At 33.3% G+C, this 72,089-nt stretch overlaps 2 protein-coding genes and 1 long non-coding RNA gene across 4 annotated transcripts in view; 1 reads left to right on the top strand and 2 right to left on the bottom strand.

Annotated features, from left to right (window-relative positions):
- The first annotated feature begins 25,688 nt into the window (after window positions 1-25,688).
- On the top strand, window positions 25,689-48,124 carry LOC127723230 (beta-1,3-galactosyltransferase brn-like). 2 transcript variants are annotated; one of them, XM_052229805.1, is made up of 3 exons: window positions 25,689-25,760; window positions 27,726-27,824; window positions 46,658-48,124. In XM_052229805.1, exons 2-3 carry the CDS (start codon window positions 27,775-27,777, stop codon window positions 47,625-47,627), a joined length of 1,020 nt encoding a protein of 339 aa, XP_052085765.1. In that variant the 5' UTR covers window positions 25,689-25,760; window positions 27,726-27,774; the 3' UTR covers window positions 47,628-48,124. The 2 variants fall into 2 exon arrangements, with proteins under 2 accessions (XP_052085765.1, XP_052085756.1); XM_052229796.1 differs by lacking the exon at window positions 25,689-25,760 and adding an exon at window positions 25,811-25,902.
- Window positions 48,125-60,601: 12,477 nt separating this feature from the next.
- LOC127723360 (uncharacterized) lies at window positions 60,602-67,847 on the bottom strand. The gene is made up of 2 exons (XR_007992015.1): window positions 67,757-67,847; window positions 60,602-61,427 (listed from the first exon to the last, which is right to left on the bottom strand). It is a non-coding gene; the product is annotated as an uncharacterized LOC127723360 (long non-coding RNA).
- A 1,723-nt stretch (window positions 67,848-69,570) lies between these two features.
- LOC127723277 (uncharacterized) overlaps window positions 69,571-72,089 on the bottom strand; it is a 12,635-nt gene continuing 10,116 nt past the window's right edge. Inside the window, exon 3 of the mRNA XM_052229847.1 lies at window positions 69,571-71,069. Within this exon, the coding sequence (XP_052085807.1) occupies window positions 70,171-71,069 (899 nt within the window). The 3' untranslated portion in view covers window positions 69,571-70,170. The remainder of the gene's footprint in view (window positions 71,070-72,089) is intronic.

Here is a 72,089-nt window from a genome sequence, read left to right as displayed (position 1 = left end):
CATTCCACATTTTACAGCATGCCTTACATTACTTTAAGCATTTCCAGATTATGAAGGCAACACAACAAGATCCTTTAGATGGCAGTTAACTATCATTCTAAAATCTTTTTGACAATATATGTACTAGAATATATCTCTAAGTTGACTGTTTGTCTATTTCTCATGTATGCATTAAGTTAAATTATGTCCCTTTACATAATCATTTTACCTTTATTGTGCTTTTCATTGTCAGAAAATCAAAACAATTAATGACATTTGCATGGAAAATGAATAAACTATTTAATCTTGCTGATAAACAGTCATAATTACATTCTTTGTCAAAAAAAATGTCGTGTCAGTGTAAAGAAACCCCTATTGCTATCTCTATTTCAGTCAAATATGAGGGCTAAATGAATAAGTAAGGACCCCTTAACCACTTGCTGGTTCCAAAAAAGCTCATACTGGTGTCATGTTACCACAGAACTACAAATTAAACCTAAAGAAAACTAGTAAAGCTGTACTTGTGTGGAAAAAAAAAAAGAAATTATGCAGTTTATTTATTTCGATGAAAATAATAGGATGTACAGGCAAATAAAATATGTCGCGTCTCAAATTCCAGTGATTGCACATGTGTCAGACACTGCGAAAAGTTAAAGCGAGCATTTATAATTAAAAATGTATTGCAAGTTACATAAAAATAATGAAGTTCTACTTTCTAGGTAAATTTTTACTTTATTACCCACAGATCAGGCAAAATTTGCTGAATCAGCAATTTTTAATCCCAGGGGTGGAATTCAAGGGCTGTTTTTATCATAGTTGCCCTTAATCAACTTTTTATTGATAAATTTACAAATTGCATAGGTAAAAAAGAATCCTTCATTGATTTAGTGTAAACATGTATATCCCCCTTAAGGTGGCACGGTAGTATTTCCTGGCCCATAAGGGATAATGATAGCCTTTTTAGAATTTTCACCACTTTCTAACACTGCTAAAAATTCTACATTCACAGTTAACTGAAGTACTTTCATTTTACTATTCAGAAATGAATTTGAATATGTATCATGACCGTTTACTTTTTTTGCTATCTTTAAGAACCTAAGGCCACTAGTGCTTTTAGGTCTTTTATCGTGCAGTGAATACAAAATTTTAAAAAATTCTCAAAAATTCATTTTCATCTGTATGTAAAATTATTTCATATTTTTCTACACCTGATTCATCCCTCAGTTTGGGAAAGTATGTTCAGTTGATACTGTATTTTTTGTCCAATCATAATGTTCAGATACATTGACTTAAGTAGGGTACACAAAAGAGCAACCTAAATTCTGGAATGCAAATACTACCGTGCTACCTTAACCAAGACATTTCAAACTTGAAATCAGTCATGACACCTATGATGCATAGCCTTCTTACTATGTAACATATTACAATAAAGAATACTAGTCTGCACTTATTTCTTACCAAAAAAAAATGAAAGATTACACCCCTACCCCAGCTGGCAGATTTTCATTTTTTTATCATCTTACCATTTTTACTTAAGGAGTGAACAAAATCCAAATATATGATGTTTCAAATCAACACAGAAGTCAAACATGGTGATTCAGGAGGAATTATTGGATTGCCAACTCTATTTATAGTTGATCTGACTGAAAGAAACAGTTTAAGCACCAAATCATGAAAAATGATATTAAAGTCCATTCCACATTTTACAGCATGCCTTACATTACTTTAAGCATTTCCAGATTATGAAGGCAACACAACAAGATCCTTTAGATGGCAGTTAACTATCATTCTAAAATCTTTTTGACAATATATGTACTAGAATATATCTCTAAGTTGACTGTTTGTCTATTTCTCATGTATGCATTAAGTTAAATTATGTCCCCTTACATAATCATTTTACCTTTATTGTGCTTTTCATTGTCAGAAAATCAAAACAATTAATGACATTTGCATGGAAAATGAATAAACTATTTAATCTTGCTGATAAACAGTCATAATTACATTCTTTGTCAAAAAAAATGTCGTGTCAGTGTAAAGAAACCCCTATTGCTATCTCTATTTCAGTCAAATATGAGGGCTAAATGAATAAGTAAGGACCCCTTAACCACTTGCTGGTTCCAAAAAAGCTCATACTGGTGTCATGTTACCACAGAACTACAAATTAAACCTAAAGAAAACTAGTAAAGCTGTACTTGTGTGGAAAAAAATAAGAAATTATGCAATTTATTTATTTCGATGAAAATAATAGGATGTACAGGCAAATAAAATATGTCGCGTCTCAAATTCCAGTGATTGCACATGTGTCAGACACTGCGAAAAGTTAAAGCGAGCATTTATAATTAAAAATGTATTGCAAGTTACATAAAAATAATGAAGTTCTACTTTCTAGGTAAATTTTTACTTTATTACCCACAGATCAGGCAAAATTTGCTGAATCAGCAATTTTTACTCCCAGGGGTGGAATTTAAGGGCTGTTTTTATCATAGTTGCCCTTAATCAACTTTTTATTGATAAATTTACAAATTGCATAGGTAAAAAAGAATCCTTCATTGATTTAGTGTAAACATGTATATCCCCCTTAAGGTGGCACGGTAGTATTTCCTGGCCCATAAGGGATAATGATAGCCTTTTTAGAATTTTCACCACTTTCTAACACTGCTAAAAATTCTACATTCACAGTTAACTGAAGTACTTTCATTTTACTATTCAGAAATGAATTTGAATATGTATCATGACCGTTTACTTTTTTTGCTATCTTTAAGAACCTAAGGCCACTAGTGCTTTTAGGTCTTTTATCGTGCAGTGAATACAAAATTTTAAAAAATTCTCAAAAATTCATTTTCATCTGTATGTAAAATTATTTCATATTTTTCTACACCTGATTCATCCCTCAGTTTGGGAAAGTATGTTCAGTTGATACTGTATTTTTTGTCCAATCATAATGTTCAGATACATTGACTTAAGTAGGGTACACAAAAGAGCAACCTAAATTCTGGAATGCAAATACTACCGTGCTACCTTAACCAAGACATTTCAAACTTGAAATCAGTCATGACACCTATGATGCATAGCCTTCTTACTATGTAACATATTACAATAAAGAATACTAGTCTGCACTTATTTCTTACCAAAAAAAATGAAAGATTACACCCCTACCCCAGCTGGCAGATTTTCATTTTTTTATCATCTTACCATTTTTACTTAAGGAGTGAACAAAATCCAAATATATGATGTTTCAAATCAACACAGAAGTCAAACATGGTGATTCAGGAGGAATTATTGGATTGCCAACTCTATTTATAGTTGATCTGACTGAAAGAAACAGTTTAAGCACCAAATCATGAAAAATGATATTAAAGTCCATTCCACATTTTACAGCATGCCTTACATTACTTTAAGCATTTCCAGATTATGAAGGCAACACAACAAGATCCTTTAGATGGCAGTTAACTATCATTCTAAAATCTTTTTGACAATATATGTACTAGAATATATCTCTAAGTTGACTGTTTGTCTATTTCTCATGTATGCATTAAGTTAAATTATGTCCCCTTACATAATCATTTTACCTTTATTGTGCTTTTCATTGTCAGAAAATCAAAACAATTAATGACATTTGCATGGAAAATGAATAAACTATTTAATCTTGCTGATAAACAGTCATAATTACATTCTTTGTCAAAAAAAATGTCGTGTCAGTGTAAAGAAACCCCTATTGCTATCTCTATTTCAGTCAAATATGAGGGCTAAATGAATAAGTAAGGACCCCTTAACCACTTGCTGGTTCCAAAAAAGCTCATACTGGTGTCATGTTACCACAGAACTACAAATTAAACCTAAAGAAAACTAGTTAAGCTGTACTTGTGTGGAAAAAAATAAGAAGTTATGCAATTTATTTATTTCGATGAAAATAATAGGATGTACAGGCAAATAAAATATGCCGCGTCTCAAATTCCAGTGATTGCACATGTGTCAGACACTGCGAAAAGTTAAAGCGAGCATTTATAATTAAAAATGTATTGCAAGTTACATAAAAATAATGAAGTTCTACTTTCTATGTAAATTTTTACTTTATTACCCACAGATCAGGCAAAATTTGCTGAATCAGCAATTTTTACTCCCAGGGGTGGAATTTAAGGGCTGTTTTTATCATAGTTGCCCTTAATCAACTTTTTATTGATAAATTTACAAATTGCATAGGTAAAAAAGAATCCTTCATTGATTTAGTGTAAACATGTATATCCCCCTTAACCAAAACATTTCAAACTTGAAATCAGTCATGACACCTATGATGCATAGCCTTCTTACTATGTAACATATTACAATAAAGAATACTAGTCTGCACTTATTTCTTACCAAAAAAAAATGAAAGATTACACCCCTACCCCAGCTGGCAGATTTTCATTTTTTTATCATCTTACCATTTTTACTTAAGGAGTGAACAAAATCCAAATATATGATGTTTCAAATCAACACAGAAGTCAAACATGGTGATTCAGGAGGAATTATTGGATTGCCAACTCTATTTATAGTTGATCTGACTGAAAGAAACAGTTTAAGCACCAAATCATGAAAAATGATATTAAAGTCCATTCCACATTTTACAGCATGCCTTACATTACTTTAAGCATTTCCAGATTATGAAGGCAACACAACAAGATCCTTTAGATGGCAGTTAACTATCATTCTAAAATCTTTTTGACAATATATGTACTAGAATATATCTCTAAGTTGACTGTTTGTCTATTTCTCATGTATGCATTAAGTTAAATTATGTCCCCTTACATAATCATTTTACCTTTATTGTGCTTTTCATTGTCAGAAAATCAAAACAATTAATGACATTTGCATGGAAAATGAATAAACTATTTAATCTTGCTGATAAACAGTCATAATTACATTCTTTGTCAAAAAAAATGTCGTGTCAGTGTAAAGAAACCCCTATTGCTATCTCTATTTCAGTCAAATATGAGGGCTAAACGAATAAGTAAGGACCCCTTAACCACTTGCTGGTTCCAAAAAAGCTCATACTGGTGTCATGTTACCACAGAACTACAAATTAAACCTAAAGAAAACTAGTAAAGCTGTACTTGTGTGGAAAAAAATAAGAAATTATGCAATTTATTTATTTCGATGAAAATAATAGGATGTACAGGCAAATAAAATATGTCGCGTCTCAAATTCCAGTGATTGCACATGTGTCAGACACTGCGAAAAGTTAAAGCGAGCATTTATAATTAAAAATGTATTGCAAGTTACATAAAAATAATGAAGTTCTACTTTCTAGGTAAATTTTTACTTTATTACCCACAGATCAGGCAAAATTTGCTGAATCAGCAATTTTTACTCCCAGGGGTGGAATTCAAGGGCTGTTTTTATCATAGTTGCCCTTAATCAACTTTTTATTGATAAATTTACAAATTGCATAGGTAAAAAAGAATCCTTCATTGATTTAGTGTAAACATGTATATCCCCCTTAAGGTGGCACGGTAGTATTTCCTGGCCCATAAGGGATAATGGTAGCCTTTTTAGAATTTTCACCACTTTCTAACACTGCTAAAAATTCTACATTCACAGTTAACTGAAGTACTTTCATTTTACTATTCAGAAATGAATTTGAATATGTATCATGACCGTTTACTTTTTTTGCTATCTTTAAGAACCTAAGGCCACTAGTGCTTTTAGGTCTTTTATCGTGCAGTGAATACAAAATTTTAAAAAATTCTCAAAAATTCATTTTCATCTGTATGTAAAATTATTTCATATTTTTCTACACCTGATTCATCCCTCAGTTTGGGAAAGTATGTTCAGTTGATACTGTATTTTTTGTCCAATCATAATGTTCAGATACATTGACTTAAGTAGGGTACACAAAAGAGCAACCTAAATTCTGGAATGCAAATACTACCGTGCTACCTTAACCAAAACATTTCAAACTTGAAATCAGTCATGACACCTATGATGCATAGCCTTCTTACTATGTAACATATTACAATAAAGAATACTAGTCTGCACTTATTTCTTACCAAAAAAAAATGAAAGATTACACCCCTACCCCAGCTGGCAGATTTTCATTTTTTTATCATCTTACCATTTTTACTTAAGGAGTGAACAAAATCCAAATATATGATGTTTCAAATCAACACAGAAGTAAAACATGGTGATTCAGGAGGAATTATTGGATTGCCAACTCTATTTATAGTTGATCTGACTGAAAGAAACAGTTTAAGCACCAAATCATGAAAAATGATATTAAAGTCCATTCCACATTTTACAGCATGCCTTACATTACTTTAAGCATTTCCAGATTATGAAGGCAACACAACAAGATCCTTTAGATGGCAGTTAACTATCATTCTAAAATCTTTTTGACAATATATGTACTAGAATATATCTCTAAGTTGACTGTTTGTCTATTTCTCATGTATGCATTAAGTTAAATTATGTCCCCTTACATAATCATTTTACCTTTATTGTGCTTTTCATTGTCAGAAAATCAAAACAATTAATGACATTTGCATGGAAAATGAATAAACTATTTAATCTTGCTGATAAACAGTCATAATTACATTCTTTGTCAAAAAAAATGTCGTGTCAGTGTAAAGAAACCCCTATTGCTATCTCTATTTCAGTCAAATATGAGGGCTAAACGAATAAGTAAGGACCCCTTAACCACTTGCTGGTTCCAAAAAAGCTCATACTGGTGTCATGTTACCACAGAACTACAAATTAAACCTAAAGAAAACTAGTAAAGCTGTACTTGTGTGGAAAAAAATAAGAAATTATGCAATTTATTTATTTCGATGAAAATAATAGGATGTACAGGCAAATAAAATATGTCGCGTCTCAAATTCCAGTGATTGCACATGTGTCAGACACTGCGAAAAGTTAAAGCGAGCATTTATAATTAAAAATGTATTGCAAGTTACATAAAAATAATGAAGTTCTACTTTCTAGGTAAATTTTTACTTTATTACCCACAGATCAGGCAAAATTTGCTGAATCAGCAATTTTTACTCCCAGGGGTGGAATTCAAGGGCTGTTTTTATCATAGTTGCCCTTAATCAACTTTTTATTGATAAATTTACAAATTGCATAGGTAAAAAAGAATCCTTCATTGATTTAGTGTAAACATGTATATCCCCCTTAAGGTGGCACGGTAGTATTTCCTGGCCCATAAGGGATAATGATAGCCTTTTTAGAATTTTCACCACTTTCTAACACTGCTAAAAATTCTACATTCACAGTTAACTGAAGTACTTTCATTTTACTATTCAGAAATGAATTTGAATATGTATCATGACCGTTTACTTTTTTTGCTATCTTTAAGAACCTAAGGCCACTAGTGCTTTTAGGTCTTTTATCGTGCAGTGAATACAAAATTTTAAAAAATTCTCAAAAATTCATTTTCATCTGTATGTAAAATTATTTCATATTTTTCTACACCTGATTCATCCCTCAGTTTGGGAAAGTATGTTCAGTTGATACTGTATTTTTTGTCCAATCATAATGTTCAGATACATTGACTTAAGTAGGGTACACAAAAGAGCAACCTAAATTCTGGAATGCAAATACTACCGTGCTACCTTAACCAAAACATTTCAAACTTGAAATCAGTCATGACACCTATGATGCATAGCCTTCTTACTATGTAACATATTACAATAAAGAATACTAGTCTGCACTTATTTCTTACCAAAAAAAAATGAAAGATTACACCCCTACCCCAGCTGGCAGATTTTCATTTTTTTATCATCTTACCATTTTTACTTAAGGAGTGAACAAAATCCAAATATATGATGTTTCAAATCAACACAGAAGTAAAACATGGTGATTCAGGAGGAATTATTGGATTGCCAACTCTATTTATAGTTGATCTGACTGAAAGAAACAGTTTAAGCACCAAATCATGAAAAATGATATTAAAGTCCATTCCACATTTTACAGCATGCCTTACATTACTTTAAGCATTTCCAGATTATGAAGGCAACACAACAAGATCCTTTAGATGGCAGTTAACTATCATTCTAAAATCTTTTTGACAATATATGTACTAGAATATATCTCTAAGTTGACTGTTTGTCTATTTCTCATGTATGCATTAAGTTAAATTATGTCCCCTTACATAATCATTTTACCTTTATTGTGCTTTTCATTGTCAGAAAATCAAAACAATTAATGACATTTGCATGGAAAATGAATAAACTATTTAATCTTGCTGATAAACAGTCATAATTACATTCTTTGTCAAAAAAAATGTCGTGTCAGTGTAAAGAAACCCCTATTGCTATCTCTATTTCAGTCAAATATGAGGGCTAAACGAATAAGTAAGGACCCCTTAACCACTTGCTGGTTCCAAAAAAGCTCATACTGGTGTCATGTTACCACAGAACTACAAATTAAACCTAAAGAAAACTAGTAAAGCTGTACTTGTGTGGAAAAAAATAAGAAATTATGCAATTTATTTATTTCGATGAAAATAATAGGATGTACAGGCAAATAAAATATGTCGCGTCTCAAATTCCAGTGATTGCACATGTGTCAGACACTGCGAAAAGTTAAAGCGAGCATTTATAATTAAAAATGTATTGCAAGTTACATAAAAATAATGAAGTTCTACTTTCTAGGTAAATTTTTACTTTATTACCCACAGATCAGGCAAAATTTGCTGAATCAGCAATTTTTACTCCCAGGGGTGGAATTCAAGGGCTGTTTTTATCATAGTTGCCCTTAATCAACTTTTTATTGATAAATTTACAAATTGCATAGGTAAAAAAGAATCCTTCATTGATTTAGTGTAAACATGTATATCCCCCTTAAGGTGGCACGGTAGTATTTCCTGGCCCATAAGGGATAATGATAGCCTTTTTAGAATTTTCACCACTTTCTAACACTGCTAAAAATTCTACATTCACAGTTAACTGAAGTACTTTCATTTTACTATTCAGAAATGAATTTGAATATGTATCATGACCGTTTACTTTTTTTGCTATCTTTAAGAACCTAAGGCCACTAGTGCTTTTAGGTCTTTTATCGTGCAGTGAATACAAAATTTTAAAAAATTCTCAAAAATTCATTTTCATCTGTATGTAAAATTATTTCATATTTTTCTACACCTGATTCATCCCTCAGTTTGGGAAAGTATGTTCAGTTGATACTGTATTTTTTGTCCAATCATAATGTTCAGATACATTGACTTAAGTAGGGTACACAAAAGAGCAACCTAAATTCTGGAATGCAAATACTACCGTGCTACCTATTGACCAGTACAGCAGAATAGATTTTCTTAATTGTCTTCTCGAGTTATGTCCCTTCTGTTGTGCAGTAGCGCAGTGGACAGACAAATAAAATGGTGAAAAAATGGATGAAATCGGTCAGAAATTGCGCATTTTACAAGGGAAATATTGAACTAAATTAAAAAATGTTTTTTTAAGGCTTGTATCTTTATATTTTATAAAAACTATGTTCCTGTAAGTTCCTGAAAATGGGAATAGCACGTTGTTGAACTTATAAAATACACCTTCTTTTTGATATGCTTCATTAAGGTGTCGAATTGCGTCGAATTTGGGAAAAAATTAAGAAGAAAGTACATTCTTTTCTTTATTTTATCAGTTTTTCGACATTTTTAGAAGATAAATTGTCTTTTTAAATCATTTTTATATATCTTTACGAATAAGTTAGTTACTAAATCATAGATGTATTTTATACATCTATATGGCTAAATTATAATAATTTCATTCATGATGTTTATTAGATTAGTTTAAGTAAAGAGTTTTAGTGTACTACCAAAACATTCCATGTAAAGCATGGTAAATAAATATTATGGAGCATATATTCAACTTTTTCCATGTTTTCTATTAAATATATTTCCAATAGACTTGTTTATAATAGTTAACATACATTGTTTAAATAAAGTTAAATTGTGATAAAAGATATAAAATATAAAAATATAAATATGTAAATATGATGAAAACATTAGTTCTGGCTAAAAAAAAGATATCCGCATTTATTAATTTCTTTTCGAGAATAATTTGTAATATTGTTTAACCTACAAGAACATTATTTTTTCATAACCAAGTCATTCTAAAATATATATTTTGATTTTATTTCTTTCTGATTTTTAGCATGTTTAACTGCTAAGTAGATTTTTATTGTCAGTTTTCTATTGTCTAGATTGTCAATCGGCATCTCAATGACCAACTGGTTCATGTCATTATCAGATAAGTGTGAAAGCCATTACAACGCACATAGAACCTTTGAAGTCAGTGTTGAGCTTCATCTATGGGTTTATACATCTATGGTATATCTAATGTCAATATATATGTTCCTGGGATGAGATGGTGGTGGTGGTTGGGGCGGATTAAAACTGGCATTGGAAAATAAAATGAAGCCTTGCAAAATGCCACCTGTGGGCCCCTCAAAGAGTTGTTGCAATGGTTCATAACGTGCAGACGGCATGACACTCTATACACAAGGCATCGGAGTGAACGTCCAAAATCTGACCGGCGTGGCCTCTAGATAGACACTCAACACAAACCAAACGGACGCGACACTTGAGCGAGAGTCTTATACTACCCATATTCATGTTCCCCAGTTACCTTTGGGGTCATCGGTACATAATGCGGTTGCGTAAAACATCAATCATCTACCTAATCGTAGACATTTGGTTTGTTGATGCTATCATGTCTTTATAATTATCAATAAAAAATGAAACGTTTTCAAAGTTCGTATTGGTCAAAATTTTCTGGAGCCCTCTTTGTCAATGACACCGGAACGTAATGGTTAATTGTTGGTTGCTTAACGTCCACATGAGCACAATTTAACAATGTATACACTAGGTAGGTTCTGTAATGGTGGCTGTCTAGAATTACGTCGGGGAAGTTTTGACTGCCACTGGATAAAATGAGGGTATTTTGGGTAGAGACACACATTTTGCCTTGCAACAAGCCACTTCAGTCCTCTCATAGAGTTGTTGTATGGGTTCTTTAAGTACAGAGAGCGTGGCACTCTCTCTACACGAGGCATTAGATATAACATTCCCATTCTGACTAGACGATGCTGCGTACTTGTACATCTCGCACAGCTAAACGGGCGAACAACTTGGCGAGGGTTTCCCTGCCGGTCGGAAGAAGACCAAAGTGACCATATCTGTATTCCCAATTCATTCTTTGGGGTCATCTGTACATAATGCGGTTGGTTTAACATGTTTGCAAGTCAATCATCTGCTTAAACTAAGACAGTGGTGTTAAAACACAGGATGAGAATATACCTTACCAAATTCTTTCATATATAATAAAGATTTGGTAAGAAAGTTTGGTTGAATACTTCTTAAAAAACGAAATATCATACCCCAATTTTTACGGAGATGTTGTTTAAATAGCCCGTAACTTTAGACAAGATCCGAGTAAACTAATTAATCCTTAGAATATTCTTAAAGGAAAGGTTATCAACAGTAGTAAAATTTTTACATATAGTTTTATCGGTACTAACATTGAATTTGTGTTTGAAAAAATCAAAGCATAACTAAATAAATCTTACTAAATATGCACACTAATGAGAACTCATGAGCTCGTACATCCTCTCGATACTGTTTACTTATTTTTTGGCATTGCACAAGTTCATGCGTTGCTATGACGTCTTTAGTACAAAGGTATGTCTGTCATATTTGTTTCTCGTTAATTGTTTAGTTATACATTAGGTCCTTAGTTTTCTCATTTTAATTGTTTCACTTTTTTAGCTCACCTGGCCTAAAAGGCCAAGTGAGCTTTTCTCATCACTTGGCGTCCGTCGTCCGTCGTCCGTCGTCCGTCATCGTTAACTTTTACAAAAATCTTCTCCTCTGAAACTACTGGGCCAAATTTAACCAAACTTGGCCACAATCATCATTGGGGTATCTAGTTTCAAAAATGTGTCTGGTGACTCGGCCCGCCAACCAAGATGGCCGCCATGGCTAAAAATAGAACATATGGGTAAAATGTAGATTTTGGCTTATATCTCTGAAACCAAAGCATTTAGAGAAAATCTGACATGGGGTCAAATTGTTCATCAGGTAAAGATCTATCTGCCCTGAAATTTTCAGACAAATCAGACAACCCATTGCAGCCCATGAATTGGTAATTTTAAGAAAATTTTGCAGGTTTTGGTTATTATCTTCAATATTATTATAGATAGAGATAAACTGTAAACAGCAATAATGTTCAGCAAAGTAAGATCTACAAATAAGTCAACAAGACCAAATTGGTCAATTGACCCCTTAAGGAGTTATTGCCCTTTATAGTCAATTTTTAACATTTTTTTTGTAAATTTTTGTAATCTTTTACAAAAATTTTCTCCTCTAAAACTACTGAGAAAAATTTAACCAAACTCAGCCACAATCATCATTGGGGTATATTAGTTTAAAAAATGTGTAAGATGACCCCGCCTGCCAACCAACATGGCCGACATGGCTAAAAATATAACATGGGAGTAAAATGCAGATTTTGGCTTATATCTCTTAAACTCAAGCATTTAGAGCAAATCTGACAGAGGTAAAAATGTTCATCCGGTTAAGATCTATCAGCCCTGAAATTTTCAGACAAATAGGACAATCCGTAGTTGGGTTGCTGCCCCTGAATTGGCAATTTTACAGTTTTTTTGTTATTATCTTGAATATTATTATAGATAGAGATAAACAGTAAACAGCAATAATGTTCAGCAAAGTAAGATCTACAAATAAGTCATATGACCAAAATGGTCAATTGAACCCTTAAGGAGTCATTGCCCTTTATAGTTAATTTTTAACAATTTTTTGTAAAATTTTGTAATCTTTTACAAAAATCTTCTCCTCTGAAACTGCCTAGACAAATTTAACCAAACTTGGCCACAATCATCATTAGGGTATATAGTTTAAGAAATGTGTCCGATGACCCCGCCTACCAACCAACATGGCCGACATGGCTAAAAATAGAACATAGGGGCAAAAATGTTCAGAATAATGAGCTCTACCAATTGTCCATATACGTCAAAACTGTTAGACAAATTCTTATAGGAGTTATTGCCCATAAATGACATATTTTACCATTTTTTTCATTTTTGCCTATTATCATGAAAACTATGATATTTAGAGAGAAACATTTTTTTCCGTTATGCCTTATATGATTTAAATTATAATAGATAAATAAACACTTTAAATCACAAAAATGATCAGCAAGGCAAGATCTATTAAAAAGTCAAATTTTGCCGATATAGTTAGTAGACTGTCACTCTTCATAGGAGTGATTGCCCTTAATTGAGAATTTGTTTACCCTCTTTTGTGTTTTGAGCAAAAACTAAATAAAGTAGAAAGAAACTCAACAAACTTAAAGATCTGTAATACAAGATCAACAAAATCGAAATTTTTGTCATGAAGTCTATTCTCGTCTACATTGTTGGAGAGTTTTCTTTGTTTGATATGCACATACACCAAGGTGAGCGACACAGGCTCTTTAGAGCCTCTAGTTTTTATATCGGGGCCTTTTATAGCCGACTATACGGTATAGGGTTTCTAATTGTTGAATGCCGTATACGATGGACTATGATTGCTTACATCCACTTCATTTTAACTTTGGTGGATAGTTGTCTCATTGGCCATCACACCACATCTACATTTTTATATATATATAAAAATAAAACAGTTGGAATGTGATCTAATTCATTCGACATACAATATTCATCGGGATCCTATGACTGCTTTCGTTTTTTGGCTAACGTTGACCAAAATTTGCATTTGAAAGGGCCTCAAATTGTGAAAAGTAAGAGTTATAGAACTTTTATTGGCTATTATATATTTATTGAAACTTTTTTTTCATCTGTAATAACATTGAAATTCCTAGTTCTTCATTTGAAAAATTGCCGTCAGATGTGCGGTTTTCAATGTTGGCCTTGAAAGACTGATAATTTTATTGTCTACTATTTCGACAAAGCTTACAAATAAAATTTACAATAAAACACAGAAAAAGGGTCGCTGATGCCATCTCGAATACCTTAAAAAGAAAGGGATTTGTGACGGTTTTTGTCAACGAATTGTACATTGATTATTTGTAAAAGAGCAACGAACATGACACACTCGGTGAAACGAACGGTACAATAAGAGGAAACTTATTTAGTATGATATCGTGTTTATTCTATGTGTATATACAACATTTGAATGCACCTAGTAATTTAACGTGTAGTTATTTATTATTGCTTGAAGTACTGCTACGCAAAAGTTTATGTAAGAAAAGATATTCAACATTGTTTTCCTCATAAAGCGTAGAAAATTGCTACTGTGCGTTTTGCGTCTAGCAGTTTTATCAAACGTTCTATACACAATCTGAAACATGCAACAACTGTATAATTGATTAGATAAACTACCATGTACATAGACACATTGAGAGATTCCCACATAAGTTCTAGAAAGGCATTCGAAATTGTTGTCGTCCCAATTGCTGTCCTGATTATCGCTTCGAACGCATCAACGTCCGGATTCATTTGTATCGGGGGTTATACGGGGTGACTATGGGCGTATGACATTAAAATCGATCTTTCATTTGCGCAATTTTTTTTTATCATTTGTACCGATTGTGTACAGGTAAATTTCATGTGAATGTTATTTTTTATTCATCATTCTAAACCTTTTCCGTTAGCCAGTTGTACATATATATGTTATGAATTGTCAGTTATAACATGTATATAACTGTTGTCCCCTCCAAATAGATTGTTGTCGGTTTGATCTTGCTCAAAACATAAGGAGTAAAATCCAGTGTGTTTGGCTAAGCACAGAGTATAAAGACAAATCAAGTGACACTGGTAAATGGCTATTGTAAAATTTGGGGCTACCATCCCTTCCCCCAGATGAAATCAAAGACTGCTTCACGTTTGACATTATGTCTGACGCTCCTTCTAGTGATTCTTAGACTACGTATTAAGTACTTTTATATATGCTCAACTTCACGTTATCCACCTTATTTCTGGGCAGCTGCGCTCGTTGAAAACTGTAAGGGGGCGAATAACGGTCCAGATTCGTTTCATTCTCAGTACAATGAACAGATCTATTCGCACCACCCTAACATATATGTCTTTATGGATGTCATCAAGAAAATCCAGACCGTTACTAATGTCAACAGGAGAACTTTTGAAATGCCCACGTCTGTACGCAAACCAGAGAAAGAAAAGATGGACTTCGTCAACAGTTGGCAATTACAACAAGTATAGAAGAGATGAAATTACAAGGAAGGAATACATCAGATGCGTAGCATATAAATACTCGGCAAGACCAGATATATAATTCATTGTATTCCGTTCTTAAGGATTTTAATGTTGTTCTTTTGAAACCTGTGAATAGATTTTTGAACCATAATTTGAGTGGATGTAGCAGGGTGCTTTCATCTTTTAAATTTACTTATCCTGCTCGAAATCCTAATTTTGCCGAAGTATGCATAAACGGTCAAGGCCTCCGACCCGTACTACCATATTACATGGGATCCCAAGAAAATGAATATATTCGATTGACTAATATGAATGTAATACCAGTTTTTCCAGCAACCCGTTGACATAACATTCGTTTGATTTCTTTTTTAATATGGAGGGTGAGCTTGTGTACCCCCCCCCCCCCCCCCCCCCCAACCTAAAATCCAGAATCCGCCTCTGTTCTATCGTTTTGATATTTAAAATCCTGGATATTTTAAGCAAATTAAGACACATTTATGTCATGTTTGATTTAGAAAGATGGTTTCTATGAAATAGAAACTTTTATTAAAACGTTAATTACTAGTTATTTGATATTACAATGTTCAATTAGAATTTATGTAATCAAACAAAACTATATTATTACATGTCTGGATGTTAGACGAAATGTTAATTAATGTATGTAATAACAATGATAATTGTAATGATTTTATAGTTCTGATCCTGCCTGGAATTAAATGTGTGGGATTTTTTATAGAATGAAGATAATAACATCTGTCTGAACTTTTTAATGTTTCATTTTAATATATAAAAATGTTTTTCTGTTACAAATCATGATGTATTGTTATATGTGTACATGTTATGCTGCCCATCAAGGGCCCTTGATTGGGATAATAAATATTCTTATTCTTATTCTGATATTCAGATCAGTTTTTTTTTTTTTTTTTTTTTTTTTTCCTCGCCCAATTAAATAATTAAATGCTTCCCTCAATTGTTTTGATCGTTACGTATATATAATTTGTTTTAGATAGGAACTATAATTTGTTTTTACAGAAATAATATAATTGCGAACTATCAAGGTTGTGGTAGGCGAGATAACTCGACCTATAAACACGATGATAAATGTATTTATAGAAGCAAATCATTAATCTCTTTATCGAATAGAGTTAGTCACAGACCAATCAAATAATGTTTTATTGAACGTGCCAGTCGTGGACGTACTCTCCGTTGACTGTCCTGATCGGCGATCATTAGGCTGTTGACCACTGTTGCAAATAATTAAATTCCTAAAATAACATTTTTGTAGAATAAACGTATAGACAATGCAAAAACTATGTAAATGATTACCTTTCAAGACAGAAGTGTTTAAGTAAATTGATTTCTTTTTTGAAAAAGCGAATTTTGTTTTTCTTTTTGTTAAAGGCTTGAGAACTATACTATGTATCAATGTATGGTGCGCAACTTTTTTTATAAATTAAATTAAAAAGGTGACATACCCCCAACTTTGGTCCTCAATTAAAAAAGTTCCGTAACTTTACCCACCAGGGTCTTTGGGTCCAGGCAACCTTAGGCAGTTGCCTATCATTTGTACCTAGTGTGGACAAAAGCTTTGCCGTAGGGACTTTTTTTATGAATTAAAGAAGGGAGGGGGTTGGGTCACCCTACCCCAACTTTGGACCGTTTCCCCGATTATAATTCCAATGTTATAATGAAATAGTTTGTATTGTTGTGATTGCATCCTCTTCGTGTTAATTTAAATCAGTGTAAAGAAATTGTTCTTCTGATTTCGGTTTTTACGTCTGTTTCCCGAGATTTTTTTTAAATATGCCCCCTTGAAAAGCTTTGATTTGAAAATTTTGTCTGTTAAAGTAGCTAAAATCTTTATATCCATTTAGATATCGTGTCACATGTGTCATTGTCACATAAAACACATTTCCTATTGAAATGTAATAAATAAATTGCCAGTTTTCAATCATTCCTAACGAAAACTGTGGATATTTATTAGCTTTTATTTCAACTTATAATTCTGACTGCAAAATTCTGTTCTTTACGTTCCAAAATCGGTATTTTTTTTTCTTTTAAAAAGAATATAAGCATGTGGATTTAATTTTATCTTTACACTAGTTAAGTATGGTCTAATATTTTTATTTATTCACTATTATCATGATTATAAAGACAAACCGTTTCTACTCAAAGGTAATCAAAACAGGGAGAGGAGAACCTAAAAGGAATTTTGAAAATCCTACAAGAGATGTTCTGTGATCAAGAACAATTATGTTGTCTTAAATATATTAATAAATAAATAAATAAATAAACAGCTTTCAATTAATGGTCTTTTTGAAAATGTATTGCATTTCGTCTTCTTATAGAAATGATTGTCATCAGATTTCAAAGAACGTTTCATGTTAATGCAAGTCTTCGGTTTTTAGGCAAGATCAGTTTGGCGCGTATTTCTTATTGTTCGCTGGCTTATTGTTCGCTAGCTTGAGTCTGGTTCCAATTTCACCTGGATAGATGCATGCTCGATGAAGCTAGTTTGTCTAGCGAAATATTGCGTTTATTTTTTATCGCATTGTAAATATTTTTACCATTTGAATATTTACATACAATAGTGTGTTAAAATTAAATTTAAGTCAATTTATATTTATCCAACGCAATCATAGGTTTGAACTTTGTTTTCAATTTAGACTTGTATATATATATATATATATAGAAGTCTATAAAAAGGACCAACCAGCAAATTTACTATGTACCGGATCGTCTAGAATAGACGATACTGTGCAGATAAGGAAAAAATTATATAAGTCTAGAGATTTGCACAACGATACTAATATAAGATGGTATTATACGAAGATGTTGTTAATAAATCGTGTTGACAAATATTTCGGCTTAACAAATAGCCTTCTTCGGTGTCAATTATTTTAACAATACTGATAATATGTATAAAAATAGCTCAATAATACAGGTAAGTTTTGGTCTATTGATTTAATCCAAAATCCTGAACATCATAATATAAAACAAAACTCAATACTCAAATATACGTGACTGTGTATATTTACAACCCAAAATGAGTGAAAAATAAAACTTAGTATTTTTTATTGATGCCGTTTGGATGATGTACATTTAGTTCCTTTATCCAAAAGCTTTCCCGAACCTGTCGCTGGGCATCACTCCAGTGAATGTTCTGTTCAATCACTAGGATCTTCATGCGGTTAAAGTCATCAAGTGTGTGACCAGACTGTCTGAAATGCTGAGAAACTGGGAGAAGTGGCTTCTTAGAGATATCACTCCTATGGCCATTGAGGCGTTTGTGGAAAGGCTGCTTTGACTCACCAACATATTGGAGGCCACAAACCGAACATTCTAGAATGTAAATAACATTCATACTTTTGCAGTTAACATTGCAAAATATCTTATAGTTATTTTCGGTTGCCTTACTGTGAAAAGTTGATGAGTGATGCATCTGTAGGCAGCATTTGCAGCGTTTTTCATCACACGAACGACATTCTCCAGAAGTACTTCTATTATCAGACACTTCAGCCCGCACCAGCAGGTTACGCAGACTATTGGGTTGCCTAAAAGCTATCATGGGAGGCTCGGGAAAAATCTTGGATAGTTTGGAATTCTTTTCAACTGTTTTCCAATGCTCACGAATGACACCGAAGCTGTTTTTGAGAGATGGGTGGTAAGTAAGAACACATGGAGTCCTTTTATTTTTCTTTTTATATTTGTATTCTAACAGTTTACTCCTTGGAATAGTTTCCGCTTTCTGAAAGCCTTTTTGGATAGTTTTGTGTTTGTAGCCCCTTCTCTTCAAGCGGGTTTCGAGTTGACGTAGTTGTTTTTTAGTTGTTTCTGAGTTGGAACATATTCGCTTGACTCTGAGTGCCTGACTGTACGGGATGCTCTTAGTACAATGAGCAGGATTTTTTTCCTTATCTGCACAGTATCGTCTATTCTAGACGATCCGGTACATAGTAAATTTGCTGGTTGGTCCTTTTTATAGACTTCTATATATATATATATATATACAAGTCTAAATTGAAAACAAAGTTCAAACCTATGATTGCGTTGGATAAATATAAATTGACTTAAATTTAATTTTAACACACTATTGTATGTAAATATTCAAATGGTAAAAATATTTACAATGCGATAAAAAATAAACGCAATATTTCGCTAGACAAACTAGCTTCATCGAGCATGCATCTATCCAGGTGAAATTGGAACCAGACTCAAGCTAGCGAACAATAAGCCAGCGAACAATAAGAAATACGCGCCAAACTGATCTTGCCTAAAAACAGTCACGTATATTTGAGTATTGAGTTTTGTTTTATATTATGATGTTCAGGATTTTGGATTAAATCAATAGACCAAAACTTACCTGTATTATTGAGCTATTTTTATACATATTATCAGTATTGTTAAAATAATTGACACCGAAGAAGGCTATTTGTTAAGCCGAAATATTTGTCAACACGATTTATTAACAACATCTTCGTATAATACCATCTTATATTAGTATCGTTGTGCAAATCTCTAGACTTATATATATATATATATATATATATATATAACACGGATTTGCTCCACCAGTGATACTGCAAAAAGGCGACTACAAGAACTTCGCAGTCACCTAAAAAATCGGGGCTACAGGAAAACAGACATTAATAAAGGTTTCTCTCGTGCTAACAACATCAGCCGAGATGAATTTTTACAATATAAAGACAAAAAGGTCAACAAAAGAGTGCCGTTTGTGCTGACTTACCATCCCAAATTTGACAAGTTATCACACCTTATCCGCAAAAATTGGAAAGAAATCGAAAAACATCCTAAACTATTTAAGATCTTTCCCGAGTCACCTGTACTGGCTTTCCGTAGTCCCAAAAGCCTTAAAGACTTGCTGGTGTGAGCTGATTTTGTTAGTGATAAATTTGTCCTGGTAAAATATGTCCGGGCGGACACATATTACTAGTATAAAAAGTCCATGGTTACAGAATTTACTAGTATTTTTAGTCCGATGTTAGTAATTTTTGTCCCCAGACCAATTTTCCTAGGAATTCAAGTCCATGTCATTAATATTCCTAGGTAAAAACGTCCATGTTCTTTTTTTAATAGGAAAAATATTAATGAATCAAATCATTTACATTTATACAATATTGGAAATTTTAATATTTTAATATTGTTTAAGAGTTGTGTATTTATATTTTTAATAAAATTCATGTCCCCAGACTAATTTTCCTAGGAAATCATGTCCATGTCATTAATATTCCTAGGTAAAAACGTCCATGCCCTTTATTTTAAAAAGTGAATATAAATGTTATGTTTTAATATTGTTTAAAAGTTGTGTATCAATTATTTTAATATAATGTTTGTCCCAAGACTAATTTTCCTATGAAATCATTCCATGTTATTAATATTCCTAGGTAAAAACGTCCATGCTATTTATTTTAAAAGGAAAATTTTAATGAAACAAATTATTTACATGTAAACAATGGAAATTCAATTTTTATGTTTTAATATTGTTCAAGAATTGTGCATTAATATTTTAATAAAATTCATGTCCCCAGACTAATTTTCCTAGGAAATCATGTCCATGTCATTAATATTCCATGGTAAAAGCGTCCATTCCCTTTATTTTGAAAGTTAAATTTAAATGTTATGTTTGAATATTGTTTTAAAGTTGTGTATTAATATTTTAATAAAATTTATGTCCCCTGACTAATTTTCCTAGGACATCATGTCCATATCACTAACATGCCTAGGTTATAACGTCCGGCCATGTCCTTTATTTTAATAGGAAAAATTAATGAAACTTTCCAATCTTAACTAAGAAAATATGTTGTTTTTTTTATTTGCAATAATTTTTAAAATATAATAAAAATTACTAGAAAAACAAGTCTTAGGACAATTTTTTCTAGGAAAATAAGTGCCAGACATATTTTACTAGCTATGGACTTATTTTCCTAGGAAAATTTGTCCTGGGACTTAAATTCCTAGTAAAATAATGGTCATGGACTTAATTAACTAGGAAAAAAAGTCTGGCGGACAAATTTTACTACCGGACAAAATTTACTGTTACAATTTATCCTCTATATCAGGCTCTTCGTCTTTTGGATGCGGAAACAAACGATGTCTGACTTGCAAGCAAATACTGAATACCCAGACTTTTAACAGTCACTCCACTGGTACGGAATACACCATATTTTGCAATGTTAATTGCAAGACTACAAATGCTGTGTATCTTCTACAGTGTAAATGTGGTAAACAGTAGGTTGGCGAGTCAGAACAGCCATTTCACGAACGTATGAACGGCCATCGTAGCGACTATGAATGCAAGCCAGACCTTCCTCTCAGTCGACATTTGAGATCCCCTGGCCACACTAAGACGAATCTCAATCGACTGACCATTACAATGATAGACTACAACACTGCTAGGTCTAGGGAGGTTAGATACGCTCGGGAAAAATTTTGGATATGAAAATTAAAAACATTGGCACAAAATGGGATCAATGAAAAGGTGTAGTTCTGATTCGCGCAGTGCTTTTCATTTCGGTTATATTACATATTACTACGCAGTCTCTGTTGCTATTCCTTTACCTTTGTCAACTCTAAAATTCTAGAATTATACCAGTTTAAATCGCAGGGTGCTATTCATTTGAGATGTATAAATACGCAGCCACGTTCAATTACTTAACCTTTGTCAAAATTATTTTTTTTAATCATTATCAAACTGCTATCCCGTCGTCAAATTTGAAATTTGAGTATCATATCACTAGCTCAAATCGGTTAGTGCTGTTTATTGGGAATGTATTTCTACGCAGTCTTTGTTGTAATATCTTAACTTTCGTCACTTGTGAAATTTTAGAAATGTACCAGTTCATATCACACATTATTATTTTGTTAGAAGCATATCTATGCAGTCTCTGTTGTAAATACCTAACCTACGTCATTTTTGAAATTTTAGAATTGTACAAGCGTTGTTGTGTTCGGTTTTAATTGTATAAATTTAAAGATTGTTATAGTTAAATCAGAATAGATTGTTATAATTCATTTTACATCATAATCATACTGATGAAGGATATCTGTTATCCGAAATATTCATAGATAATTACATTTAATGTTTCCTTTTTATTTTAATATTGCATGGTGTTGTTTTGTACACTTTTTAGGCGTTTATATAATATATATTTATATGTGTGCTCATTGGTATAAAAAATAAAATTCATCTATCGTCTGCTAATTTGTAATCGTTCAGAAACTACGAAAAAAATATAGAATCACGCGACCTAACGTGATATGTTAAAATAATCTAATAATCTACGTATTCTAAAGCATGTAAGGATATCATGCGCATTAGGGCTATGTTAAATCTTTTAAAATACCGGATAAGATGGTTTTTAAAATTAAATAGAAAAATGTGGATCTTTGTCTGCACTGTAAACATGGTACATATTAGGGACTTTCAAAGTTTGAGAGAAGCTTTAAGCTGAGCTGTGATAGTGCTAGTATTATTTACCATTTGACCCTCTGTGGAGCGCAATGTGGCAATGCATTTGGATGATTTCATTCTTAAAGACCTCCGTGTAGTATATACGTCAAACAGCTACCACATTGTTGGCTGGTTTGTCTGCCTTTACAAACACATAACACTTTGCGAGTACTTGCTTTTATTTGCAATTCTAGAAATGGCGTATCTCTTACTCTTTTATTTTTTTATTTTTGGCATCTTTTATAACCAGTTTGAAGTAAGCACACATTAACTAGCGAACAATAAGCCAGTTGTAGGAACGGAAAAAGTGCACAGCAAAATCCAGATAAAGTTTGGATTTTAGAAACTTAATCGCATTTAACTTTTATATATCTAGGTCATGCCAGGCCTTAAAAATTTTCCGGACGCATAGGTGTGTATGCACTTAGAGTAAATGTTCTGCTGTTACCACGCCCATTTTAGCCAAAAGTTCAAGATGAACCTTAGAAATAGTCAGTAACCGAAAAATTTTAAACCTCCACCAGGATGATATATTAACTTGTACATGGTTTCTATTTGAGACAAGCTAACTTTTGTTGTTGACATCATTGTCAAAATTATTATCTACACCTTTTTTAGCTCACCTGGCCCACAGGGCCAAGTGAGCTTTTCTCATCACTTGGCGTCCGTCGTCCGTCGTCGTCGTCCGTCGTCGTCCGTCGTCGTTAACTTTTACAAAAATCTCCTCTGAAACTACTGGGCCAAATTAAACCAAACTTGGCCATAATCATCATTGGGGTATCTAGTTTAAAAAATGTGTCCGGTGACCCGGCCAACCAACCAAGATGGCCGCCATGGCTAAAAATAGAACATAGGGGTAAAATGTAGATTTTGGCTTATATCTCTGAAACCAAAGCATTTAGAGCAAATCTGACATGGGGTTAAATTGTTTATCAGGTCAAGATCTATCTGCCCTGAAATTTTCAGATGAATCTGACAACCCGTTGTTGGGTTGCTGCCCCTGAATTGGTAATTTTTAGGAAATTTTGCCGTTTTTGGTTATTATCTTGAATATTATTATAGATAGAGATAAACTGTAAACAGCAATAATGATGAGCAGAGTAAGATCTACAAATAAGTCAACTTGATCAAAATGGTCAGTTGACCACTTAAGGAGTTATTGCCCTTTATAGTCAATTTTTAACCATTTTTCGTAAATTTTTGTAATCTTTTACAAAAATCTTCTCCTGTGAAACTACTGAGACAAATTTAACCAAACTTGTCCACAATCATCATTAGGGTATCTTATTTAAAAAAATATGTCCGATGACCCCGCCCGCAAAACAAGATGGCCGACATGGCTAAAAATAGTATATAGGGTAAAATGCAGTTTTTGGCTCATATCTCTGAAACCAAAGCATTTAGAAAGATCTATCTGCCCTGAAATTTTCAGACCAGTCAGGCAACACGTTGTTGGGTTGCTGCCCCTGAATTGGTTATTTTATGAAAATTTTGCAGCTTTTGGTTATTATGTTGAATAATATTATAGATAGAGATAAACTGTAAACAGTAATAATACACAGCAAAGTAAGATCTACAAATAAGTCAACATGACCAAAATTGTCAATTGACCCCTTAAGGAGTTATTGCCCTTTATAGTCAATTTTTTACAATTTTCATAAATTTGGTAAATTTTTGTAAATTTTTACAAAATATTTTCCACTGTAACTACTGGGCCAAGTTCATTATAGATAGAGATAATTGGAAGCAGCAAGAATGTTCAGTAAAGTAAGATCTACAAACACATCACCATCACCAAAATACAATTTTGTCATGAATCCATCTGTGTCCTTTGTTTAATATGCACATAGACCAAGGTGAGTGACACAGGCTCTTTAGAGCCTCTAGTTTTGTTGTATGTTTGTTATGTATGATGACAAAAGTTTTGCGGCTTGATCCCAATAATGGCCACATTAACCTATTATGGCTGTTTGGGTTGCTAACCCACTTTTGTCAATATAACGGAACAATAAACAACTGTCATATAATTGGGAGTTTTAGCTAGCTATATAACCAGTTTCACCCATTAGTTTTTTCGGAAAATGCCTGTACCAAGTCAGGAATATGAGAGTTATTTTTTTTCACTTGTTCTGTTGATGAAGAGCGTTTGGATATGTCAGTTTTTATGGACTTTCCCTTTTTATATTTGCCTTAGAGTTTGGTAATTTTTTATACTTTTTTTCACATCAGATTATGAAAACCAATCATAATGACATATGTTTTATTTAGATGAATAGCAATGTTACTTTGTATGTGTTTTTTGGTTTTTTTTTTTACATTAAACTGAAATAAGCGTCCTTTTAAAATTCGCCGCTGCACTACATCGGGTCGTGCTAGTTGATTGTTATTGATTTTAATTTTAGGGAACTCCCTCAGGCAAGGTTGACCCTAGATGGATTTGGCTATTTTTCAGGTCCTTTTAGCTAGTGTGCTTTGTCTATATGGCTTTTTGTTTTTTCTTTGTTTACATGTTTGTTTGTTTTTATGGTGATTAGGGTTGTGACACAATGTTTGCTGCTGTGCCCCTGTTTTTGACATTTTTACCTATTGCGTCTGTTTGTATTGTTCACACATCGTTGTCAATATAATGGAATTTTATGTAACTGTCGTACAAGTGAGAGGTTTAGCAAGCTATAAAACCAGGTTTGGTCCACCATTTTCTGCATAGGGGGATGCCTGTGCCGGGTTAGGAATGTGACGGTTGTTGTCCGTTCGTTTTGTGTGTTTGAGCTTTTGATTTCGCCATTTGATTAGGGACTTTCCGTTTTGAATTTTCCTCGGAGTTCGGTATTTTTGTTATTTTACTTTTTTGTCATATAACCCTTCAACTGTTTCGGTTCTTATACATCCTTGGCCTTCAAATCATTCGGCTTTGAGCGAAGTAAAATCCAGAAAAGCGAACGAAATTTATAAAGTGTTGTTTTTATACTTTATACGTAATACTATCACATGATTTATTTAAAGACATATATTTTGGATGGTATCATTAAACAACTGAATTGTAAGAAAATCACTGTAGCTTGAACTATAATGTAATGTGTATATCGATAACAGAAGTAAGGAGTGAGTGAGTAACATGACTTATTTTCTTTTCTTTGATGCTGCCGTCTGATTATATAAATTATATGCGTCTGAAAATACAAGGCTGTATTCTAGCTTGTTAGTTATTACACGTGTTTATCTAACCATAAATACACTATAACATGTCAGTAAGTTTCTTCTTGGTTGTTGTTCTTTATATTAAAATTAAATAACTAAGCTTAAAAAATATTATGCTACATTATATAAATAACACATAGCTGAGAGGGTGATAGAGCAGATTGTAACCCCGAGAAAACATTGTCAACTGAGGCGAAGCCAAGGTTGACAATGTCTTTTCGAGGGGTAACAATCTGCTCTATCACCCTCTCAGACATGTGTTATTTAATTTATTATACTGAATGTTCTGCTATTACTGTCTACTAAATTTCAAATTCTTAGTTATAAACTATGACGTCTTGTACATAACAACCTTCCGTATTTAATAGAGCGCACACTTGATCAAGCGTCTCCGTGAAGGGTAATAGAGTATTTGCCATAGGATAGAGTAAATTGTCTCCCTCGTATTAACCAATCAAAATGTGGCATTTTGACATGAAGTATAATAAATTTATACTGTATATCGTTTGTATGTAACTAAACAGAAGATTCTTCCAGGCACTTTAAAAGGGAAATATATTAAAGCTTTAACGGAATATTGCGTATTGCTCTCTACAGAAAAAAGTAAAATAACAAAAATACCGAACTCCATTCAAAATTCAAAACGGAAAGTCCCTTATCAAATGGCAAAATCAAAAGTTCAAACACCTCAAACGAATAGAAAACAATTGTCATATTCCTGACTTAGTACAGGCATTTTCTTATGCAGAAAATGGTAGATAAACCAGGTTTTATAGCATGCTAAATCTTTCACTTGTATGACAGTCGGATAACATTCCACTATATTGACAACAATGTGTGAACAAAACAAACAAGACACAATAGGTAAAAATGTAAAAAATAAGCGTACAGCAGTCAACATTGTCTTATAATCATAATCACTATAAAACAAACAAATATGTCAACAGAGAAAAACAAAATTGCATGTAGACAAAGCACATAAGCAAAAATGAAGAGACAGGAATACAAAAAAATGACCATAGCAAAATAACACAATAACAAAAAAAAGTACCGAGCCACGCCAAGGGGATATTACCAAAAAATGGACTTAACAGTAAAGGTTGATAATTTACAAAGACAAATAAAAGAACACTATAACAAGTAATCAAGATGATAAACAACATCAGTACCTAGAATCTAATCTTCATGACCATCATGTATTATTTGTGAAGTTGATACGGAATATTTATCAACAAGGTCTTGGTATCTTCCGATAAACTTTTTTTAGAAAACGGACGAGACATTCTTTGATATAACCCTGATTCATCAACTTTCTTCTCAGACACTAATGACGTTTTATAAAGTCTGCGTAGCAGCTGCAAGCTCTTCATTACCGAATGAGTTGGGAAATGTATATCCAATATGCAGGTGAAGTTGGTATATTGCTACTAAGGTGAGGGAAATTGATAATTTCAAAATTAAAATCGTCTAATTTGTCATAGATTCTGGAACTGAGATGACCGCTTATGTCAAATTCGAGGTATAAGTCTAAAAATGAGGCAGAGGAAGCAATTTCTGTTGTTTCTTTAATTTGTAGTTCTGGAGGATAAATAAATGGAACATAATCAGAAAAGTTTAGATTCCATTAATGTACAGACAAAACTCTTTTTTTTTTTTTCTTTTTTTTTTTTTAGCGCGGAATTCTTAAGATTCTTAAATTAATTGACCTGTTTGTTACAGCCGCTGAAAATAATCAAAATGTATCTGATGATATGAGTTATAATATAAAACCAACGTCAAGTAATGGAATCTAAAAAAATGAAAATAATCAAGTTCAAACATAGTTAATATTAGTTTATCCATGTTATGTGCCATTATGCATTCTATTTTACAGCCCCGCAGTTAAATTATTAAACTTCGCCCTTCATAACAAATGGCAGTAGATGCTAGCAAAAGTTAGAATGGTGGTAACACATTTGAAAATTAAGAAAATGTGAGTATAACAAAAATGACAAGGTATGTTCTAATAGACATTTGCGAAACTAGGTCTATACCTAGGATTACACCTAGACTTACAATTACAGTCAACGAAAACAAGGGGTCATCTCAAAATATATATAAAACAACAACAGTAGAGATAGATGGTAAAGTCAAATGATTTTTTTGTTATGCATATATGTCTTTTCGACAACACACTAATGCAGCGCATATGGTCACAACAAGCTTGAATCGCTGTCTTGGATGTCGCCACAAAGTTCCTATAACTTTGTATTTTTTTATTCTCTGATGGCGTTTTCAACCTCAACTCTATAATGCGTAATAATTCTATTTAATATTCTACACTTCCTCTACATATTCTGGGGTTTTTGAACAATCTGTTATCTTGTATAAGGTGTCAACCGTATGTCTGTTTGGATATATGTTGTCGGCATTCAAAACCAGCAGAGAACCATACGCTTTTCACGAGAAACATAGTACTTCTTTTTATCTTATGGTTCTAAACATGTGTCTTACCTTATTTTAACATAGCAAAATCAGCAAACAATCTCTTTCAGAGGATGCTCTACAAGTGGTGTACTTGAAAATCGCGGGTAAACGCGACAATCAAGTTACACAATATAATTAATAAACTCGCCGCAGCGCAGTGCTTCTGAAATATTAATGTCGGGTGCCGTCCTTCTTTGACACGATTACACGTTAGCATCAGCAGCTGTGCCCTAACCAACTTAAATAGTGTGTAATGTTCTTTAACATTTTCCTGTAGCCTGATTTACATTTGCACATTTTATCCCTTTTAGTCAACCGAATAATTTTGAGGATAAACTTTGTGTTGTTAGGGACATCGTCATAAGCGCACTATATAGCACAAATTCCAAAAAAATGTACCGGTCTCGTATCAGGGGTCACTGCTCATGCGTCGAGCATTCCAGACTCACCCATGTTCATGGAAGAGAATTATCGACACAATGGAAGAATACGTCCATACTAAAATGTTTCCCAGGATCTTTGTATATATGACACAAAAAAAAGAAAAAAAAAAACGAACCGGGTTGTCACTTTTTTAATTTGAAAAGATGGATAGTAAAGTATTTAAGTGCACCTGACGAATAATTCAAATTTTATATTCGACATAAAGATGTTCATTGATCATGTTGATAACGGTGTTGATTTCTTTTTTCGTATATTTTTTTTTCTAATGATACCAAAAACATAAACAAAATTGTTTACCCAAAGCAGAAAAACTAAAAGATAATAAAAGCATTCCGAACGGTAAGTGAAATGCCATGAAGAAAAAGTAGTTCTTAAACGCCCACCGGTTGTATGACCTCATTCTCTTTAAAAAAAAAAGGAAAATTTATGTCTTAGCATAAACATGAGATATTGTCAAGATGCTCCTTAGTTGATCGCTTCTTTCTTAACACTTAGTCTTGCTGAAATTAATTTCTAATTGTCCCAACGTATCCATTGCAACGACGATTGCGAAAATTTGTTTGCATGTCTCATGTAAACTTAATTAAACGATGTTTGTACATTCTATCATACTTCGTACATTAACAGCATGTTCAACCTGGATAATGTGTACACATTTAGTACTACATATATTTCTTGAAACATCCATTGTTCAACAATAGAAAAACAACATAGGAGTTAGCCTTTGTTTTTGAATGACGGTTTATATTTGAGACGACCCAATATTTAAATGCTACCTGTAAGTGTAATTGTAATCCTAACCGTATGTGTATGACAGTGTCTTCAAATGTCTATTACCCCTTTACCTAATGATTATTCATCTTATATATAACTAGCTATTTTAAAAACCTATAACGGTTCGAAATTACTATCTTATTCAATGGCCAGGAATGGGTTTGATAATTGTTGATAATACGGTGGCATATAGTTGCTTATATCCGCTTCATTTAGACATTCTTGCATAGTTGTCTCCTTGGCAATCATACCACATGTATTTTTTTTTTGACACAATTTAATCAATTCTATTGCACCTTTGTTGATAACAATTTACCTAATCTACAGCTTCAATTAAGTGTCCCTATGTATTAGTTATTGAATATCTAGGGAAAATATTCAATAAATTATATCTATGAATTAGATATATTTATACGTTAGAACAGTTTTACATATTCAAATGTTTACCGGAATACGGTACGTTTCTTCACCTATATGGTATACGATATTATTAAAACTTCACTGAACCGCGGAAATGATGATGATCTTTGGAAGCATGACTCTTTAGACTAGAAAAGGACGAAAGAGCAGGAAAAAATCTTAAAAAAAAAAATTTGAACCGATTTGTGTCATAAATTTTGACATATTGAATAGACACTTGTCTATCATTCAAGACTTTATGGTGACCTCAAGATAAATCTTTTGGTTTTATTTCTTCTGGGTTGCTGTCTCATTGATATTTATCCCCCATCTCTGTTTATTCATAACAGAAGCATTCTATCATTACTGCAGAAAATCAATACACATTCCGATAGCAGATTGATACAAAAGTGTTAGTTCAAGTGAGTTTTGCCGACGACAGCAAATTATGAACTTTTTATTTTTGTTTACACGACTAAAGTGTAATCGAAGTCTTAACGGATGAGGTAAGAGTGTTTTGATTTCACACATTATGTATACTTCTTCATTTTTTTTTTTTAATTAGTAATGTTAATTTCTATGATCAAGGATCGAAAATACACGCGGTCTTCAATACATGTATGCCATAACGTTGCATCATGTTCTGTAATCTACTTGATCACCTCCTTATGATAAGTTTACATTGTGAACAGAAATAAACATTTTTAATACAATACTGATTCAGTGTAGCTGAAATAAATTGTAAAAGAGACCACAATAAAGTTGCTGATTTCAGTTAATACACACGAAACTGACCAATGCTGACTGGACACATGTGCAGTCGTGTATGAACGAAGTCACTGCTAATACATGTATTCCTGTATACATACATGTTCTGTATCTAATAACTATCACTTATTACACTAAGGGAATTCGAAATATTCACATGTTTTAACTTACAAACTTTTTTCATCTGAGCGTCACTGATTAGTCTTTTGTGGACGAGACGCACGTCTACCGTATTGGATTTTAAACCTGGTGCCTTTTGTTAGCTATTATTCGTGTGTTTCTTTGTCCTATATGTTCTCCCATTTATTTGTATTGTAATCCTAACATGTAATGTTGTCATTTTAATGTTATATTTAACATTGCCATAAAAGCGGGAGGTTTGGCATGCCACAAAACCAGGTTCAACCCACCATTTTTTTCTTAAAATGTCCCGTACCAAGTCAGGAAAATGGCCATTGTTATATTATAGTTCGTTGCTGTGTGTGTTACATTTTAATGTTGTGTTTTTGTTGTGTCGTTATTCTCCTCTTATATTTGATGCGTTTCCCTCAGTTTTAGTTTGTAACCCGGATTTGTTTTTATCTCTCTCGATTTATGAGTTTCGAACAGCGTTATACTACTGTTGCCTTTATTTAAGTATTATTCTCTTATTTTTTTTTCTGATTTTATTTATGTTAATAATGTCCTAGATTTCATTTTTGAAGATTTTAAAGATATCAATGACCTTTTCTTTTTTGTCAGACATATAATATGATTAATAGATGGAAAAGAAAATTATAGTTAATAGATAGTTAATATCAAAATAAGCTCCATCTTCAATTTTATAGCCTGTTACTAAACTTTAAAGACTTAGTATATGCTTATCAATGTCTTACTGATATTTCAAAGTAGCAAACTATTATTCGTTCCACTGAATCTAACACCGCCACTACTACAATTGCATGTCAAAAAGGCACAAGTAGTTTAAGAGGTCATATTTAAACTTGTCACCATTTATATGAAAATTTTTTAATACATATTTGGTCATTGTCAGACAATTTCTTAAGTAAGATAAAATCCGAATAGTGAATCTTCAAATCTTACAAGATATTATGTTAGTATATATATGTACTCTACTGGAATGAGTTTTAATTTTAATGAAATGTTACAATATTTAAGTCTCCCAAACGAAGTTTGGGAATACTTATTGTTTTTGCTCAGTTCTTATTATGGCACCCTCAACGGAGTTGGGGTGACATATTGTTATTCTACGTTTCTTTTTTTCTTATTATTATTTTTATTATTTTTATTATTCTTCCACTTTTTTTGTCCAGCTGATATCTTGGAATTGTATGAACCAATGGTCATGGAACTATATCATAATGTTACCCAGCATGTGCAGATTTGCAAACAGGGTATGGCATATTCAAGATGGCGGCCGTTGTCATGGAAACTGACAAAATGTGAAAAAAATTCTAAATTCTAAATCTTTCATTATAAGACCCAAGTGGATGAAACTTTATGGAAGTGTTACCTGATATGCCCAGATGTGCATGCAATATTAAGAAGTTCCAAAATGGCTGCCATTGTCATGGAAACAGGGCGAAAGTTTAACATTGACCCTATGTGAAAACACGTTAAAGCTGCATTTTTTACAAGAATATTGGATCAAATCTAATAAAACTTTATGAATATGTAAAATGGCATGTCCGAAAGTGGCACCTGTCTTTGGAATTTTGGAAATGGTTACCGTTACCATAGAAACAGCAAAAAATTTTAAATTGTTAAAATGCTCCAAAATTTATGAATTTTAACAACTATGTTAATAGACATCTGTAGATGCGCTCTTTGACTTTAGAATTTTCAAAATGGCTGCCGCTCGCCTGGCAATGGGGGAAGGGTGCCATCCGTTATTGCTAGCAGTTACAAATCTAGTTATTATTATGTCACCCGATCGACAATGTCGGTTGACATATTGCTTTTCCTTTGTTTCTTTTTCCCTATTATTAGGTCTTTCCTTTTTGGTGGAAAGACCTATTGAATTTCTTCTGATTATTAGGTCTTTCCACTTTTCCGTGGAAAGACCTATTGGTTTTGTTCTGAGATTTTATTTTTTTCTTCCGCCACATTTTGTTGTTGCGTAGTATTGTGGTTTTGCAAGATGTCGCTTAGATTTTTCGCATATGATATCGAACAGTTATTGGGCTTTTGGAACTGACCCTGTTAAACCGTACACTTTACGTTGTAAGAGTTATCTCCCCGAACACTGTTTTTCTTGTGACCACTACTCCTTCGCAACCGTAAAAGATTACGACCATTTTTTTTTACCAAAGTGCTTCCTATATCTTCAAGATGATGAGTCGGTTTGCACCAAAGTTCTCCGGAGTCTCCATATGAGAGTTATTTCCCCTTATGCATTTGATATAAGTGATATGCATATAAACTCATAAACCGTAAGCCGTATAAACCTAGAGTCGCTTTATTGAAGGTCCTTGGGTCCCAACTTAGAAAATAAGGTCAAGGTCAAAGGTCAAGGTCATGTTCTAAATTTTGACATTCACTTCAAACTGCTTTTACTCAGAAAAAAGTTAGGGGTAAAATTGAAAAAAATGCAAAATGTGAGTCGCGACATTATTTATGTCGTGAATATTTGTCGAAACAATACGCGTAGTATTTTGGGGGTTTTCATGCCACTGAAATGGAAAAATCAACAAATTGACTAATTATAGCTTCAAACTTTACAGCTCTCATGATGCGTACATGCAATTTATCTTTGTAAATCCTCCAATGCCCACAACTACCCATTTAGCCCCCCCCCCCCTCTCCTTTTTTTTTTTAGGAATCCCATTTCTATTTTATTATAAAAATGCTAATCCTTCTTTTTTTCATGAATAAATTTGTTCCTGAAATACAAAAATACAAATCTATTCCTGCAAAATAAAATATATGCTCCAAATCATGTACATGTATTTCTGAAAATTAATCGATAAACGTTTTGTTAAAGTACTATAACACCAGCATTGTTTTTGTGTGCATGCACTGAATGAGTCGACCAGTGGTCAGCGATTGGACAATAGTTTACCTGTAAAAAAAATCGAAAAAAATTATTTTCCGTTAGCAGTATAAATCACGTGCAGTCCGCTTAACGTTCCAATCTGGATTGAGAAATTAAAATCAATTACGTAGAATTCCCTCCAAACTTCGTAAATAGTAGTAAAATCCTAGAATCAAATGTCTAAACATGCATTAAAATGAAATCTGTGTTCCCGTAAATATGTGTACGGAAAAAGCATGCATGATCAGACTTCAATGACCTGTAAATGAAAGAAAATTAAATCCGGTTGCACATTCTTTATACATAGGTGTGGTCAGAACGACGTCTCTCTCTGCAACTAAATTAAATAAACTATCTTTCTGTGTATATCAATCAGCTTGGTGACGTCACAATCATTTCAACCATCCGGTGCAACGCCTGCTACCTAAATAAAATACGGGTTTCCCCCTTTTCGGAAAGAATTAATCACATAGGTTAAATACAAAAGATCCATGCAGGTCAGGTCGGGCCATTTTAAATACAAAATTGAATACAATGCACACACAATTAGATCAATAAGTAAAAAATAAGACACAAATTCCGGGAAGCACTATAAAAAAAAAGAACATTTATAAAGGAAGATGCAAGGATATTTTTGAAGGTCTGTTTAAATCCTTGCATGGTCCTACAAATATCATAACTTGAATATAACTAAAATGTTGCACGGACCTGTTTTCGTGTGCTCCTAGAGCCTAGGTCTCAAGTGTTTGAACACGGACACTAGGCTCTCAATGCCTTTTTCACGTGTTCCTAGAGGCTAGGTCTCAAGTGTTTAAACACGAGCACTAGGCTCTCAATGCTTTTTTCGCGTGTTCCTAGAGGCTAGGTCTCGAGTGTTTAAACACGGGCACTAGGCTCTTAATGCCTTTTTCACGTGTTCCTAGAGGCTAGATCTCGAGTGTTTAAACACTGGCACTAGGCTCTCAATGCCTTTTTCACGTGTTCCTAGAGGCTAGGTCTCGAGTGTTTAAATACGGGCACTCGGCTCTCAATGCCTTTTTCACGTGTTCCTAGAGGCTAGATCTCGAGTGTTTAAACACGGGCACTAGGCTCTCAATGCCTTTATCACGTGTTCCTAGAGGCTAGGTCTCGAGTGTTTAAACACGGGCACTAGGCTCTCAATGCCTTTATCACGTGTTCCTAGAGGCTAGGTCTCAAGTGTTTAAACACGGGCACTAGGTTCTCAATGCCTTTTTTACGTGTTCCTAGAGGCTAGGTCTCAAGTGTTTAAACACGAGCACTAGGCTCTCAATGCCTTTTTCACGTGTTCCTAGAGGCTAGGTCTCGAGTGTTTAAACACGGGCACTAGGCTCGCAATGCCTTTTTCACGTGTTCCTAGAGGCTAGGACTCGAGTGTTTAAACACGGGCACTAGGCTCTCAATGCCTTTTTCACGTGTTCCGTGTTTAAACACGGGCACTAGACTCTCAATTCCCTTTTTGCGTTGTCCTAGTTGATCGGCCCAATGTGTTTAACCAACCAGCCAAACCACCTACCTACCAACCAACCAACCATTACATGCTTGTTGTGGTCCCTTGTGTTTAATACAGGTCCAAGATCTCATTTGTTTCGTGTTTGCTTGTTTCAAGCGACCCTATCCTACGTGTGTAATCAATCAATCAATCAATTAAACAATCAATCAATAAATCAATCAATCAATCAATCCATCAATTAATCAATCAATCAATCATGTTTCGGGGGGGGGGAAAGACCGTTAACAATTGTTTTTAAAACAATTGATTTATATTTATTTTTTTTTTCTTCTTCCGCCACTTTTATTTCTTGCGTATAAATTTTGTTTCGCAAGATGTCGCTCAGATGTTTGGTATATGATATCGAACAGTTTATGCGCCTTTGAAATTTACCCTGCTTAACCGAATACTTTTCTTTGTAGGAGTTATCTCCCCGAACTCTGTTTTCCTTGTGACTGTATCTCCTCAGTAACCGTAAAATAAAGCGACAAATTTATTTTACCAAATTGCTTGTTATATCCTCAGAATGTTTTGTCCAATTTTGACCGAAGCAATACGATAACTCCATATGAGAGTTATTTCCCCTTTTGTATTTTAAAAAAGGAATATATAAATGTATAGCATGAATGGTCAGTGATAGATACCTAAGGTATATTGATTTGAGGTCTTTGGTTCATTCAAATGAAATTGAGGCCAAGGTCAAAGGTCAAGGTCATATTCTAAATTTTGACTTTTCCTTGTTATTTGATTTCCTCTGTCACTTTTAAAGATATATATAAAAGAACTAGTGCAAAATGTTTGCCTAATTGTGATTGAGATATGATACATTTGGTCTGAAACAATCCAATGACATCTTATAGGAGTTATTGTCCCTGAAATGGATAAATTTAAGGGTAATTGATTACTCCTCCTATTTGGTACATGATAAAGCCATAAGGTCTTTTGCAAAATGTTGGGTGACATATGACCTTGAAAACTATCAACCGGATGTGACCTTAAGTAAACCGGAAGTAGCCATTTTTGCACTTATTTCAGAAACCTATCATTTGAGACCGGAAGTGACCTTGATTAAACCGGAAGTACCTAATATCTTCCTTCTTACAGGCAAACATATATAGAAACCATATATTTTTGGAATCTGTGTGAATAAAGCTATCATATGAGAATGAATATGACATTATTTAAACCGGAAGTAGCAAATTATCTCCCTTATTTCAGGCAAAAATATAAAGAACCCATATATTTATTGAATCACTATGAAAAAATCTATGCTTGGGCGCCAATAATACCTTTGAGTAAGCCGGAAGTAGCTTCTTATCAATCATTTAGAAAATTGATGTGGAAAGACCTTCAATTGTTCTCTGAACAATTGGTTTTTAATTATTATTATTATTTTTCTTCCACCTACTTTTGGCCGGGAGTTTTCTCAGAGCCAAAGGAACCAATCTAAATGATGGGGCACTATAACAAGGAACCATGACTTTCGAGTTGCAGTGCAACTTTGGAACTAAAAAATGGCTGCCGTTACCATGGAAACAGCAAAAATGTGAGAAAACAATAAAAATTGCAAATCCATTAAATCTTTCATTATGAGACCCAACTGGATGAAACTTTAGTGGAATGTAGCCTGGCATGCCAAGATGTGTTGACCATATTTAGAATTTCCAAAATGACTGCCATTACCATGGAAACTGGAGATACATTTACCATTAGCCCCTATGGGAAATTCTTAAAAGTAGTATTTACTCACTTATAATGGTAGGTCAAATTCCATGATTCTTTCATGGTATATTCCTGGTCATCTGCCAATGTGAAATCTGTTCTTTAAAATTTTGGAATCGGTCACTGTTACCATGGAAACAGCACAAATACAAAAATGTCCAAAAATTTCAAAATGCTCCAAACTTGATAAAACTTTACAGAAATGTTAACTGGGATATGCAGAGTTGCTATTTCTCTATGGAATTTTCAAAATGGCCGCCGTTGCCATGGAAACAGAAAAAAGGTGAAAAATTGCAAAATGCTCCAAATTTTCTGAAAATTTACAGAAAGATGTATTGCCATGCATATATGTGCATTCACTGTTTAAAACTTTAGAAAAGGCTGCCACTTAGTGGCAATGAGGGGAAGGGTGACATCCGTTATTGCTTGCAATGGCAAATCTAGTTATTATTCTTCTTCCTCTTCCTCTTCCGCCACTTTTAAATTTGAACTTGTCCGCACCCGTTCTCCAAAACCGCTTGTCAGATAAACTTAGGGTTTCACAATATGTTAGACTAACATGTCTAGTGGTGCAATCAGGGTTTTGTTTGTGCAATAGGGTTTATAAAGGGGTACTTTGAGGAGCGAAAAGAAAGGAGGGTTTTACTATAGAACCCTATGGGATTTTATTTTTTTAAATTTTCAAATGATTATAAATTGAAAACCATTTGTGATAGACACAATCTTTTTAATTGAAAATGTTCTAAATGATAAAGCACATTAAATGAAATACAGGGTTAGTCCACAGGGGTCACCCCCACCCCTGTCATTTAAGAAAGTTCTAATACCTTGTAAGAGGTCAAGATCCCCACCCCTAAACCTTATATATTCTGGTTTGTCATGCTAAGATGGTTTGAATGATATATAGGGTTAGTCCCAAGGGGTCATCCCGACCGCCTGACATTTGAGAAAGTTCTAATATCTTGTAAATGGTCGAGATCCCTACCCCTAAACCATATATATTCTGGTTTGTCATTATAAAGCAAATCAAATGAAATACAGGGTTAGTCCCCAGGGGTGACCCCCACCCCCTGCCATTTAAGAAAGTTCTTATATCTTGTAAGTGGTTAAGATCCCCACCCCTAAACCATATATATTCTGGTTTTTCATGCTAAGATGGTTTGAATGATATACAGGGTTAGTCCCCAGGGGTCTTCCCGACCCCCTGCCATTTGAGAAAGTTTTAATATCTTGTAAATGGTCGAGATCCCCACCCCTAACCCATCTATTTTCTGGTTTGTCATTATAAAGCAAATCAAATGAAATACAGGGTTAGTCCCCAGGGGTCTCCCCCACCCCCTGCCATTTAAGAAAGTTCTTATATCTTGTAAGTCGTCAAGATCCCCACCCCTTAACCATATATATTCTGGTTTGTCATGCAAAGATGGTTTGAATGTTGTACAGGGTTAGTCCCTAGGGGTCACCCCCACCCCCTGCCATTTAAGAAAGTTCTAATATCTTGTAAGTGGTCAAAATCCCCACCCCTAAACCATATATATTCTGGTTTGTCATGCAAAGATGGTTTGAATGTTATACAGGGTTAGTCCCCAGGGGTCACCCCCACCCCCTGCCATTTAAGAAAGTTGTAATATATTGTAAGTGGTCAAGATCCCCACCCCTAAACCATATATATTCTGGTTTGTCATGCAAAGATGGTTTGAATGATATACAGGGTTAGTCCTCAGGGGTCATCCCGACCCCCTGCCATTTGAGAAAGTTTTAATATCTTGTAAATGGTCGAGATCACCACCCCTAAACCATATATATTCCTGTTCGTCATGTCTTGAACATTTGAATGACGTATATGGTCAGTCCCCAGGGGTTCCCCCCACCCCAATGTTCTAATATCTTGTAAATGGTCGAGATCCCCACCCCTAAACCATATATATTCCTGCTCGTCATGTCTCGAACATTTGAATGAAGTATAGGGCTTCCCCAGGGGTTCCCCCCACCCCCAATGTTCTAGTAACTTGTAAATGGTCGAGATCCCCACCCCTAAACCATATATATTCTGGTTTTTCAAGATGATTTGAATGATATACAGGGTTAGTCCCCAGGCATCACTAATGCATATAACTCTACTGGACCAAACCAATTTTCACTGGACTTTGCCCAATGTCAGGCGACCCTGGGAATTACGAATTATGGGAGCTTCGTTTGGGAGACTTCGTAACAGCATCCTGTTACAATCATTTCTTGTTGCATATGCAATTGTATAAATCTTTTCAGTTGAGATGTACTATTGATTTCTAAATTTCTTTGATAGATAGATATTTGTAATTAATTAATCGTTCACATACAAGAACTCTTATGTCGTTGTTTTTTTTTTTTAGCATTTTCATTGATTAAGGACACGAATTACTTCATGATCCATTTTGATTACTGTTTTAACCACTATGAGTTCCCACCATAAAGTGATAACTGATTCTTTTTATTTCTATAGTCGCTGTATATGTAATATACCATTTGATAATGAACAAAATACTGCAAATATTATTTCAAAAAATAGATACATTCACTGCAACTGTCGCTTTACCTAAGATAACATTAGATTTGTTAGAATTATGTTATTTTTGTAACCCTAAAAAATGTATGTGGTTCATTCATATCCCTTTTTCCAAAATATTTGTTTTTGATTACATATATTTGCAGATATAGCTTGTACAACTCAAGAAATTCCGACGTTGATATATTACGAAAGTGTATTGTATTTGTACATATTCATGTTCATTAAATCTCTACTAGTGAGTTACTTTACTCTCAATATATTCACTATCTGTGTAACATATGAAGAAATTAAAATAAGAGAATAATTAAACATACTTTCTCTATGTTACCTATTTATTTTCAAGGCTATTGTATTCATAAATAATTATTTTTTGATTAAATATTGAATTTCATCAATTTCACAAACGGATGTCACGTACTGAGGGTACGTCGTTTAGGATTTTGTTTGTGTCTCAGGAAGTGTCTCCTCCTACTGGTGGCATAAGGGCAGTGTTCACACACGTATTCCTCCTCTGACGACCTCAACATAACATGTCCATCCAAAACCTTTTCCGACTCGAATCTAGACTTGCAGATCGGGCATCTCCAATAGCATATCTATATTATAAATATTAAGAACATACCCCAAATCAATATAAAGTTATCAAACGAAAATGCATTTTAAAAATGGAATGTCATCAAAAAGTAGTGTCATCTTTATATAAAATCTCGAAAAATATTACCCATTAAGTTTGCACATACCTGTATAACCATTAATATAAGAGTGTATTAATTTTAGTATCTACACATAATTTATAAGATCTATTGGAATCACTTATCACGCATCGTCTATTTTAATTGCAATTAAATGACCACCGGAATGGCTGAAACCAAGTATAATTTAAAATTGTCCTAGTTAATTTTATGTAGCAACTTTGAATCCCCGTAACAGTTTGCAGCCTTGTTAAGGCGATAATTTCATCCTATTCAGTGTTCAGAAGTTTTTTGTCATGCATTTAGCTTTTTTTTTTTGCAATATATACCAGCACTCCAATTGACAGAAGACATATATCAGTTGAAATACTCGGGACATGACTGTCCTTATTTGAACAGTCTGCTAATTCATCAATTTGACCCTTAGAAAACTCCGCAATGTTATGTTCACCTTAGGATGATTTGTAGCAACTTTCATGATATATCATTTCCACTTTCCTTTTGTGTTATTGGATGAATCATATTCACTGATCAATTTCAGGTAAATTTCATCTTTACGCCTACCAAAAACATCAAATAACCGTGATTTATTATTAAAAGTGAATAAAACAGATCTCAATTTTTAAAAATAACTTATAATTAAAAAAAATCAAAATCAATTAAAATGGAATCCGCTGGTAGTCACGCTACGCTCAAAGTGATACAAGTAATATATAGATTACGTTCATTGAAATCCAAAACGTCACAACAGACACGGTCATAGCGTACGAGTTGTGAAAGATAAACATAATTATATTATGTATCTTCATATTCTAAAATTGGCTGTAATTATACCATTGTTACATTTTTTGTTCTTTGTTATAGGGGCGTGCACCGGATGCGCCCTCGTCTGAATCCGCGTCTGGCAAATGTAACATAATAGCTATTTTTTTATAACATCCTCTACATGGAGGATTCTTCAGGGTTATCAGACGGCATTTATGGGTTTATAAATATTGGAACCGAATTTCAGTGAATGTTTTATAAAAATTTAGCCAAAAATGGCACACCCCTACCAAAAAATATCGAGGTTACCACCACCGCCCCTGATATTTTTACCAAAAAACTGTTGAAATTGGGTCATTTTAAGAGGCCCATTTTAAAAAAACTATCAGATGTTTGGTTCCTCAATGCTCTTCAACTTTATTCATTTGGCCTTTTTAACTTTTTTTTATTCGAGCGTCACTGATGAGTTTATTGTTAACAAAACGCGCGTCTGACTTACACAATTTTAATCCGGGTATCTATGATGAATTTATTCAAACAGGGACAATAACCAGCAATAAATATGGTCGTAGATTCCTCATTGCAATGCCATTTGATTACCTGCAAGAGTACTTTAGACCTGCAGATATGTCTTGAACCGAACTTTGTCCGTGTAAAGCGGTGAAACGTGCTAATAAGCTTACCGGATTTGCAAACAATGACGAAGAGATTCACGTGTAGCTAAGATTCAGTGTTTGAATTTTGATTTTTAAGTTGAAGAAAAATAACTGAAATACATCGAACAACTGCAGTTTTACAACTTAGAAAATAATTCTATTATATGCTGCGGTGATATATAAGCAATGCAAAAGTTAATGGATGTGAAAAGGTCAGGGTCACATCTACATTGTCGTTGTCATAAATGGAAAAAAACAGAAGATTCATCATTGACGCCATTTGGTAATGACAGCTGTTCATACAAATAGCTAAACTTGTCGTTTTGGCATCCATTGCAGTATATGCCTGTTATTCAATCGTTTTTGTAGCATTCTACTGAATATATCTTAGAAAATTCCCTTAACTTTTCTTCATATTTAAATTTATGATATATTTGAGGTTTGACCGTTGAACTCAATTTCGCAAAACTGTAACCACTCTGGGATTTTACGACATTTTTTTTCTTATTGTACACATTTTCCTCTTTTCGTCGATATGTAATATAGGTGTGTGTTCTTCCGGTACATTAAAGTTTTAAAAAATGAACTCTCGTTGCAGTACTATTAGCATACTTCTTAGTTATTTCAACTTATCTAAAAAAAAAAATTATATAATTCTAATAGCATATTAGTTATCCTTACCAACAGCAAGCTTGTTACTGTTGTGGCACACATCATTTCAAGAGTTCATTCTGGTAAATCATACAGTATATTAATTGCTATATAACAGCTTACAAATTCTTTAAACCAAACTTACATAGTTTACTAACGGATTAAAATGAAACCGTATTTAAACATAGACATAGAAAAATACAATATAAATAATGCTCTTCTGTATATAGAATCAAACATGGCTAGGACAATACTTTAAATATGTACAGAAGCGAAGTTCTCTATCTAGTACAACTTTGTTTATGTTTTCTATTTATAATCAATCAATAATGTTATCGTGTACGGACTACTTTTTTTCTATTTATAATCAATCAATAAAGTATTTAAAATCTACTCATAATAAGGTCTTATAAAATACACCTCAAAGTATCGATCGGAATGTGTGTACTGTCTTACCTAATTTACATATAACTGTAACGGATGGCTACCAGTAATTTATGTAAACTAAGTGTATAATATGTAAAATGTTCCCTCGCCAAGGTTACTCTAACCTCGCTTGGTGTGTTTGTGAAGGCTCTGTTTATCAGACGTCTTATTGATTGCCCAAGCTCTGGCAGGCTTTCATTGGCTTTCTGTTGCTTCTCCTTCAGCTGTATCCTGTAAAGTTCTGTTTGGTTCGGGGGCAAAAAACGCTCTTAAGCTTTAACCAATGTACTATACTCCATCTTTTTATCCGTTGGTAGCTCACAAAAACTCTCTGGGTTTTGACTCTTAGCGCCGTTGCTAAATAATGACGTTAGTCCTGGTCATCCCACTTGTTAATTACCACACAGGCATGAAAATGACACTGGAAATCGGCCCATTCACTTGCTCCTTCATAGTTTTCAAACTTAAATATCACGCCGAATTTTCCCGTGGCTAAGTACGCCAGTAGAGTTGGGGTTGCTGAGTTGCCTGGTTTGACGTATTTCTTCCCTCAGTATCAGTGACACTACTGACATCGGCATTGCTTCTGTTTTGTCCTCTTCCTTTATGGTTTGTATCTTCAGCGTTGTCTGTTCTTCCGGCTACGCTCCTTTGTCGTAAGTCTTTATGGGGTAAAATTGCCCATATAAACGCGGCACTTCGGGTGTTGGTATGTTTCAATCTGCACCAACGCTGAAAAGCTGCGTATTGTTGCATGAAACCGCTATGTCGCGTCTGAATTATACCAATATACAATTTATCCTGTGGTTTTTAGACGAGTGAACAATTTCCAATCAATCTTAGCGTGATGTTTCGTTGACAAAATTGTTCATTCTCGTATACAAGTGATTTGAGAAAATATAGATTTATTTTCATTTTTTACGGTATAAAACATTCAGTATCAGTTTTCATATTCCATAACAATGTTACGCTAATTATTTCTTCACCCTCGTGGGAAAAGGATGTCACAAATCAATACAGTAGTCAATGACCGGAAATTTAAATACAGGTGTAATGACTGTTAATCCGAGTGTTTGTGTATTTGTTAGAGATAGAAAAAAAATAATTTAAATGCCCTTGTTATTCTTGTGACCGTAAATTTGGTTCGAGTCAGCAGAAATTTCGACTCATCAGGAGTCGAAGTACATATATTTATATAAAGCAAAGTCCGGGACCACGGGAAAATTTTGACTCATCCGAAATTTCGAGTCAAACGAGTTCGGGACAACGAATTTACAAATAAATAAATGACAATGTAAACTTAAAATATACGCTTTTATTAATTTTTGTATACTCATATGAAGCAGAATTCATTCATAACCTTCTCAAAGATAAATCGAAAAAACATCTTTTCATATATTCCATTTACCTTTATATTAAGGATACTACCTAAACAAGAAAGACTGCTTCATATCTTCTGCGATAGGAACGCGGCATTAAGAAGTTAGAGAAAAGACAGGTCGGTTCAGAGTCAGAATAATGTGTCCGGAAAGGACTACATGTTTTCTTACGACCTGTTACCTTGTGAAATAGCACGTTAAAAATCCGGCTCAGCGTGTAATATTCATATTACATGAACATATCCTCGTCTCTAATATGCTTTTAATTTTTTGCTAGACGTTATCTTGATTTTGAAAAAAAAAATTATAATACATTGATTCTGTAAGTTTATATAATACATTGTATTTCATCACTTAGGCATTTTGTAAAATCAATTTTATATATCTGATAACTCACAAAAATCATATCCACATCATTCACATCATTAATAAATAAAAAAAAAACACAAATCTGATATTTTGTTGTAAATGCTATAAACTGTACGGAACTATAAACAACTGTCTACAAGTGGGAGATTTACCTAGTTTTGCAGTCTCTGTTGTAAAATTTTAACTTTCGTCACCTGTGAAATTTTAGGATTGTACCAGTTCATATCGCACATTACTATTCTTTTTATAATCATATCTATGCAGTCCCTTTTGTAAATACTTAAGCTACGTCATTTTTGAAATTTTAGAACTATACAAGCGTTGTTCGGTTTTTAATTGTATAACTGTAAAGATTGTTATGGTTTAATCAGAATAGATTTGTACATAAAATTGAGAATGGAAATGGGGAATGTGTCAAAGAGACAACAACCCGACCACAGAACAGACAACAGCAGAAGGCCACCAACAGGTCTTCAATGCAGCGAGAAATTCCCGCACCCGGAGGCGTCCTTCAGCTGGCCCCTAAACAAATATATATACTAGTTCAGTGATAATGAACGCCATACTAAACTCCAAATTGTACACAAGAAACTAAAATTAAAAATAATACAAGACTAACAAAGGCTAGAGGCTCCTGACTTGGGACAGGCGCAAAAATGCGGCGGGGTTAAACATGTTTATGAGATCTCAACCCTCCCCCTATACCTCTAGCCAATGTAGAAAAGTAAACGCATAACAATACGCACATTAAAATTCAGTTCAAGAGAAGTCCGAGTCTGATGTCAGAAGATGTAACCAAAGAAAATAAACAAAATGACAATAATACATAAATAACAACAGACTACTAGCAGTTAACTGACATGCCAGCTCCAGACTTCAATTAAACTGATTGAAAGATTATGTCTTCATCATATGAATATCAGGCACAATCCTTCCCGTTAGGGGTTTAGTATCATACCATCATAACATATATGAGAAGAACATAACCCGTGTCATGCCAACAACTGGTTTTTAAATAAATGTGTTTAGTGCAGATGCAAAGACCCTATAAGTGAATCAATATCAACGCCAAAATATGCAATCTTTAATGACCTGACAACAGTATCGTAACTATATCCCTTCTTAATAAGTCTATTTAAAGGTTTTGTTAGTTTCAGAGGTGAATGTATGATTCATTGTACATCATCATAAGCATACTGATGAAGGATATCTGTTATCCGAAATATTTATAGATATTTATATTTAATGTTTCCTTGATTAAAATTGGTTTTGTTTTGTACACTTTTTAGGCGTATATATAATTGATTTATTGTTTACATGTATCGGCACTCGTACCGATCCAGGTCCCTCGTAAGTTGGATCGTTGACTAATATCTATACGTTTTATATATGTTATATCTAAACACAACTTTAATTAACTTTCATATACATCAGGGATATATCTGCATATGAAAATAAGGATATTAGGTATGATTTCAATGAGACAACTATCTACTAAAAAATTGTAAAACACGAAATAACAAGCCACGTATTGATTACACGCTGATGCATATTCCGTCGTTGATAGGAAAATAAGCAACAAAGTGATTCCATGCATCTTGTAGCTATTTTGAATCTTATGTTCTGTCAAAGTATTTCGTCGAACACGACACAATTGATTATTTGACTGATTGTTAGTAGTCCCCAAATGATAGACTGGGGCATAATAAGATGGTGATCGCTCTCTGCACGTTAAAAAGCCATGGCAACAACTGTTTTTCATTGCCCATTTCCACAGGACGTTAAGCAAAAAAGCATCATTCAACAATATTTTGAGGAGACCAGAAGTGACCATTGTGTTAAAAGATTCTGATTTCCAAATGGAAGTTGACATTCTCATACATCATGAACATATAAACCGGTTGTCAGGCTTTGCAGTTCCAAAGTATTTTATTACTTGTTAATTTGTTCTGTTAATTCTACAAACATTTGCCGCTGAACATTGAGATAAGACAACGACATTGTAAGCTTTTGCTTTTCTCTTTACTTTAATGTAATCACCTAACGCCATTTACACCATTTGTTTCATTTTAGTAGAACCTGTTTTATCGACACACATTTTGCATCAATATGGATGTCTTCATCATGGACAGTCCCTAATTTGTAAATAAACATTTTTGGCAACAACCATGTACCTGAAGTTTCCATAACTCTTTTTTTCAGATTTAGATTGTTAGTTGGATTGATATGTGGAGCTTTTTTTATTCAAATCTTATTATTTGAACAGTTCAATTCGAATTTGACAGCGGATGTTCCTAATACTAATATAGAGAAAATAATATTTGATATTCAACTTAATGGAAGTTCTAATGTCATTCCTTTGAATGAATTCGATGAGAAATATGTTTACAGAATCAACCCTGCCAAGTCAATTTGTGAAACGTTTAATTGTGACTCCCTCCAAATTATATTTATTGTGAAATCACATGTGTTAAACTTTGGTCAAAGAGTAGCTATACGTCGAACTTGGGGAGGCAAGACAATTCTTCGATCAAAAACCGTATTTATTGTTGGATACCTTGACGGCATCGATCATTTGATACAACTGGAGTCAAATAATTATAAAGATATTGTACAGCTTAACCTACCAGATCAGTATGAAAATTTAGTTTATAAAACTATTTATTCTATCTTATGGTTGTTACATGTAGATGTAGAAGTGGAATTCATCCATTTTGTTGATGACGACCGTTTAGTGAATCCAATGAACATTTACGATTTCGCGAAACACAACATTTTTTCTGCGGATTTAGTAATGATAGGGTATAAATTGGACCTGTCAAAACCAAACAGGAATAAGAATTCCAAAACTTACATTTCACCTGATGACTATCAATTTACCTATTACCCACCATATATAATTGGAGGAACTATCTTGACAAATATCAAAACTGTACGAATACTAGCAATTGCAGTAGCATTCATTAAGGTTATTCCAATAGAAGATGTATATATAGGGATAGTAGCAATGATGGCCAATATCAAACTGAAACATCATTTCAGGTTTTTACCTTACAAGGAGTCGCCTTCTAATTTACGGAACACAGCATCATCTCCTGGTTATGCATCGACGTACATTCTACTACGAGACTGGAATTTAGTAATGGCAACGGACAATATAATCAATAAGTAAAATAATAAATCAGCTGTGATGTTTCTAGAGTGGTTCATATTTTTAAACACAAACCAAAAGTCAAAGAATGTACTTTTGAATACAAGCTTAATATACTTTGATATATTTAAAGGATATGCTTAGATACCGCAGGCTAGTAAAACGAATCAATCTTAGAAGTTCAAATGCATGAACATTGCAAACTTGTATCAGCATAAAAGACGCACACATTGAACAAATTTTCCTTGCACGCTTACGAATTGACTTTAATCTCCTGTATTTTCTACATACATTGTTGAAATTTTGTATATTCGCTGTTTTTTTATGAGGTGATATAAATACAAGTTATCATTTTACATAGAGTAATCATTGTTTTTAGACAAAATGAGAAACAATTATTCTGTATAAGATTAATTCAAATTGTTGAAACAAAATTAATCAGCGGTAAAAATATTTTATGAAACAAGTGAAAACTTTTCATACATTGTAACAATAAACCACTTTCTAGTTATGTCCTTGACCGGAAAAGTTCATTAATTATGCGCGCCTTTATGACATCATTTACAAGATAGAGGGGACCGCCTGTATTCCTGCAATATTATAGTTTATCAAGCGTCTTCGTGATCGTCATTTTGCAGGATAAACTAGAAATAATGTTTGTTCCGTAGGTACTTAATCACAATCCCCTAATCACAGCAGTACTGATTATTAATTATAAGAATTTAATTTGCCGAAAAATTTGTCCAATATAGCATCATATTCTTTTTAACCGTTCGCTCAACATTGAAAGGAAGTGACGATGCCCCTAAATGCACGAATGATGTTCACGAAAAACAAAGTTTTTGACGGAAATGCAACGAACTCAAAGGTCTATTCATTCGCTTTTTGCTTATTGGTCTCCAAATGGAAATACAGTAACATTTACTGGACATGTTATTGGACAGTGATTGCTAACGAGTATATATAGAGTCATGAGTTTTGTTTCACCTTAAAGCTGAGCCGTTGGGCGTGGTTATACCTAAACGCATTAAAAATAGAATCTGTCACTTTAATGTGATCGACCGATAATATTGGATACTATGACCTGCAAATATCTTGCGAAGATGATATTGTTTGACGGTATGAAAGTCATATAATGCATATTTTAAGGGTTTCTTTGTCGTATAACACACCTTGGGATGTCCGGATTACCCCAAAAAAAGATCGTCCTACGGCCGTTCTTTAATTTTATCAATCTTCACACCCCTAGATATGTTCTACGACAAAAACAACTTAAAATATGCATTATCTACAACATAATTTTAGATGTCATAAATTTTTAGACAGGTTCCAATAAGCAATGATACTTTTTGCTGGATCTTATAACATTATACTGTTTAATCTCAAATAACATGATTTAATTCAATGAATGAAATGTTGTTTAAATAAAAATAAAAATGAAGCATCCCTTCCCTTTATCGACCTAAATAATGAAAATGTTAATTCCAATGAAAAGATTAATATACTTGCTATGTTTTAAAACACAATAATCGTGTTTACTTTGTAGTCACAAAAATGACAAAATAATTATTAAAAGATCAAAATGAATTAGACTAAAATACGTAGTGGATCTAAGGAATCATATGGAGGAAGAGATTTCTTGTGATTCTCACGAATACTAATGAGCAATGATGCGTCTCCATATTGATGACGCTGTACGCTTATTTTCGTTGTTCGTCAATCGCTCGAGTATTTCGCTCTTTTCATTGATAAACTATGTAGAATAAGATACATACTTATAATGTTTTCATTGATAAATCATATATCACATTATTTTGCAAGCCATAACTGGTGTTTTATGAAAATCCTTTTTATCGATCTCACTACGGAGGCATGGCTTATTTTTTTTTTTTTTTTTTGGAAAACTGATTCAAAAGAAAGCTGGCAACGCATATGTTTTGAACGGACGGATTATTTTGGTTGCTTGAGTCGAAAATTGGCACATTTACTTAAGGATTTCAACATACAAGAAGAATCGTACGACCTTAATTGACTGAAATGTTGATATGATTGTTATTCATTAGGATAAGACACCTTTTATTTTCGGCTAGTCTGTGCATCCGTCCAAGACGGTTCTACAAAAAGGTCTTGACTAGTACTTGGTAGGAGTGTTTGCCATCATACATGATCATGTGTTGTTGACTATATTGTACCGTCCTTTTGATTCAACAATTTTCAAATATTTGTATGGAAGTTATGGGTCTTTCAACAAGGAGTAAAACCCTTACCATGAACAATGTATAATTTATTAGCTTAAGAGGCCCAGGATTACAAAATGTGAATACAAATGTATTCTTTTTAGACAATCTTAATACTGACATGATTTATGCTACAACAATAAATTAAAATTTAATAATGACAGACAGCAACAAAAGGAACAACAGCAGTACAGGTGCCTGGCTTGAGACATTTGCATAAAGAATGTGACATGGTAAACATGTTTGTGAGTGTTTTATTGTGGCATTAAGAAAGGACAGTAAGTATCATGTACATATGGAGGAGAATTTTGAAAACGAATATTCTGGCCTAGTGAGAACGGGAAAAACACAATATGCAGGTAATAAAGTGAAAATAAGTTTTCATACAGCAAAGCGCAGAAATAATAAGTCAGCATAGCAACAGATCCAAACACAATCCTCATATCCCACCCCACCCTTGAATATCCAATTCTTTTCCAGTTTGATTTAAAGTGGTTCTCTACGCTTTTCAATTCTTCTAATTGAACATATGTAATAATTCTTGTCCAAACTTATTGTGTTACTAAATATATTTCAGAACTTCTTGGGTTTTTTTATTCTTCTGTAAAATTATGTATACCATTGGCATTTACAGTAAACTATACAAACAAGGATTTATATAGCATGTATAGTAAGAGATCAAATATTTGCTACAGTCTGACATGAATATAAAAGGAAAGTAAATGGTTCATAAAATAATCAAGGACAAAACATATACACATATACCATATATACAGACATCGGATCACCAAATTATACACTATAAGCCTACTCTTAATATTTTATTCGACCTAACTTGCATAGAGATCGGTAGTACAAGTTATATTTATGCTGAAGTAGAAAGGTGGAACTGCACTTATTTCGACAATTATGTAGCCGTGTTTGGGTAAATTCAACATTCTACATATAATTGAAACCTGGAGAGGAGCATCAAACACCGACAACTTGTTTTATTATTTCTTGTCACTACACAAATATTTACTATGCACGTAAAAGGCCTATTGTATCATCAATTGAACATTTGAAAATAAACTTGCAATCTATTAACAAATACTAAAAATCATATACAAACATTAAAAAAACTTATTTTTTTCTTTCTTTCTTCCAATGATATTTATCATATTTTCACAGGTGAATTACAATGGGAAAGTCGAGATATTGAAATATAAAACAAAATTAACTACTGTAACAATGTATGCATCAAACACAACAATCAGGAAATATTTACATAAATTGAAGTTAAATTTGTCCAATTTTTATTCTTCGATACAATGAGGACACAGAAATGTGTCACCTCGCCTGACAACTCGTACAGCGGTGCAATAAATAAGGTGAACCCAGTGTCCACATTTGTCATATTGAACCCACTTAAAAAATATTACAGATCATGCTGATTGTTTTATGACATCTAGGTACACTTTTCTGCATGCACAGCATGGCTCCTCTTCATCATCACTGGATTCAGTGCCACTGCATGGAATCAATTCTAATGTGAGATAGTTTTGATTCTTTGGAGGAAATAGCTGGTGTTTTGTTTATATTTGAGGTAGAATTTGTCAGTGGTATTTTTGTTTTTCTATTTTGTGTTTTTTCGCTTTATTAGCAACAGTTTCTCTCTTTTGTGGACCCTTTCCGTTCTTTGTCTTAGAGTTTTCATATTCCTAAATAGGAGTCTCTGTTTTCTCCTTTGTAATTGCCTGTCCCAAAACAATGCTAATTTTCTTGGTTTCTTTTGATTTTGCCATGCTTTAGTGGTTTTTAATGTTTTTAACTTCTCTTCGAAGAAAGTAGCTTCTATTTTGCGTTCGTGTGAATTAGTTTCTGATTCGGTACGAATAATGTCCTTGTTATAAATCCAGTAACTTCATCAGTTGCATAAGGCTCATTTGTCATTCAACCAAACTCAACAAAACATGAGTGGCATGCATATGACCATCAGGTAAAAGTAAAATTGGATTTGCTGCTGAATTCCTTGGTACGTATTTGAGAAAATGATTTTCCAAGTAAGCTCCGAAAATTAATATTAGTATTGCTCCATCCTGAGATTGACATAGTTCCTGATACACCTGGTTTTTGCTTCATCTAGTAAGCTGTCATACCATCTCTTACCAGCAAAGACCAAGCATGGAGAAATAGTTACTCCAGCGGCACTACCACATCCTATGATGGTAGTAGTTTCAGAATTCACACGAGTTACCCTCGGAGGTCGATACCAATTTACACTAGCTACTGGTTGCAGAATGTGGTTTGGAGAAATACCTTTCTTGTCTACATTAAAAATATGATGGGGAGCATCTTCCAGCTTGTATTTATGTATTATTTCTTTCAACTCAGTGAAGTATTTAGAAACACCAACAGTCGATGCAGACTTGGCTTAGCTATTTCAAGGCTTCTAGGACGATAAACTGGATTGCCGCAACGTACATAAATATTGTAGTGGAGAACATTGACACCGTTAATCATCTAATTACCATTCCAGTAGGTATAACTAGCCAATTTACCTTTTCATTACAGACGAAGGTTTTTCAAGTTGCAGCAGATACACTTGCAATAAAAGTTACCCGATTTACTGGTTATGACAACGGCATATATTTTCAATATAAAGCATAAAAATTGTTAGTGTTAACTAATCTAGCCAATTTTGTTGTAGTACAATTCATCCTCGTGATTCTTTAGTATATGCGTAACAAGACTACTGATTTTAGCACCAGTTCAGTATTTTTATTAAAACATGTAAAAGGAAGAAATGTCACGTTTGATTAAAAGACGACAAAATCTTTTAGTCGTTGTGTAAAGCTGTCATTTATTGCTATGGGATTCCTTTGAAATACTAAATTTCCTGATTTATGATAACGGCAAACATTGTTCAATATAGTACAAATGTTGCCAGTGTTGATTGCAATGAGCAAACATTTTTGATGAACAAACTATCTGGATATATCAAGTCTTCCGGAATTTGATGCCAGTTCTCTATGTTGAATAAAATGGAGAAATGTTGGCAATTTTAATAAAACCCAAGATTAAACCTCAGTCAATATAAAAAGAGGAGATGTGGCATATGATCGCCAATGAGACAATTATCCACCAGAGTTCAAATAAAGTGGATGTAAGCAATTATCGGCAACCGTCCGACCTTCAACAATTAAAAAAATCAAGCCATATAGTCGGCTATAAAAGGCCCCGACACGAAGAATGTGAAACAGGTCTCTATGACTTATTGTGTTTGAGTTATTTCAACATATCACTTATGTCAATTTTAAAAGGAAAATAACTCCCATTAGATGTCATTTTATCACTTTGGTCAAACTTGACCGAAGCATCCTGAAGATGGAACGAACAAATTAGAACACAAATGTTGTCGACATCTTTTACGGTTACAGAAAAAAAAGAAAAAAAGGCATGGGGGATAACTCCGATAAAAACAATTGTGCGGTTACGCAGGGTCAATGATGAAACCGTTTTCACTGTGTATGATATCATTGGCCAAAAACCATCTCAAGACGGCAGAAGAAAATAAATATTATCAGAACAAAAACAAAACGTCTTCCTACGTAAAGTGGAAATGTCTAACTATATATAAGTGAAAATGAGCAGGCGTAATCGGATTTTTCTAGATCTGTTTGCCTTCTTTTTTTTTGTATGTCTGATCGATCAACGAAATGGTCATTCCTAGTGTCTCTCTTGTTTCAGTTTTCTATGTTGACGTACATTTCTTGCTAATGAATGAACATGCAGACCCTCACATGCTGAATACATGTGCAGAAAGGTCCAACTGAAGGTTTCATGAATACGGATTTAAATCAATTGAATTATTGACTTTTTTGTCGAATTCGTATCTAATGCCCCCTTATCACCGTACTGTATATATCTAAATGTTAACATGAAAAAGTTAGCTCCAAAAAATGGATGATAAGTACATTTAAAAATAAAATACGACAAAAACTATAGATGTGTAAAACAAGAGCTTTAACCACGGACTGGACCTAAATGTTGACGACCTGACGATAGCGAAATGTTCGTGCTATGTCCCGCTTTCGCGACTTACGTCCTCTGAGCTTACGTCAAGGCTCGACAAAAAAACAGTTTTGAATAATATCAGAAAAGTTGTTTGTCCTGACGTTTAGTGATGAATGTGACAATGCATCACACGGTATAGCATCTCATATGATGCTTGATACCAAATTTCGGGAAGCTTATCTCCTAAGAAAATTGCGATAAAATTTGAGTATATATACTTTTGTGTAAGAATATATACGTTTTCGATGAACAGGATGTTAAAGCGTGATGAACGTGAAAATGCATCACGCATTAAAGCATACTCAGAAAAAGTTTGATACCAAATTTCATGTTCTGCAGTTTCTACCGACAATGCAAAAAAAGTTAATGGGAAGGATTGATTGATTGATTGATTATTGGTTGCTTAACATCCAGTGGCAAATATTTCATGCATGTCCAGGACGAAAACAAATTAACAATAAACACAATAGGTAGGTCCTGCAGTAGAGGCCGTCTGAGATGAAGGTCGGAGAAATTTGGACTGCCACTAGAAAATGAGGTTATATTGGAAAGAGACAGAAATTTAACCTTGCAGCAGGTCACATAGGGATCCCTTAAAGAGTTGTTGCAACGGTTCGTAGCGTGCGGAGAGTGCGGCACTCTTTCTACACGAGGCATCGGATTTAACTTCTCCATTTAGACCGGAAGTGGCTGCGTACTTGAACATCCCGAACAGTTAAACGGACGCCCACTTTGGCAATGGTTTAACTGTCCGTAGGGAGAAGACATGTAGCGACCATATTTCTTTTCCTCCTCTGGGTTAATTGGAACGACAGGACGGGATAAATGGATAGATAGATGTTTAGCGTCCAGTGGTGAATTAAATGCATTTTGAGGACGAGAAAATGCCAATGAGTTATTTTTATAAATCCTGCTTTGTACTACGCTTAAAAAGATGTGTTAACCTGCTAGCAACAGTCTGACACGTCACCCTACCCGGACACACTATTCCCACGCCGAGCCGCGTGCTTAGCGGAGAAGTAGCAATTACCAATTTTTAAGATTTGATTAAGAAGGTAAAAAACAAATTGTTTGGTTGGCATATATCTGGATTGCCTTTGGACCAATACGGCACAGATTGTATTAATTATTCTATTAAATTTCCCTTTTATGAAGTCAGAAATAGGGTTTTTTTTAATGCTGTAATCTCCTTTTGATGTATAGCTTTTTTTATTCTTATCAGTCTCTAAAGATGCTGCTCCGTTGCCAATGTTTCGTGGTTAGAAGAGGAGTGAAAGCATTTCCTTGACGAATAATGGTTTCCACAATTTTTCTAATTGTCTTGTGTGTCCCTTCAATAAGTCCAATCATATAAAATGATTCTTCATATCCACTGTTTTAAATTCAAACATGTTTAATAAATGTGTCGCATATGTAGTACAAAAATAATGTGTGACAAATGTAAGAACTATTTAATTTTCCAGTGATTTAGTCATATCTCAGTGTTTAAGGTCACAATTCATATCATTTTCCCCTGTTTGTGTTTCACTCACAGTTCCAAAATATAAAAGTATTTAAATCCTACCTGAAATAGACTTTTAAAAAGACAATATCATGATCATATACTTCAAATATTTTCCAAACAAATTTACGTATTTGCATTAAATCAAAATATCTTTAGGACTAAATGTCGTTACACTCCGACTTCCTCTGATTATAAAAACGTGTCTCACGACATAGTGCTGAAAGTGCTTTGAGAATTTATTTTTCAAATATTCATCTTGTGCCGGCTAATTGTGAAAAAACAATTTGGGAAATGAATATGTACAACTTTATATCCACTTGTCGTCCAATCACACGAGTGAATTGAATTTGTTATATATAATTATATAATAATATAGTGTATTAAAGTGTCATGTATTGATTAACAATTACAAAATATACAATTAAACACATTCAGTATTTAAAATTGTTAATACCCAGCCACACAAATTGACTTATGAGACACTGCAAACATGTTTTACAAAGTTGTATACATAATTACTAAACAAATTTAAATAACGCATTGAAATGTTTCATCAATATCCCTTGTAAAATACTGGCTTAAAACTTATAGGATTAAGAAAGAAAATAGTTAACAGATAAAATTGAGAATGGAAATGGGGAATGTGTCAAAGAGACAACAACCCGATCACAGAACAGACAACAGCAGAAGGCCACCAACAGCTCTCCAATGCAGCGAGAAATTCCCGCACCCGGAGGCGTCCTTCAGCTGGCCCCTAAACAAATATATATACTAGTTCAGTGATAATGAACGCCATACTAAACTCCAAATTGTACACAAGAAACTAAAATTAAAAATAATACAAGACTGACAAAGGCTAGAGGCTTCTGACTTGGGACAGGCGCAAAAATGCGGCGGGGTTAAACATGTTTATGAGATCTCAACCCTCCCCCTATACCTCTAGCCAATGTAGAAAAGTAAACGCATAACAATACGCACATTAAAATTCAGTTCAAGAGAAGTCCGAGTCTGATGTCAGAAGATGTAACCAAAGAAAATAAACAAAATGACAATAATACATAAATAACAACAGATTACTAGCAGTTAACTGACATGCCAGCTCCAGACTTCAATTAAACTGATTGAAAGATTATGTCCTCATCATATGAATATCAGGCACAATCCTTCCCGTTAGGGGTTTAGTATCATACCATCATAACATATATGAGAAGAACATAACCCGTGTCAAGCCAACAACTGGTTTTTAAATAAATGTGTTTAGTGCCGATGCAAAGACCCTATAAGTGAATCAATATTAACGCCAAAATATGCAATCTGTAATGACCTGACAACAGTTTCGTAACTATATCCCTTCTTAATAAGTCTATTTAAAGGTTTTGTTAGCTTCAGAGGTGAATACTGACATTTTTGTGCTTTATAAAGAATATTTCCATAAAAAATTGGATGTGAAATACCTGAACGTATAAGAAGTCTGCATGTTGAGCTATATTTACGAATGATGTCCTTATACCGATGATAAAATTTAGTAAATGTTTTGACTAGTTTGTGATATCGAAAACCCTGGTGTAATAATTTTTCAGTAATACATAAATTTCTCTCGTTAAAATCTAAAACATTGTTACATACACGAGCGAATCGTACAAGTTGAGATATATAAACACCGTAAGATGGTGACAAGGGAACGTCACCATCTAAAAATGGATAATTAACGATAGGAAATGAAAAATCATCTCTTTTATCATATGTTTTAGTATTAAGCTTTCCGTTAATGATATAGATATCAAGATCGAGGAAAGGGCAGTGGTCATTGTTAGTATAAGCTTTATTTAAAGTAAGTTCAACAGGATAAATTTCTTTAGTATACATACTGAAGTCGTCATTATTGAGAGCCAAAATATCATCCAAATATCCAAAAGTATTATTAAATTTGTGTATCAGATGTTGTTTCGATGGGTCTTTGCTGATTTTTGTCATAAATTGTAACTCATAGCAATACAAAAAAAGGTCCGCAATAAGTGGTGCACAGTTAGTCCCCATTGGAATTCCGATAACCTGACGATATACGGAATCTCCAAAGCGAACAAAAATGTTATCTAGTAAAAATTCAAGGGCATATATAGTATCAAAGCATGTCCAATTGACATAGTTTTTTTGTTTATTGCTACTAAAAAATGACCTAAAAGAGTTTGAACATATATATTCACATTCTGACTTTTTAAATGCCCATTTAATTAGGTGTGTGAATTTTTTCTTAATGAGAATGTGAGGCAATGTGGTATATAGGGTAGAAAAATCAAAACTTTGAACAGATTCAAAATCACCAATATATGCATGCAATTTATCAAGTACTTCCAACGAGTTCTTGACACTCCAAAAGTTATTAATTCCACTATTTTCGAAGGCCTTATTTGAACAATTTATTATCAGGTTTTTGATTGTTCCAAGTGTACTGGTAAGAAGAATAGACAATTTAGTAGTGGAACAATGGCTTGAAGACGAAATGAATCTATATTTGTAAGGTGTTTTGTGTAGCTTCGGAAGCCAATACATAGTTGGGACTTTCATTGTATTTGGTTCTGCTTGTAAAGCGGTAGCTAAAAGTTTATGTTTGTTACAGATGTCGTTTTCTGAAAATGGAGTCAGTTGGAATGTTGGTGAATTGGTGATTTCTTTTTTCAGAACCTCAATGTAAAATGTAAGTCAAACAATAATAATATTATTAGCAGCTTTATCGGCCGGGACAAAAACAAATTCCTTGGCTAGTTTTTTTAGTTTATGTTTGATACGAGAAATAGGTTTATTGTGGTTATTGTTAAGAGTAAAATGTTCTTTAAAATGTTGAATACGTATATCAACTATGTTCATTACTGATTTAAAAAAAGAGTCCAAAGATTTTTTGTCAGCTTTTTCGCGTTTTATCCATTTCTAACAGTAAGTATGGAGTGAGTCGTGGATGATATTACGACAATCATTCCAATAAATAATTGACGGGGGATGATATTTAGGTCCTTTACTGAGGAATGATTTTAACTCTCGGTCTTGAACGATGTTAAGATCTCCTGTTATAACATGGGAAATAACATTTACATAAAAACCATTCTGGAATACTTCACAATAAATAAATTAATAACAATATATTGTTTATTTTTTTAAATAGTTTCTCAGGTAAATGTTTATTCATTTTTTTTAGATCAGACATCTAGATGCACTTTCCTTTGAACGTAAAATTTGTGTAGTATTTTACATAATAGTGGCTGGATCGTGTCACAATTCATAATTACAACACATTTTGCGTCCATACTAATATTTGTAAAGTTTGCAATATGTTTAGACGCTTCATAAAAAATGTCAAATCTTAACTCTAATGCAATAAGTTTGTATCAATGGTTTTGATTGGATGACAATAAGCGTAAAATTCTCTATCTCCCTGTCTGTAACTAAGGAAGCTGACATTTTGAATTCTGGAATGTATTGACATGTAATTTTTTCAATAATAAGCAAAAAAACTCACATTTTGCACCTAGCAATCTTCTTTTTATCAAATTTTAATACATTTGGAGGCGGACAAGAAGTCAGAAAACGTTCGGTGTTTACGTTTGACGCCGGAAGCATACCTATGACGTCACTTAGTTTAGACGCCAAAAAAGATATCATCATTTCGCGGAATTTTCGTTTAATTACAATTTTACAATGAAATAATGACTAAAATTGAATGATTTGTTTAGTTTGCATTAGAACAGAGATCAATGTATAAGATACATGTCTTGAGAAAATGTTTTTTGGTTCAAACGTCGTTTGAATTACAGAATTTACAAAGTCTGTTCTTATCTGGTACTGGCGGCCTAGGATAATATCCTGTTTTAAGCGCTAAGGGTGATGCTTCCGCATGAAACATAGCCAAGAGGTTTTTTTTGTGTGTTTTTGGTAGATTTTCAACAATATCATTCAACAGATACGTTGCTTTTGTAGAGTCTGTATGTGCGCAACTCACTGCCGTTTATCTCGTTGGATTTGTCATTGAATATCTCATTTTTCCATTCTTGATTGTGTAGTACGGAGAGTTTGTTTTTCATTTGATAATTTAATCAAAAATTAAGAATATAGCGTAGCGTCTTGTACATATAAATCAATATCAATCTTATCTATCAGTTGGTTTACCATTAATGTCCATCCTTTACGTCAACTCGCTGAATATTTTCAAATATTACTGAGCATTCTCGTTTCCTTCAGTCTATATAACTTGAACAAAAAAAAAACCTGTGCAGGATTTCCTGTTTCTTTCACATGATGTCCAACCAAATCACCACGAGAAGATACATTTCTGTTGTATTGTCCAACAAGTAGACAGAATTTGCATGCTCGGGACTAAACAAATGTTATTTCAGTGAATGTCTTTGTTCCCAATGCTCAACTTCCATACAAAAGTATCGGCTCAACCACTGTTGAATAGAGCTTTGTATAAACGTCATGTGTCATTCTACAAGCAAACTTTTCCAAATAATGCACGTAATGCTCAACTGGCTGGTTTTGACAGTTCTTTCGCGATTTTACAAAATGTCACATGCTCGTCTAGCCCTGTTCCAAGATATTTATATGAATCATTTTCTATTATATTTTGTCCACTACATTCATAACAAAAATTGAAGACGGCTGTCGATTTCGGACCGAAATTAACAATTTTCGTTATATCTGCGTTAACAGTTTCCATTTCTTGCCCCATTCCGTACTAACGTTCAACATTTGCTGCAGACTGTTTTCATCCTGTGCTATCAATGCTATATTATCAGCATATAGTGAAATACGTACATCACAGTTAGGAGCTTTGATATAATCTGCCAAGTCGCATGTTTATATAAACGGTAAAAAGAGTTGGTGACAAAAAAAAAAAAAAAAAAAAAAAACAGCCTTGAGTTACGCCGTTCGCTACGTCAAACTAAGGGGTTACGGTCAAGGAACAGTAAATGGGCTATTTCACAGATTTTGCTAAATATTTGCATAGAACTTTTGCTTGTTGAACTATAACTGAATATCGACAACAAATAGTTTTTTTAAGAAAAATCTATGTATTAGAGATTTTATGATTTTAATTCAAATTTGAGTAGGTTTTTTGTCGATTTTATGTGCTTTCTTTACAAATGTTCACCTACTTTGAAAGAATTCAATTAGTAATATTTCCGATGATAAAAGAGATAAATGCATTATTTTTTTGATTTTCAGTTATAGTCCAACGCGCCAAAGTTGTATGCCAAATTTTAGCAAAATCTGTGACATAGCCCCTTTACTGTAACTTGACCTTAAGTCATTATTCAGTCGGACAGTGCATTTGGCGTCAGTGTTAAGTGACTGTACCGCTGTAAGAAAGTTTCCCTGTATTCTCAACGCTTGACGTTCATGCCATAACAGTGTTCTATTCAGGGTTTCAAACTCTATCATCATTTTCATAAAGCATACATGTGTTGACAGTCGGGATATTTGTTTATCGTTCGAGGGAAAGTATAACGCTTGGGTATTAACTTCACAGTTTCTACCCCTGCGAAAGCCATTGTGTTTCTCGCAGAAATGATCGATATCTTCTGACCATTTTTTAAGCCGTTTATTCAGAATACTACAGTATATTTTACATTGTACTGATATCAAATTTTATTTCACTGTAGTTTAGTAGTATACGTTCATTGTCTGCGTTCGTTTTTAATATTTGGTTTATTATTCCTCTCGTCCATTCTAATGGGACTTTATCGAGCTGGAAACAACCACTCATTATATTCGTACAGAAGTTCAATTGCTGTGTCGTTTTCAAGTACTTCCGCGGGAATATCATCGATAGCTATAGTTTTCGAACTTTTGCACTAGTTACGGCTTTTGTATCTTCCTCTCTGGTGATCGGTTCAGTTCAGTCCCGATTAACATTTTGACTATCTGAAACTACTGAACCGAAATCCACCAATATTGAAATGAGTGATCTTTAGGATATGTTTTATAAAATTTGTGTTTGTTCCAGTCAGTCAACAAACCTTGCCGTCATTACTAAAAATAGAATAAAAGGATAAAATGCATTAAATTTTTTTATATCTCGAAAACTATAATAGCTAGAAAAATCTCTCGGGGACAAAAATGATAGCTGTACTAGATCTACAATAATACCAAACAGGACCGTAACCTTAGAATGACTCCGTATAGTAGTTAAAGGAGTTATTGTTCTTATAAGACAATTGGATTAACTAATGATGATATGTGACACATTAAAAAATATAGTAAAACCATCGGTGGAGTAGAATATAAGGACCATCTTCGTTATCAGCGCAGGAAGACATAATCTTCAGAAATATGTAGATAAATTGCTATAGAATTTCAATGCAGAAAATACCGTAGTATCGTTTGAACTATAAATGACCAATAGCAGTTGATTACAAAACCAAAGATACACCTTCCCGGAGTAAGGTGAACGTCGCTAAAACACTTTTAAAAACAGCTAAATTACTGATCATTGGTTACGTTTCACCGCTGTTGAGGGAGCCACAATTAATTTTTCATTTATGTATCCAAATCAACTTCGCTTACTGTCTTTGCCGGGGTAAGTTAACAATCAACGAACAAAAAACATATTTTACCACCAACACGCACATTTCAACTTGCATACAACTATGGCGAAAGTAAAGAAGACTTCTAATGGATTCCATTACATTATAAATAACAGCATTTTGGTAACTGTTAAATTGAATACAGGTATATTTTCACATTGAGGTAAAATATGCCTGTCTATAACTAGATTTATTTTGTCTAATTGTATATGCAAAAAGTTATTTGTCTGCAATCAAACAGGTATTTAGAATATTTGGAGATGTAATGTATTATAAAATAGAACACCATGTAGATGCATCGATATGATATAAAAATGCGAAATATGCCTAGGCCTCTGGCATTTTCCAAAGGTGGGGTTAACGTGAAATTTGAATTCCAATATCCAATTTCTTAAATTCCGAAAGAATTTTGTATCTTAACTTTTACATAAATATAGAAAATAAAAATAAAATAATTGTAATATAACCCAATATCATGTAAGACCAAACAGTAAACACACATGAAAACCAACAACATAAAACGAACACCCTGTGTATTTATAGGACTGATGAAATATTTAAACCTTTCAATTATAAGATAAGGAAACATAATATTAGCCATTGTCAACTTAGAAATAATGCTAGCAACTCACCGTTTTGTTTGGATTTTTTTAATTAATGTTTTATTTAGTGTTTGTTTTTCATTTATTTCCTTCTTTTCTTTTAAAATTAATTCATTTATTCCACGAATTAGGCTTAGTGTCTCTTCCAAACCTTATATATATGTGTGTATTGCGTCTAGATGTCCTTGTTTAATTCCTATGAGAAGGTAACACCTCCCGAAAACGAAATCTGATTTTTATCAGCTATAGTTAGGGGAGGGGATAAGGCGTCTGCGCAATGCTAGGCGGTGTTGCCGTAGAAGTATGAAGTGAAAAGTACAAGTTCCAGCCCCGCTCGGGGAAGAAGTAAAGAATCAAATCTACTCTAACATTGTTAGGTTGATTTTCTAGGCACTTTATAAATATTCTAAAGCCTGGTATTTCTTAATCATAAGAAATCCGATGGACAAGGTATAATTTACAGTTGCCACTACACATAGGCAGACATATATATATATATATATATATATATATACAAGTCTAAATTGAAAACAACGTTCAAACCTATGATTGCGTTGGATAAAAACCGCAATTTTTATACGTGTGCATGCAAAACAAATTTCTTGTTAGAGGGGTCTAAATACAGCACAAACAACATTTTCCAAAAGACCAAAAAAGTGAAAAAGTATATTTTAACAAAACGCATTTGACTAACAGGTCGAACAACAAATGTTCTTAAATCCTGCTGACTGCCATTGGCGATTGCCAAATAAACGGATCACAAGGTGTAATAAATGGATCTTAACTTTAAATTTATATATAAATATATATATATATATATATATATTTTTTTTTAATAACTTATAAAGGATATCTACATGTCTCAAGGTACTTGAATACATGATGATTAGTTTGCATACATACCTAAATATACTTTACGTTTATTAATTAACACTGTAAATATTTATTTTCTTGTGTGTGCTCATAAGTAGAATGCATTTTTCTCTATATTATATTATTGTTAGTATTTGAATTATACCTTGTACATGTAATATGGAAAGAGTTTTTATAGGCTGTGCCTGTTGCTAAATCCTTTTCATATCTTAATGAATAAATAGGTTTAAAATCAAAATATCTTTTAGGAAACATGTTATTTGGTCAATTAAACATGTTAAATGCTGCTTTTTACAATTGCACATTTTGTGCAGAGATTAAGAAACATAGACTAGTGGTTTATTGTCTATCCCGATCCAATATTTGAATAACTCTATCATACTGTGTTTTTTTACACAATATTTTTTTGCATCTTCACTTGTATGTATAAGATAAGAACAGCAACAAGATATTATTTACTGCTTTTATATTAACACAAATAATTTTCGTTCACACCAACTTGCATAATATATCATAAACTCTCATTTGATCTTTCATAGATAGTCAAACATTCAATATTATTTTCCAAACAAAAATTAAATATCTGTCTTTGATGAATGACAATGAATGGTTGTGATTTCAAATTTAGGTACGTGTACATGCCAATTAATGATATGATTTCTGTATTGGTTAGATTCATATATCGAAAGTAAGATTGCCATTAAACTTAAATGCAAAAAATATCACAATTTCTCATCAACTCTTTAATATATAGTCAAACATTTTGAATAATACACCATCTCAAAAAAATCATTAGATTCCTTTTCTGACTTCTAAACAAAAATTACATAATTTAAAGAATGGTTTTGATTTCAATGCTTAACACATTTTCATGCCAATCCATTATATGATTTCTGTGTTGGGTGTATTCATATATTAGATGTCAGATTATTATTATACTAATTAGTGGTGCATGTATATGAACTTTACTGTTTCCGACAATAATATGAGACTTTTATCATGTTCCAGAGACGGAAACAAAGATGTTCTTTGTTGTATTATATTCCTCTTTGTTACTGGAACTTTTTTACTATGTAAACATATTATTAAAGTAATGTAGTTCAGTAAATTGGCCAGAAATATAAAAATAATTGTTTTTTTTGTAATTGTTGTTATTCAAAACAGTGTCAATGGTTCGAAAAGATCCAGGAAGATTAATATAACAGCTGCAAATATTATGTGATTCTGCATTGACTATATCAAAAGGTTGTGTGTATTGATTATCTTGCAAAGTGAAAATAAACATGATTCAACGGGACAAATTAAATGCAAAAAACATAAATTCGCCGACATTTGCTTCAAATTGTTTGACATCTGTATGTAACCGGAATCTAGGGTTAGATTACTGCATTGATTTATTGACTGATTGGTTGGTGGTTAGCGCCACTTTCAGCACTATTGGCACTTCGTGGTGGTATCATTTTATTGGCAGAGGAACCCAGAGTGCCCGGGGTGAACCACCGAGCTTCAGCAGGAAAACTCATTATCCTAGTCAATTAAGATTGGAGTCGAGCGCACCTGACACTTACGTATACGGGTTTCGAATTCACAACCTCAGTGATGACACAGTATTTAGACCACTAGGCCATCAAAGCTCCGGGTTTACTGCATATATGATGCCTTTTGAATAATGACCATTGAAACTCGTACATTTTATACAGTTAGTTAAGTCTTTAAATGTAACGTAAAATTCCGCATTTTTACATTCGAGTACCATTTTTGCAGTCAATAAATCGTTCGTTAATCACTTATCATCTGTATTTCTTACATAAAGGAAACATCATTCTGTCTTCTCGATAGGTGTATTTGAGTTCTTTCAACGTACAATTGCTTTCTCTATGATATACATACAAAAAAGGTAGCACTACAGTCGTATAATGATTGTTTAGTGATTTTTTGTATATTTATTTTAAAGTATTTATCCATTTGAATATTTTGTAAAAATCCCAGAGTTTTAATTATCTCAAAAGAGGTAAAAAGTTAATAGTAAATTTCTGTAAATAAAATCACATGGCAAGGAGTCTATATATAACATTTGTATAAGTGCATATGGGAGGAGCTAATTTTCCAACCATCGGTTCACACCAGGTGTCCAGCTGTTAATATCTGACCACAAGATAAATAAAAGAACAGAGTTCAATGTCCCCCGCGTTGCACATATTTTATATTTCCAAGGGGCATAACTGTTTTAAAAAAAGTCGATCGTCCACCATAATAGAAATTGTCTGAGATTTTGCTGATATTAACCTATAGTATAAGTTTTATAAAAATCTGGTAAGAATTGTACCCGTGAGAGCGCTAACGAGGCCATTTTCCATAAATTTAATATTTCCAAGGGGCATAACTCTTTAAAAAAAAGTCGATCGGCCACCATGATAGAACTTGTCCGAGATTTTGCTGAAAATAACCTATAATATAAGTTTTATAAAAAATCTGGCAAGAATTGTACCAGTGAGAGCGCTAACGAGGCCATTTTCCATAAATTTAATATTTCAAAGGGGAATAAATCTTTTAAAAAAAGTTGATCGGCCACCATGATAAAACTTGTCCGAGATATTGCTGATATTAACCTATAGCATAAGTTTTATAAAAATCTGGCCAGAATTGTACCCGTGAGAGCGCTAACGAAGCCATTGTCCATAAATTTGATATTTCCAAGGAGAATAAATCTTTTAAAAAAAGTTGATCGTCCACCATGATAGAACTTGTCCGAGATATTGCTGATATTAACCTATGGTATAAGTTTTATAAAAATCTGGCAAGAATTGTACCCGTGAGAGCGCTAACGAGGCCATTTTCCATAAATTTAATATTTCCAAGGGGAATAAATCTTTTAAAAAAGTTGATCGGCCACCATGATAGAACTTGTCCGAGATATTGCTGATATTAACTTATAGTATAAGTTTTATAAAAATCTGGCAAGAATTGTACCATTGAGAGCGCTAACAAGACGGGACGGACGGACAGACGGACAGACGCATGGACACACGGACGCACGGACGGACGCCCGGTATGTCCATGTCCCCGGCAACGCGTTACGCGTGGGAAAAAAATGTGGTTTTATTTTATTATGCAATCAACAGACGAGTATCGTATATACCTATCGAGGTAAACAAAGTAAGAATAAAAGTGAAAAATGTAAATGAAAAAAAAAGTAAAGTGGAGAAACATACGGGCAAATGTGTAAGAGTACTCTGACACATATTCTTACTTAGGCTAGAAGAATTTGTTTCTGAATATAACAGTTGCAACAATTCTTACTGTAAACAAATCACAGATAATAGTGAACGTGTTTTCCCCTGAAATGTATATACATTCTTCTCTTTGGTCTTCTACATTTAAGCGACGAGGATGCCTTCTGTTTATGGCAAAGTTATGCATGTAATCTGTTATTTTTTATTTACTATAACTCAAAAGTCATGCGGGACAATGTATTTTCAGAATGATGAAGGTCTGGTACAAACATTTCGCCTCATAACAAGGCCACCTTACGAACCCCCAAAGAGTTTTTGCAAGGGTTTTTAACGTCCAAAGGGCGTGGCACACCCTCTACGCGAGGCATCGGTTTTAGCGTTCCCTTTCTTAGCGGACTTGGCTGCCTACTTGTTTATCCGGCACAGCCAAACGGACGCTCAACTTTAGCAAGGTTCGGATAGAAGACCACTCGTGACCATATTTCTTCTCCACGGTCGCCCTTGGGGAATAGAAATAGTTAATTTCACAGTACCAGATACTTCTTTTTGAATATGACTGATACTTATAAATGATGTTAAACATTGATTATATCCAGCTTATTACTCTTCATATTGTCTTAGCATTGACAATTGCTTGATTGATTGGTGTTAAACGCCACTTTCAGCACTATTGTGCTATTTTGAGGTGGTCAGTTTTTTTTCGGGAAGGAAGCCGGATTGCCAAACATTGACTGTCTAGAAAGAGGAGTAATGTTTACCACAGAGATTACTTAATTTCTATTTTACAGCTGTTGGTCAAATCTGTGACCTCAAACTCCCGCTTAATGTTAAATAAGTGTTATTAAGAGATGGACAGTTCACAAATAATGCACAATTTACGTTGTAAGTTTATAAAAGACACAAACTGTGTGGTTGTACTGGTAGAATGATGATATCACAGCACTCCTGGGTGTTCCCACTGGCATTTTTATTTTCTTTTGTTTTTCATTGATAGAGGTTTAAAGGGGGCTGTTTAGTTTTTAGATTATTTTTCATAACATTTTGTCATTTGATAGTCTATAACTCACATTTCCTGTCCTGATTTCTTTGATAGAAGGTTGCTGATCTCGTTTATGAATGTAAGTCCGTAACGGCTATTCTGATCTTGACATCATCTGATCATGAAATGTATGAATCTAAAGACTTTAAGTCTTGTAAAAAGTTTAAGTAATTTTTTATATCTTTGGTTGTTGTTAATTCATTTCTGTTTAGATATTATGATTGCAGTCAACCCAGTGCAATTCTGGAGCCGTTCGTACAAGCCAGCATGTTGTTGTTTTGTAAAGGTAGCTATATATATATAGGTTATAACTATCGAGCAGTGTGAACATATACTCAAAATATATTGATTGACTGATAGCGAATGGTCTGAATAGTACTGAATTTACCACAGGTGATAAGTCTTAAAGTTGATAAAATCTTTAAAAATGAGCCCGAAAAAACATGCTACACAGTAACAAGTAATCAGCATCTTGGAGTTTTCATTGACAACATATTGGTTGAATTTGAAAGAATGATTTTCAAGCAGGTTGTAGGCATTAATTTTTGATAAACATTTGTGAAATTGTTTTGACAGCAGATGGGTACAAAAAAAAATTAACAAAAAAAGACATTTACCTTTTACTTAGGCTACATGGTAAGTATTATAAATATGAATTTAAGAAAAGAAATTATATGTGTATTATTGTATGGACATTGCATGTTTGTACAAATTTTATTCATATGTTTACTTATTTAGTCGATTAGCATACATCATTCTATTTTTGATACAGTTTTAAAATTAAGTGGTTGTTACGTTTCGCTATTCAGTGGAATCTTTTGTGGCATAAACACGGCATGTAAACAAGTAATTGTAGGTATTTGTATATACCTCCGTCGATTGAACATTTATCCACTTCGATGTAATTGTTATTCAGCTTATACCAAATCATGATATCGCAGTAAACGGATCCTTGCATTAATTAACCAAAATTAATCGGAAATTGTTATTTCGATCTTAATAGGTCTTAAAAGCCGGAATAATATATTATAAAGTCACATTCAGTCTTTTATTATATGTTAAGACTTATCCATTGCGTTAAATTCGTTATTGTTTTTACAATTTGCTTGCAGTCAATTAAGATATGTTCAGTCTAAGTTCAGACTGTTCACTACTTGCTCTCTACCTGTACACAATAACAATATACCGTCTCGTCTGAAAAGCTAGTGAAGAGTGATCACTCTTCCGCAGATAATAAGTCTTAAAAATGTTTAAAAGATCGAACATGTCATTATAATTTATTGTTCAGTCTTTTAAAAGTTGTAAAGATCAAAATGAATGTTTCAGATCAAAACTTGAATTACTACGCTGATGTTGTTTACCGAGCCCGGAAATTTAGATACGATCCAGGTAAGCGTATCAATTCTTTAAATAAACTAATTCTAAACGGTAAACAATGGAATACTGTAACTAGATCGTTGACTATTGTTTTTATTGGTATAAGTATTGATTTCGTTATCAGTATAATTATTGAAAATACACTAATTATTATTGTTATACACATATTCACTTTCACGGTAATACAATGTGCCAATACCTATATGTTGGCATTGCATAAGGTGATGGTTTTCTCTGACTGTCTTTACACTAAATTCATTGGATGTTGGATGTGTACTGATTGATATTTTAGTCTTAGATACACGATTTTTTATTAGTTGCTATTGGTTTTTAACTAGATCAGTAAGTGCGAGTACTCTTAGATCTGTACTTTGTGTCATTTTTGTTGTTAGGGATGTATATATGATCTGTACTTTGTGTCATTTTTGTTGTTAGGGATGTATATATACCCTACCACGTCCGGTCTGTGAGTTGTTTTTCTGCTTTGTATCGATTTGATGAGTTAAGCCATTATCAACTGATTTTTATAGTTTGTTCATATGTTGTGCTGTAACACCACTGTCTCGGGTTTGAGGGAGGGTTAAGCACTCACAAACATGTTTTACCTCGCAACATACTTTATGTACCTGTCCCAGGTCAGGAACCTGTCATAGCTTCTTTTCCGTCTCTGCATCTCCCTCAGGCTAAACTATGATCTCCTGTTCTGGTCTTACTTTACTTCTAGTCCTTTGTTGTCTATCAGCTTTTTAATGTATGTAGCATTATTTGGACTTTCAAATATTTTGGCCTCGAGTATTACAATTAGGGACACACATCTGGTTGAGTAGTATTGTAACCATTAATCGTTTTGAACTAAGGCAGTTTCCTCCTGTTTTGTTTAATTATTACCTTAATTTTTTTTATTGCGTATAATTCATTTTTTTTTTTATTTGAACATCAATAAAAATACCTCCAATTTATTTGTTCTTAATGATCGAGATTTATTCTCTGGTGGACGATTGTCTCATTTGCAATCATGCCTAATATCCTTAAATTAATATATAAAAATAGCGACTATATTAACATTTAATTAGGAATGCATTTGTTTTCACTTGCATTCTGTTTTATTGACAAACGACAGAGTTGTCCCAAATAAAACCATCGATCAGAACATCTTTTTCTCAAACGTGTCTCGTCAAAGAAAGTTTGAATTTGTATCTTTGGCAGAAAAAATAGTTTTGATGAGTACATTGCATACAATATTTGCTGATCAGAGTTCATCAGTTTCAATTTCAGCAAATTTTTCACTGCTATTTTATAATCCTTGATAAACAAATACAGATAATCCGGTTTTCCAATAAAAAATCCACCAGCTACAAACAATTTATGTTGATACATTATTTCCTTTAGAGTAAGATTTGGATTAAACAAATCGACTTGCGAAAATGAAATATGATCATCTCTCATACTTTTGGGCGGTTTCATTTCAAAGCAGTCAGATATATGGTTTCTGAAATAGCCTATATCAATCCATGCAAGAAAAGTCGTCGTGTGTATTTTTTCTGTTATTACTTTTCCGATCAATTCATACTTAGCATGCATTGCAGATGAATAAGCGGGTATACCCGGGGTTGGGTATCCTTTTTGGTGGTAAATTTCTTTGATTGTTGGTTGCAAACGAAAAGCCCAAAGACTTTCTTGATTCAGAATGAATACTTTAGTCCTCTGGATTGGGAAATACCTACGATATGATTTGAACTGCACTGATAAAGCAAGGTCATCCGTGTAAAGTATAACACAATTATTCACAAACTGAAAATTTTTCATCCAATTATAATATGTGCTTGCAGAAAAAATTAGATTTGAAGTTTTATGGAATGAACCTATGTTAAAATAAGCTGTGACTAATGTCAATTCGTCTCCATTACCACATAGCGTGTGATCAGCATGATCCGACATCTGAATTGATGAATATGACTTGTAATCTGAAATAAATAAATGCTGCAATAATACAATTATGTATATACCCTTTTCCCATATTTGTCTGTGAAGTAGACGAACTGAACTTGTTTGTTTATATTAACATAAATTGTTGCAGCTAACAAGGAGGATTTTAAAACAAGGGTTCCAAGTTGTGCAGTTGAAGTCATCAATTTGAAAAATCTACGGACGCCATCATGATTTATCGTTTAAGAATATCTATTTTACGGATGAAGATGTAATCCCGTCTCCTTATTCTCGAATTCTCTGTCGTTTGTGGGGTTAGCGTTACTCAGTATATTGTTTTTGATTCAAAGAGGAAAAGGTAAATGTTTATATTGGAACAGACAATCTCTGTATCCATCAACCCAAGTTGGGCACGGATAGTAACCGATTTTGTTGAAACTTTCTGACAACAAACATTGACATAAAATATGAAAAAAATATGTTTATGTCACACTTTATATTTTGTGGTTACCATGGCAACAGAGATTGAATATTTTAAAAAGATGATTTTTGAGATTCTCTGCTTATAGTCACTTATATATTAGATAAAATGTTTGTTAAACTTCAAATCATTTTAAAATTTGACAAATACTTGTTCAACAACTTTTTAATACTTTTTTTCCTCAAATTTAGACCCCTGTTCTTTCATCAGGGTTAACAGTATGAATTTCGGGCATATTTTCAAGCAATTATGTACTAACTTTCTCCGTCATGTATGCAAAAACGCATCCACTGCTGTTTAAAATAAATTATACATTGTATTTATATTGTTTTATATTTCTCATAAATGTAAAAACATTTTGGGGCTAATTAGATTTCGTTCAGAAATTAGCTATGAGCATGCATAAATTAGCTTTAATTTTGCAAGAGTTACTCCCCTTTGCATAACTCTCTAGATCGAGGTATAGTGAAAGTCATGTGTTTACATACATCAAAATAGAAGCAGACGTTTGCCACAATATGTGCTACTCATTATGTATTTGTTGTACACATTTTATCTACTTTGTTGATATCTTTAT

Source organism: Mytilus californianus, unplaced genomic scaffold (assembly GCF_021869535.1).
Source record: "Mytilus californianus isolate M0D057914Y unplaced genomic scaffold, xbMytCali1.0.p SCAF_1, whole genome shotgun sequence".
Classification (NCBI taxonomy): Eukaryota; Metazoa; Mollusca; class Bivalvia; order Mytilida; family Mytilidae; genus Mytilus; species Mytilus californianus.
The sequence above is the reverse complement of the archived record's forward strand: the minus strand, read 5'-3'. Positions and strand labels throughout refer to the sequence as shown.

Bases quoted from the DNA above. Each gene is read 5' to 3' on its own strand.
- LOC127723230 (XM_052229805.1), top strand. From the start codon at position 27,775: ATGCTAGCAAAAGTTAGAATGGTGGTAACACATTTGAAAATTAAGAAA. The intron at 27,825-46,657 runs GTGAGTATAACA...TCTTTTTTTCAG, and splicing joins CATTTGAAAATTAAGAAAAT to ATTTAGATTGTTAGTTGGAT.